General features: G+C 38.8%; 1 protein-coding gene and 1 long non-coding RNA gene across 4 annotated transcripts; both read left to right on the top strand.

Moving 5' to 3' along the window:
* The first annotated feature begins 2,168 nt into the window (after nt 1–2,168).
* Nucleotides 2,169–15,348, top strand: LOC148424038 (short stature homeobox protein-like). Of its 3 annotated transcripts, none has more exons than XM_088414178.1 (6): nt 2,169–2,616; nt 3,656–3,867; nt 5,753–5,810; nt 5,961–6,049; nt 12,837–13,049; nt 13,440–15,348. In XM_088414178.1, the coding sequence occupies exons 1-6, from the start codon at nt 2,370–2,372 to the stop codon at nt 13,527–13,529; spliced, it is 909 nt and encodes a 302-aa protein (XP_088270304.1). In that variant the 5' UTR covers nt 2,169–2,369; the 3' UTR covers nt 13,530–15,348. The 3 variants fall into 3 exon arrangements, with proteins under 3 accessions (XP_088270304.1, XP_088270303.1, XP_088270306.1); XM_088414177.1 differs by having other exon boundaries at nt 5,940–6,049; XM_088414180.1 differs by having other exon boundaries at nt 12,837–15,348.
* Nucleotides 15,349–29,788: 14,440 nt separating this feature from the next.
* On the top strand, nt 29,789–61,852 carry LOC148424037 (uncharacterized). Its single transcript, XR_015865522.1, has 3 exons — nt 29,789–29,860; nt 36,963–37,042; nt 61,803–61,852. It is a non-coding gene; the product is annotated as an uncharacterized LOC148424037 (long non-coding RNA).
* Nucleotides 61,853–72,089: the final 10,237 nt, after the last annotated feature.

Here is a 72,089-nt window from a genome sequence, read left to right as displayed (position 1 = left end):
CTGTCTGTCTGTCTGTCTGTCTGCCTGCCTGTCTGTCTGTCTTTCTGCTCCCCCCCCCCCCCCAACTCTCTCTCCCTGTTCTATCTCTCGTCCTGGCCCCCATTAAAAATAGTATCATCACCGTATGAGGTAAACACATCTCATCAAAGGCATCTGGAATAGATCCATGAATATGTACATATATTTAGATATAGTATAATAATAATAATAATAATAATAATAATAATAATAATAATAATAATAATAATAATAATAATAATAATGATAATAAATAACAACGTGTTACTCGATGTGGCAGTTGTGTTGAATAGAATAGAATGTTTTTTAATTATTTATATATTTTATATTAATTATAATTAAATTATTATTTGTATTTTTTTTGGAACACGAGCGGCAGGATAGTGGGGGTTGTGCATGTAGGGAAGCAGAGCAGCTTACGAAAATATGATTGAGGCTCCTTTAAGAGGTTGATTTTTTTTTGGTCCTCTAAATTGCAGCGTGCATGCATAGACGCGTCTGATTGGAGAATATTCAGCACCTTCAAAACTTAACTTCACTTTAATATACACGTATGAAAGCACTTGATTCATGAGAACAATTTTGTCAAACCTGCACTGGCAGCAGGCCTTGGTTAATTGCATGAGTGTCACATTAGATTTGAAAAGCCTGCCTTTCATCTAAAGTAAATTAAATTATGAATAAAACTAAAGGCTTGATTATCACCATTAAGGAACGTTATTGAGAAACGTCTTCTGGTTGGGTGTTGCCTCCGACGTGCAGGCGACAATGTGGAATGCGTCTTTAAGAGGGTTTATTAAAAAAAAAAAAAAAGGTTGTTGTGTTTGTGTGCGCGCGTGCGCACTGTCTGATAAATGGAGAGACATTCACGCGCGTCATTAGACTGCAGCCGTGGAGCCGTTAAAGGAGAGAGGGGCTACATGGTGCCGGATGGAGCCCGCCTGCCTGCTCGGTGATGGCGGGCCCGCTTCCCCGGGGAGCGCGCGCCTTTCCCGGCCTTTTTTGAGCTCGTGGGCCGGCCTACTCTAATAGAAGCCCACTTCAAAAGTCTTTATGGACTCACTGTTTCAAGGCTATACATTCAAGCAACATTTACTTCCAGCCACCCTCATGTATACAATACATTGCTGATCTACACGTATTGATCTCTTTCCCACACTTGGCAACCACAAAAGCGCTTTAAGAAGCTTGGATGTCAAATGTGGTAGAATTTAATAATGTGGAAATAAAAAAAGTGATTTGTGATTTCGTGATTGTGATTTTTATAACGTACAACAGATGATAGTCGCGCAGCAAACAGTGGTCAATATGTAATAATGTATGCAATTTAAAATATGTCTTACAATATTAAATGACATATTGGAATATATATATATATATATATATATATATATATATATATATATATATATATATATATATATATATATATATATATATATATATATATATATATATATAATAGGAAAACAAATAGAACCTAATAAATACAAATAACTAAAATGGTTATGGTCCTGAATACAAAAAAATATGCATCCTATGAAGTTGAACGGGGTTTGGCATTAAAAAACGTCAGATTAACGATCTTCGGAATGATAGTACAGTAACCCAATAATATTAAAAAAAGTCTTTAAAAGTAAAAAACAAACAAACAAAACTTAAGTGTACTGATCTCGCTGAGGCACTGTTCATTAACTGGAAAATTACTCAAACGTATTCAGAATGTGCTAGGGCACGACATGCTTTTCAACACCACATTTTAAAATAAAATAGATTAAAAGTGGGTGATCGTAAATTCTTTTTCGTTAGGAGGGTGGGATGTAATTATCACGTAGTATGAATACAGCCATGGCGGGCATTTTTAATGACCCCCACCCTCCCTACTTTAATCCGTTTAAGCGCCTCCATCAGTTCCTCATTGATTAGCGGAGTTTAAAAATGGAAATAAAAAGCAAGGGGGGGGGGCGCTTGCTCAAAGTTGAATTGTGCGTGGAGTGGAGCTAAGGCCTTTAATTGCACGAGACACAGCGATGGGTGTATATGTGTGTGTGTGTCTGTGAGTGTGTGTGTGTGTGTGAAAGGAGGGGGGTGGTCTTGGGGTGGTATAAATAGCCGGCTCTCCAAAACATACTCGCAACAGCAGGAGTGATCTCACCTCCACTCCTTCCACTCCCACTCTCTCATTCCACTCACTGCAAGGCAGCGCGGAGCTCTCATATCGCGAGGATTTTTTATTATTTTTGATTTTCTTTTTGCTTTTATTTTTATTATTTGTGCCTATTTTATTTCCCCTTTTTTTTTTTCAACCCCCGGGAGGAGCAGGGGGATTGGGGTGAGAGGAAAGGAGAGTCATGGAAGAGCTGACGGCGTTCGTGTCCAAGTCGTTCGAAGCGAAAAGCAAAGAGAGCAGCAAGGAGGCCATCACGTACCGGGAGGTTCTGGAGACGTCCGGCTTGGCCCGGCCGCGGGAGCTGCAGGGCAGCCCCGCCGAGCACGACTTCAGCGAGGGCGCCCACTGCCCGCTGCACGCCTACAAGGAACATGTGGAGCTGGACAAGGACAAGCTCAAGGACTTCCACGTCACGCGGCCCGCGGAAGGTAACTCGCACACGTTCGAGCATCCAAACAAAATCAAACTGCAAGTAATGCTCATTCCTAACTATGCAGGCGAAGCGCGCAGGACTCTGCAAAACTCCTCAAAATAAATACAAAGTTCAGACTTTTGCTGGCGGACGCAATAATAATTTTCACTAGAAACGATGATAATGGAGCGAATTTTTTTTTAACAGATTTTGGTCGCAACATTTCTTTCTTAATTATTCAAGTTCATTTGGAGAATGCACTGAATCTAATATTTAATCTTATTCCATTATACTAACTGCAAAGCCATGTAAAAGCTAGCAGGCATTTGCCCATGGCATTCATTTCTGTTTTTAAGTATGAATACATATTTAAAACGATAAGTTCAAGCTGTACACTTGACATTTTAATTCTTTTCAAATAATACATATTTTTAATGTTTGTGTATTTCTACTGCATTATATAATATTTATTGCATTATGTCATTTCATAAATCTACAACATATTTATTTTGTATTTATTATTTTGCAAAATTTTCAATCTCTCACTCAGGGATCCCACTTCCACCTCATTTTGCAAATATTTATGGACCTTAAAAGTTGCCTTAAAAAACTTATACGGGATGAAGTCATGTGAAAAATAAAACAAAACAGAAACTATATATAAATATATGTATTGCAGAAACGCGAAGAATCTGTAGCCCTGTAACAGCAGCAGAAATACAGAAATTTGAAATAATTATTTTTTAATGGTAATTTAGTTATATGGTCATTTATTTTAATTTTAAAATCCAGTGCAAAAAAAAAAAAATCATTTATTCGCAAGACTTTTACACTATCATGGATGATTGCCCCAAATAAGTAACATATACAAAAAAAATATCATATACATCAATACATATATTAATTGAATGAATGAAAATAAACCTGCAATTTCGATAAACACTCACTCTACCAGAGTCTATTAACCAATGAATTATTTATTCCTCCTTGCATTGAAATAAGTGGCGCACGACACAATGTGTGTAATGTGTGTGACCAATGTTTTGTTGATGCAGGCATCTTCGAGTGCAGCAAGGACAAGAAGGAGGAGGTGAAGTCGGAGGACGAGGACGCGCAGGGCAAGCTGAAGCAGCGCAGGAGTCGCACCAACTTCACGCTGGAGCAACTCAACGAGCTGGAGCGCCTCTTCGACGAGACGCACTACCCGGATGCCTTCATGCGCGAGGAGCTAAGTCAGCGCCTGGGGCTCTCTGAGGCCCGTGTGCAGGTACACCCAAAAAAGATATATAGCATATTCAACATTACATTTTTGCATTATTCGATATTTATATAAAGGGGTATAGTACTTCATATGCGATTCCTATCATTAAGGGTGTTTTATTTGTAAAGTTGTTCTCCATTTCTTAAAAAAAATAAAATAAATGCGGCAACTAACGGCCAATGTTGTTTGGGTCTAATGTTTGGAAATTATTGTATATTCCCTCCGAAAGAGCATTTCCAAACACAAACCCAGCGTCTAAATGCTTAAAATGAGAATGATTCTCGGGATTACACGCCTTTTGCAAAACGGTGACGTCATGCAGTAACGTTTTTATAAATGCAGATTTCAGTGATTCGTGGAGGCATTTTTGCGTGTGTGTGTGTTTTTTTAAGTTTAAAGATGTTTTTTGAAATTAAAAAAAAATACTATAAATTATTTTTATATTCTTATTTATTTCAATATTTATTATACTGATCGAAATCCCTCAGATGCAGATTCATTTTGCTTATTTTGTCTTCCATTCCAGACACATAAATCATACAACAGTTTAAAAAAAAATAATAAATTAAATTACAAGTTTACGGACCACTGTGCAATGTTACTTTTCATGCATCTGTTGTACTACAGGTATATGTAATATTTATAGCGTTATGTGCGCAATCATTTGGGTGTGTTTTCTCCCCCTTTAAACCCAAATGCATACCTTTCAAGTTCTTTGCTGCACTTTTTTGTTGTTTTTCTGTGAGCGCAGCTGTCAGTGGATGTACGGAAAGTTATGAGAGGCCGCCACTATAATGCACTTAGCGCGAGAATGTTAGGCCGTGCTAAATTAAATGTCATTATTCACTGTCTGGAGTACAAAAAAACTCTGAACGGGAATGAGATTAGGGTGTATCATTGAGTGGTTCTTAATGAAGAAATAACTGTCTGATGCCGTGTAGCTCGCTCAGTTGAGCGCGTTGCAGCGCGTGCAACTCCTATGAGACGTTGAAAGATCATTATGTGTCATAACAATAATAATCTTAATCGAATTAATTTTTTTCCACTCCACTTTCGACAGTACTCCTTCCAAAAAAATAAAAATAAATACATCGACCCGACCAGGTCTTTGTTCGATTCTGTCATTATCGTCTTTTGAGATGGTCGTTAATTCATCGTCCGCTTAATGATCGTCGCTGCGAGGGTTCAAGGAGGCGGGGCTAGTTGAGATTATTCATGAGGACAAATTAGGTTGATGATGATTAATAATCGCCCGCAGCCACACATAAGAGCAGCCAGCAAACAGTAATAGCGCAATTTTTGCTTCTGAATTTCATTTCCCTTCACTTAAAAATGGCGTCAAAAATGCACAACGTTTGAAATATTTTACTTTAATTATCCACCATTATTTTTTTTTTTTATAATAATACAAAAATGATGCATGCCACAAACCTTTAGCTTCCACCATTAGGAAGGGCTTAGTATATCAAACAAGAAAATGCATGCAGTTCATTTGGCACGAAAAGATGTTTCCTGCTTAAAACATGTAACGTAACGTAATAGCCTCATACATTAATTTTGATTTGTATCTAGTTTTGTAATCGATTCAATGAAGTATTTCAGTGTGTCCATTTATTTTCCTTCTACCTTGATAATATCTTAGAAAGAATGTGTGGCTGCTACAACAAAAGTGATTTCTGTCAAAAGATTCCAAAGATATCTTCATGAAACCAGCTTGTAGGATTATGCACAGCGATCGACTGTATATAGCTGTGCATAATCCTACAATATTTGACCAAAGTCCATATTTTATGAATAACGCAATGATGTTTGAACATGTTTTGGGGACTTTCTGGCGTCATTCGTTTTATTTTTATAATCTAATAGTGAACTTGCTTTTTCTTAATTGCAGGTTTGGTTTCAAAACAGAAGAGCAAAATGTCGAAAACAAGAAAATCAGATGCACAAAGGTAAATATTGTCTTTACAACACTTAATAAAATTGAATGCATTTTGTTGTATTTTATTTGATCATTTGAAAAAATATTCGAAAGAAGTGCTCCCATCTCACATAACGACAACTGTCTGGCTGTCTGACAGACATCTTTCCCTTTTCCCCAGGAGTCATCTTGGGCAGTGGAAGCCATCTGGACGCCTGCAGGGTAGCACCCTACGTCAACATGGGGGCCCTCCGGATGCCTTTCCAACAGGTAGGCCATAAAACCTTCTCTTAGGGGTGTTTTGGGGGTGTGATGGGGATGACCTTGCCTGGCAATTCAAAATTTGAATGATCAGGAACAGCGCAGGAACCTTAGGTTGTTTTGTGCAGTTCTTGGAATTAAATGCTTCCTGTCCCGGCTTTTTTTTTTTTTAACATGACCAGCCACATTTCATTTCAATTGGGAAAATTATCTTCACAGGGAAACATGGTCAGAAGTTAGCCAGTCAAGTGTAAGAGTAGTCATCAATTGGTAATATTCAGGACTACAGAAACCACCCATGTTCATGAAGCTTTGACAGTGCTAAGGGGCTAATAATTAACTCCAGAATTAAATTATAGCCCACTGACCCCTGTGGTCCAAACATACCCTCCCAAACAGGATCTGGAGCAAGTGTCACCAACGCGGTGCCCACGGGCACCAGGTAGACCCGGGTAGTTACTCACGCCAGCAGCTGATACCAGTATCGGCCACCTACTTATGGTTATTTTTACAATCAGGAAGAAGAAATTAGAAGAACAGAAAATTGACTATTTCTTGTAGTTTTCAGATAAATTGCTAAATTGAGATATCTGTCTTTAAAATGATCCGTCAAGGTTTTTTAAAAGTAAGGAAAGCGAGGAAATTTTATGTATCAAAAGTATTTAGTAGGGTCAGTACTTGGTATTAGTGACTATTGAAGAGTTGAGTGCAGGTTTTCGTTTTGGTATAAAAAAAAAAAGTGCTGACAAAACAGCTAACACATTTTGCGAAGTTGTCATTTTAAACACCGCAAAGGCTGCAAGTCAAAGTAAGACTAACAAAGCTAATTGAAACCGATAAACAGTCTCACATATTAAGTCAATCTCCATTTTCCTTAGAGTATATAAGCTTAATTTATCAGACCAAAAGATTACCTATATAAATCTGTCATTGCTTGTCTTTATTAAAAATACACAAAAATACCTTTTTTTGCAAAAAAATAACTAATAAATTGCAATTACAATGCTGAAGGAAAAAAAATACAATTTCAATATTTTCAAACCGCTCAGTACTATCATATGACTCATAATTTATTAAGTCCATAAGAGCGTTTTGCTATGTCTTTAGCTTTTTTTGTGGCGCCACAACAAAAACTGACAGCAAAGAGAAAAAAAAGGGGCAATGACCATAGAACAGGAAATTGAACTTCTTATTAAAAATAAGAACATTTGCAAGCAGCTAAAGCAGGCCGAAATCCACAGCAATTGATTTATGCTCCTGATGTCACTCACGAGGCCACACCCCTTAAAGGCATCACTTGGTTGTTGCTGTTGCAGTTTTCCCCTTTTTCTTTAGAAAACCAGTTAATTTCTCCTCAACAAATGAAACTCAACACAACAAATGAAGTAAAGACAACATTGTATAACTGAAACAAAACCGTGAGAAGAGCAATGCACCGTTGATGGCATAAAGAGAAAAGGTGATGATAATCATAGACGAGGAGCCGGAATGGACTTGTTTTAGTGACAACTGCAGTCTGTGTGAGCTTCTCAGTGCAATCAATCAAAAGATTATTCCAACACACTGATTCAAGGCCAAAATACCGATAATGAAAAAATAAAAGCAACGAAGGGAGCGACGTTCAACACTTCCATGTGTAGATTCCACACCGTTCACCTCTTGGTCGGACTTCATCATCCTTCATTTCTGCTCTCTCTGCCTCCGTCTCACTTTCTCTCAGCCTTCTCACCCGCTATGTTGTGACATGCGGCGGCCTAATTAGGCCAATGGGGCGGCAGGCGTGAGCACATGAAAGAGACGATGAAAGGCGGGAGGTGGTGAAAAGCGAAATGACGCTTATCGAGGTTGAGCTGGCAGGAGGAGTGTGAGGCCTGCATGCTGAGAGATGCTCGCCAAACACGGTCAAAGCTGGAGTATAAAAAAATGTGTGAAGGCGGGAAAAAAAATACGCAGGTGAACGCCACGAGTCACGCTCTTTGCAGATTTAACAATGCGCAAGAGGACAATTTGAGTTTTTCAAATTTCTTCTAAGGGAAATTAAATTTATTGGTTATAATGTCATCATGACACCTATGAACCAATATTTAAACAACTTTGCCAAGATGCTGACTATCATATGTGTGTGGAAATAAGGGAACGGCTATACACTCTTTCAATCCCAATGACAGATTTGTACGTCTTTACATTCACGTTTAGATACCTTTACTTTTCAGTATTTTTTTTTTCCAATATTAGATTAGAGAATGGTCTGAAAAGAGCTAAGATGAATGAAGCAATTGTCAAAGACATAAACACAAAGGGATATGAACAGCAAGATTATCTACATACGTAAAAAACACAATTTGTATTTACGGTACTTAATTTGAACATAGTACATCAGTTTTATATAATAAAAAACAAGTTCAACTCACAAACAATCCAGCCAATGGTTTGAAAACACCCTCTAATTCAGTGTTCGCTGAATTTGAAATACAATTATACGCTATCAGCTTTATATAGACTTATTAATGATTTATTTGTTAAGCATTCTTTTTTTTTTAAATCAAACAGAATATGTTTATCTTTATCCCTGTAAAAAGAATTGGGTTAAAAATAATCCAGTGATGAGTAAAAAAAAAAAAAAAAAAGGAAAAAAGCAGACTCACTACTTGGGTCAATTTGACTCAGCTTTCCAGGTTGATTTAAGAACTCCTCCAAATTATTGTTTTTGTCCAAGGCAACCCTAAAATATTGGGTTGTTTTGTATAAAACCCAGAAATTTGACCCAATTATTGGGTTGGTCCGTTTTTGACCCACAAATTGGGGTATTCTTGACCTAACTGTTTTTAGAGTGTGGATTTTTCAAAGTTGGCCTTTTTGGGCCAGACAACATAGTCATAACAGTTTTGCATCTGTCGGTATTTTATGAAATAGTCCTACGGTCTGATGTGAATGATGCTTTATGACCTGGAATGACTTTCAATTCATAGAGTGCATTTTTAAGATTGAATAGCTCCCTTTATTGAGTCCCTAATGCGTTTGAAGCCACTGTAAAAAGCGTTGGAGTGAAAATAAATCAATTATGGGTCAAAAAAGGACTGGCTCAATATTTGGGCCACTTTGACCCAACTTTTCTGCATTGTTTTGCACAAAAACAGTATTAAAAATGGATAATTTTGAACAATTAAATCACAGAAATAGGTTTATGTTGTTTAAAACAACCAAGAAAGTCACATCAGAATGATCGGATTGGTAACTTTAGGATGGATTATTTTTTAACAAACTGTCAGGAAAAGAGGAAAAAGTCACATCAGTTTGCCAAATTTAAATCATGTGCAACCAAAATGTATGTATTTTATTTTTCAGTGTCGCAGCTGTTAAATGTAGATTTACAGTTTTAATTTAGTGACCAAGCTTGTGAGTGGTGGACTCAAGCAACTCCTTCCTACCGAAATGAATGAAAATGCCTTTGACTGCCAAGAAAAACGGTTTTAGTAAAGAAAAATAGCACTGAATTCAATCTAAACATTATAAAAGAGAATGTCAAGAAATAAACTGGTTTTATTAACCATAATCAAACATCTCACACACAGTACACACACATACACTGTTGTTGGGTGTCTTTCATGGGATTCTGTCCTGTTGGTCGTTAACTACGTGGTTAGTTCCGTTAAACTCAATGCTCTTTGCGAGTTTTGTTATTGTCTATGTTCCTGGCATCCATGTGTTAAACATGCAGTAAAATGTCTTTCGCTGGGCAATACTCCAAAATTTCTACCAGAAAAATATTTCATCTGCACCTACAGTCAACAAAAAAATCCATTCAGCCTTACATACCGCAGGTATATCAACAGTAAGTTTCAAAATTCAAATCAAGCGTCCCGCAAGCATTGTGCATCGCTTGGCTTCTTCGAGAATAATCTGAAAGCAAAACGGAGATTAAGGCTCTCCTTTTGTTTTGATTCACTTGAGTGGTGGCCTATCTGAGACGGTTGGAATTTTAGTTGGCACCGCAAAGCAAAAGAGGGTCTTGTTTCGCAAGTCAGATTTTCCATTTGCAGGGATCTGGTTTCATCAAAAACGGGTAGATTCCTTCTGATTAGCGGCAACTTAATTTTGATTTAACATAGTTGATAATTACCATCCAAGCAAATTACTTTCCTACTTGATCATCGTCGGTGGGTATTGTTGTTGTTGTTTTTTTGTTCTGCTGTGGATCAATGCATACCTTAAGCATCCAAGGTCAGAGGTTTCACTTAGCTACACGTTACTTTGTCTTTCTATGGTTATCGTCACACTTGCAGCCAGGACAACTGAACTAATAAGTTCCATTTCCTGTTCTTATGTCACCACCGTGCGAAATTCTGTTGTGATGGTACCTCACCCCCAAAAAATAAATAAATAAATAAAAGCAAAGCAAAAACACACTTATTCCTGTAAATACAGCACTTTGTTGGCAGCAAATGTGTATTAAAGTGCTATACTGTATAGATTAATTTCAATTGGGTCCATCACTGACCTGAAATCTCACATTTAAATGCGATTTGTTTGATGTTTTGATGCCTAGTTCTGATTGAATTCCCACCCAGAATAGCTAAACAAACATATAGACCATACAATAATCCTGAATATCCATACAGACCTCCTTTTATAAAATCAGGCTCTAGATAAAGAGAGAAGTTGTAGTATTTTGATTTTGTCCAAAAGACAACAAAAAAGAGAGTTCACCATGCTGTTTAGTTTTTCGTCAGACAGTTGGCCCACCTGGTTTTTGTTTAGATTGTCCTGCCTCCCTCCAAGAAAGTGACTTAATGTAGTTTTTAATCAGTTCATCACAATGTTTGTTTGCCCTTGAGGTGCTAAGCAACTCTAACTGGTAACAGTGTCCCACTTCCATTTTCATGTTCAGCATCCCAGGCAAAGAGAAATGAAAGAAAACATAAACGTGGTCAAGCTAAAGCTTCTATTTGGGTTGGAAAAGCAAAGCACAAATAGTTTGCCACTTTTGCTGTTTGAGACACATAGGAAATGGCAACGTCTTCTTCTTCTTCTGAAGTCAGCACATGCTTCATTTTCACCTCCTTCTTTTAGGAAATAATTGCCCACAATGTGAAAAGGGATATGTTATGCCTTATGGCCTCTTTTTTCTCCTTTTTCTTTTTATTAAATCCTTCACCGCTTTTGAATAAGGAATATGTCTGGATAAATATTTATAACTCCAAATATGTGAGTATCTCTTTAGTGCAAAAATAGTTTATTTATGCAATTGAATACATAATCAGCATAATAAGACTGCATATTTCCAAGGGTATAACGGCCGGCTGAATTAAGCAAATCTGTTCTGTGCCTGAGAAGCACTTTGATTCTGGACGATTTCATGTGTGTTTGAGTGTGTATGTGCATTTTTGACAGCAACAGAGGGAGAGAAAGGTGGGATTCAGTAACTTTTAGAATCACGCTTCAAAAAATAGAATGAAGGAAGAAAAGGTGAGCTGAAGGGTCGGTTGAGGCTCGTGGCTATTTTCATAGAAAACACACAGTAAGCAACAGCTTTGAGGGGGTACCATTTGAGGTTACCTTTTAATTGTGTTGCACTGTGACACCCCCCTCCCCCCATATTTTAAGAATCGAAGATTTGCAAAAATGGCAGATGGCTGATCTTGCAAAAATAAGCAGCTAACTACATGACTGCGGCAAACATGAACAGCTAAGTTTTTGTACAAGTAAGTTAAACGTATGTTAAAACTGATTTAAAATCAGATGACAGTGTTTGAACAACTTACACAAGATTTATTTATTATTTAAATGAATGCAAACTTTATATGAATGAATGATGGCTTTTCGACTGATTAAAAAATGTAATCAACCCAAATGACTGAAAATAATCGTGAGTTTGTATTTGGCCAAATCACCCACCCTTAAAGCATTAGATTACAAAAATATGTACATACATACATAAAATCACACTCGCTTATTCCCCGTAAAAAGAGGTCTGAAACCCATTATTGTTGTGGGCCATATGTACGACCCATCAACACACCCAAATGTGTGTGCGTGTGTGTGTGTGTGTGTGTATGTAGGGAGGGTGGGGGGCACTACCATAACTACTACTTTTACTTATTAATTACTTTTACATAGTTTCTAGAGATTAAAATACAAATAAAGTATTAATAACTAAAGTAGTTGCAAGATTTCTTTTCATAACACTGAATAAAAGTAATTTAATAAAAATACTATCGGAGCAAATAACGTTTTCCAATTCCTGTAGTTGAGGTCCAATTCCAACATATCCTGTTAATAATTTTAAGTAAATAATGTTATAATATATAATAAAATAATTTTAAAAGTGACTGCTTTAGAAATCGTCATGTTACTAGAGTTTGCGGCTTTTGTTTTAGTTTGTTTCGAACGAGATGTTCCTTTTAGTGCAGGGGTGGAGCTAGTGGCAATAAGAAATTATTTTAAATTATTTGCTCTGTCACGTATAACAAAGAAGCTGTGACATAGCAGTATAAAGAACCTGCAGCACAGGTCAAAAGTTTGAAAACACCTTTCAATTCAAATAGTCTCAATGCGAGGCCAAGAAATTAAACTCCATGTCAATACTAGTATACAAATGAGTGCTGTTTTTTTTTTCTTAAATAATGAAAATTACTACATTTTATGTATAAGGATGGTGTGTTTAATCAATCAAAGCCTTTCAAAGTCATATCCTACCATGTGGCTGAATACAACCCAGGTAAAGTCTAAACACCCCTGCCACCAAGCACCTCTGGTTATAACTTGCTACATTTATTTTTTTTTCTTTTGCTCACAGGTTCAAGCGCAACTCCAGCTGGACGGCGTCGCCCACTCCCACCCACACCTGCACCCGCACCTAGCCGCACACGCCCCCTACCTGATGTTCCCGCCCCCTCCCTTCGGACTACCAATCGCCTCATTGGCTGACTCGGCCTCGGCGGCTGCGGCGGTGGCCGCGGCCGCCAAAAGCAACAGCAAGAACTCCAGCATCGCCGACCTGCGACTCAAGGCAAGGAAACACGCCGAGGCTCTGGGACTCTGACCCAAGCGGGGCGCCCTCCCCCAACTTTACCCCCCCTTCCCTCCCCGCACACACCGTTGGCCTGATGGTCCGTAATGGCCTCTCACACAAGACTGAGCCTGTGAAAAGGCCGTGACACTCACAGCTAAAACTAAACACAAACACTGAATGAGAAAAGGGGGGAGTCGGACAGAGTGTAAGTTTTCTTGGGGGAGGAACAGTCGGAGGAAGACTTTTTTTTTTTTTTTTTTTTTACAAAAAAGGGAGAAGGGGGAGCGAGAAAATTGTCACAAAAGACCAGCTGCCAAAACAAACCACTTTTCCAACAAAGCGGTAATGAAATACCAATGAAGTCACCTTTTACTTTTCGCCCAACAGGCAGGACTTCTGCGGGGCCAGTGGCTCAGTCCACTCCAGGCACAGATCACATCCCAAGGACCGTACAAACACATGTGGATGTCTGTCTGAGGGCCCGGCACACACTGAGAGGACTTTAGTGCCAATTAAAGTGGCAGGCGACGGGCAGAGTTGAGGACGGTTGGGTTGGCGTTGGGGAGGCCGGGCACATCTCATTACCCCACCTGTCCTGACCTCCTCTCCGGCTTTAAGAAATGTATTTGCAACCACTGTGTCCGTGCATGGAGGCCTTCCTGCAAAGCTCGCCATTACCTTCACAAACACGCACGCGCACACACACCCTACCCCCGAAGGCCCCGGCTGCAATTCTCTTCTTATGGACTTGTGATATTACAAAAGCAACAACTTCCACGGTTTTTGTTTTGTTTCGTTTATTGTTTTTCTGGACTTCCTCTTGCTCCCTTCTCGGACTTCTGCTTCTTTCTATCTGGGTGAGGAAGTGATGATCGCCTTTGCACTTCAGGTCTCGTACATTGTGGGTGTTTACAAATGGCACTACAGGCAAGATACTACTTTATTAAATTTAAAAAAAAAAACATGGGGGTGGGGTTTTGACATGGGTTGTGATCCACAAAAAAGGATAATGGGTATAAATGCGTTGTACACTGCCTGACAAATATATAGTCCACCACCCAATGAAAGATTATAACATAGCTGCCCTAAATGTGTTACTGATGAAACCGGATTGATAAAACCAGTCTGAAGAAGCTCTTAAACCAAAATGATATTTTCTTCAAGATTTTCAAATTTACAAACTGAAAAAAAATGGTATGAGCACATGATCATTTTTGGACGATTTATAATGGAAAACAGAAGACTTAGTTCAAACTTAGGTTCGATTCATTCCAGCATTCACCCAATTTTTTTTTTAATGTGAATTCAGCTATGTACCCTCCATTTGTTGTAATGATAGGTGGTCAAATAAATTTGTTAAGCACTGTACTTCAATTTTTTGTATTTCTGAAAATATGAAGGCATCAGTAAAACTGAAATGCAATGGTGTGCAGTTTAAGTGCAATACTGTAAATAGCAAAAAACAAAAAAAGTTAAACAGCTAACAGTTGGTCGATAAAGCGGCACGCCGATTTTACGTTGATTTTGTTTTTAATGCACTGTTGGGGATTTCAACTTTGTTTGCCGGCTGTTTTTTTTTCAAGTCGGCGTGTACATTATGTCCCGTCGGAGATTGACAGGGTGCCATATTTCACGTAAACTCCGCCGTGTCCAGCTAAAATTACATTTATGACGATCTACGACTTTAATACTCGGCAGTGACATCCGAACAAAGTGGTTGTTTACAAAATAATGAGCTTTACTTTGCATGTTGTGTGTGACATTCATCGTTAATTTGCCAACATTTTTTAGATTACGACTCTTGTTTTCCAAACTGCTGTCCAAGCTGTCAGTCCCTCGCAAGGTCAACATGCCCCGCCCACGTTCTGTTTAACCCTCATTTCAATTGTTTATGTCTCCATCTTAAATTAAACATATTTGTGTTTTATTTATTATTTTTGTCCGAAGGTTTATGAAAAATGAAAGAGTTGGACTACAATTGTACATTTTTACCTTGCTTTTGCAGTTTGTTTCCCATTATTTGGGGGGGTGGCTGTGATGCATTGTCAGGAGGGGAAGGAAAAAAAACACACAAAAAAACTAAATGTAGCGTGTCCAAGTTTACAAATGTTTCAGGGATGGTTGAATTTTAACTGCGGAGTTTGTTGTACCCGTTACAAAGCTTATTATTTTCTTTGCTAGCATGCTTAAACATGACTCATGTTTATTTGTTTTGCCCCTTTCCCTTTTGGAGTCACAAAATATGAATGTACATCTTGTACAAGTAAACTATCAATAAAGTTATAAATATTTGTAACTCGTTGTTACTATAATTAAAAAGGAATTTGTTTTGACAAAATTTTTTTGATTGAAACATCTCTTCTGAGGTACGTACATCCATTTTTTTACTTGTTACTCATCTCCATGCTTCATATGAATTTACAGAACCGGTCTCAAGTTCAGAAACACTGATTCAGTCATTTTTGATCATTTAATATGGATCAGAATACTATATTTCAATTCGCCATATTTCATTAATTGGGTATTACACCCTTCCCTTCTGGTTATTATCTTTGCATATTTCAGGGATGCTATTTGAAAGAGCTTGAATATTTTGGGCATTTTCCTGACTCAACCGGTTGCTCTTTAGTTGGTCGAGTTAAAGAGTCTGTACTTTAGATTTGGTTGCGAAAATTGAGAAGCTATGGAATCCAGATGCCGCTTATTCCAAAACATCCCAAAATTGGTCGCTCCTCCTGTACACGCTGCATCGCACAGTCGCTGATTATGCAAAGTGGGGCCTGAACGTGCTCAAATAGAAGCCAGGGGAGGCTCCAACCGGAGGAACTGGGTACGCGACGTGTAATCTTCTCCGAGCCTCGTGCTCAAGATGGACCCACTCGGCGCCAAGAATGATCTTTGCGACAAGTCGAGGTTTCAAGTCGACGCCGTACCTTTCTTGATCTTGTGCCACTGAAAACAGTCGGCCTCCATTTTTGTTTTGTTTTTGTTTGGAGTATTAGCTTCCTCTGGGAGCTTAATTCCAGATGTGTGTACACAAAGTAATTACACCATTTGGTATAGTGGCCTATTGTACGAACCCCTTGCGCAGGAATTAGCCCAAATCGCGTCCTGTTGAGTACGGCAACCTCCTTTAGAAAGCCGTTGCGCATTTAATTTGTACCACCGCGCTCATACATCAAGATTGAGTGATATAGTCGCAGACTGATGGCCCCGCATTTAGCCGGCGGCTGAGGCCCACGTCTGGAAATAACAGCATCCTTTTATGTGTGCTAATAATTAGCACGCAGCCATCCATCACGCCGCAATGAGCCCTGGCTGCTTTGTCGACATGTTGCAACGCATACAGCTGTTTATGTTGGCCACAAGTGAAAAACACAAGATAATGCAACAAAATCAACTGGTTGCAGTCAGCTATGGCTTTATCCAATGGAGTGCCCTCCACTGCGATATCACATCTAAAATTTCAGATTAGTTTTTCGACTTACTGATTCATATGGACTGCGTACAATGTACAACCATAATTTGTACTGTTTTTTTTTATTATTATTTTGGAGATGAGGTGAGAGACAGATGACAACATTCGGGATATTCATTCTGTCATTGCTTGATAGACATAGACATAATTGTTCCTCAGGGATCCATAGTAGGTCAAATATTGTTAATATTTATGCCAATAACATTGTGCATGCAAAACATAATTCAAATGTACTCTGCACATCTTTACACTGATGAACTACGGTAATATGAATATATGCAAGCCTCTCTTTGCTCACTACTTAGTTCTCATTGAAGTCTAGTTTCAGAGGCGTCCAGCACACTTTTGCTGCTCTCCATTTACTGTACTTTTACGCACGTAGATGATATTGTATAGGATGTTATATGAAATTTAGATATTGATTATATTTTTGACTACATTGAGGTGTCAAACCCTGTTTCAAACCGATAGGAATCTAAATAGTTTTCAAATACATGTCTTGTCTCCAACACAAATCAGCTTCATTTCGGACTGCCATCTATGAATGTGCATCTGCTGTATTTTCATCAGTGGGATAAAATATGTCCTAATTTGATCAAAATCCATGATACAAAATTGGCCCACTTTGAGAGGCTGTCACATACAGACAGTTGTTTGAATAGGATTCAAATAAATTAGACCTGTGTTTTGGACACATAAAAATCTGTAGATATAATTTTTGATCCAGGCTGACATTGCAACCAAAATTCAAATGGAATTGAAAATAAACTGTGGCCTTTATTGTTAGCACAAAACATCACAGTGGACCGACAAGCCTGAGTTTCCCATGGTTTGATGTGCAATTCTTAAAACTTAAAAAAATCTAACTAACCATAAAAATGAAAGCAAACCTCCTCTGCGATGAGCAACGACTCTGTAATATTCTCCAAGGGAAACAATCATTTTTTTCTGAATTTACTTTTGCTACATGTTTGTGGATCACCTGCCTCCTTCCTCCGTTGACCCGACTTATCAGTGTTTATACCATTGTCGAATTACCACTGACCCTTCTTTTCTTTTCGTGTGTTGACCGTTTGAGGTCATAAAGGGCTAAAGCTCTCTCTGTCCGGATTGCGTGGAGTTGCGGCCGTCTGAGCCCCGGTGCTACGCCGCCAAGCCTACGGAAGGCAGGCGGGTCAAGTGCTGCGGGGTCACGTGAAAATAGTTTTTATCACATTTCATTCGGCTAATCCCCTTTGAAATGTCACACACAACTATGATCAGACGGAATGCGACCTGGACACAAAAGCTTTGCCAGGCGCGAGAGTGGAAGGAAAAAAAGAGGGCAGCGAGAGGGGGTCGCGGCAAGCATTTGCATCAACAACTTTGGAAGCTACTTGAGACGTCAAATGAGACCGTCCGATCGGTTTAGCGGCAAGTTTTCCCTCTTAAATCACATGTAAATCCACTTCCGGCAGCTTGAAGTGAAGCCACCCAGAGAAAGCTCAGCTGAAAACAATCGAGCTCAAGTGCTGAAGTCACCCGGTTCAAAGGCCGCCTTTCATCCCCCTCGCGGCCCCTCCGCTCGTTTGTTTGGCCGAGCTTCGCAGGCTAATGCTCGCCAACCTATCCGCAGTCGTCAATAGTCCGGAACGATATTAAAACCAACATTTTAAGTCTGGGTCAACACCTCGTCTCTCGCGCGCAGCTGAGGTGCAAAGTGTCAAGAATTTGAACGTAGAAAATTGAGCAAAGCGAGAAAGGGGAGGGACGAAAGACAGAGAATTAAGTTCACATTCCATTCGGCCATTTATGCCACTCGAATTATAAGCACGTTGTTTTCATTTCCAGAAATCGCTTTGTTGTTGCTATAATCTGGAAAGATATTAAGTATAAATACAAAGCTTTCTGGAGTCGTTTACTCAGATAGACACTTTTTCATTTCAGTCTTGCAATAGATATAAAGCGAGATGTGAAGACATAAGAATGTGCTTCAAGTTTGTGCGTGTTGTTGTCTCCTTGAGCATTGCATTATTAAGTATACCATATTACTGTTATTGGGCAATGAATCATAATTTGTAACTTGAGTTTACTTGCTGGTTGCCAAGTATCATGAAAATAAAATGACAATGACATGGGTGTCATTTAAAATCTTTTGAAGCACTGATGTCAAACTCAAGGCCCAGGGGCCAAATCTGGCCTGACACTTTTATTTGTGGCACAGAAAAGTAAATGAAGTGTGCCTACTTCCTTTTCTTGCTAAATGGTTATATTCTTTACATTTTGGCCAACCTTTTCTGAATGTACTTTTCATAGGTATTATAAAAAACGTTTTCATCAAATGACCTCCTGACATAAACTGAATAATACTTAAATGCTGCTTTTGGGTGTCACTATTTTCTCTCATTAGGTTTCTACACGTGGATATGGTTTTCATATATAGAGACACATAAACTATGAGGAAAATGAGATTGGCACATGTGAAAGTCAGAGAAAATATGTACAAGTTAAGCAAAACACAGATTTATGACTTTTTAACACCACTTGTAACGTCGCTCCTTCACCATATATGATGATGAGGATAACGGCGGTGACGATTATTTTAGGGAATGTGTACTTTTTTCTACATTACTTGTAATAGACATCGCCAGAACCGAGTGACTGTTTGTGGTTACGTTAATTCCAATCCCCTTGAGAATACAACACATGAAACACGTTAGAAAAATTCGCAAAGAAAACATGGTGATGTTTTGGGTCGATGGCATTTTAAAGACGTCTTAGTGGCAGACTGAATAACTGTCAGTTTTGGGGATGATTAAAGTTGTTCTGGAAAATCCTAAGATATGGTTAAAGTGTGATCAACTAATATTCTATATAGATAAATATGTTATGAATGTAAAAGAAAGGATTTAATGGTGTTAATCATCAAATGGTAATACAATTATGAAATGGTAAAAAATAAAAGTTGGAGGTATTGCTATAAAGTACTGATTTTTTTACTTTATGTGCAATGACTGCAATGTACAGTACATGCAAAGAAAAATGATCAGCAAAAAGTAGAAAAAGTACCAAATAAAGAGAGTAAAAAAAGCAGATATTGCTTAGTATTGCCTTAGATCACTTTCAGTTCTCTAGAAATTATTAAAACACGTGCAAAAAATAAAGTACTGGGTAGATGTTCTATTATTCATAATTATCTTGAGATATTCCCATCTTGTATGCAAACATTTAACCGAGTTTCCGAACAGTGAATGCCTCAAAGGCTATTATATGACTACAACATCAAACTAATTAAACTCATGAATGATGGCTGGAGCTGGATTGTGGATTCTTTAGCTTCTTATATTACACCCAAAAATAATGTATACTGTTGACCCAAGATTCTTGTTTTCATTATTAAAATGTCTTGATTCATTTTGAGGCTTTCTGTAGTTTTAATAAGTTCATTTCTTAAAACGTCAAATATGTTTTCCATTGGATGTTTCTTCGTAACTATTTAACTTTAACTTACTATCTTAAAACCAAATTAAATGCTAGAAAAACAGCCATGACCTATTAATGTGATCAATAATACTAAGCGAATGGTAAATTGGATTCCCTGCGAGGGTGGGTGGGATGCAACGCGCGTGTGTGTGGGGGGTCCTATTTATGCGTGGCTTTGCTGACTATACACTTCTGTCAAACACGCAAACACTTTGAGCTCATATTTGCGCAGTATCATTTGCAAAGCGGGGGAGCGGGTTGAGGCATTGCAGAAGATGTCGACATTTGTGGAGTATTTGTGGAGTAGTGAGATGCGTCTGCTGCGAGGTTCGATGGAGTGATGGAGAGCAACAGCTGGAAAGTGCAGAGGCGCATTTTAAAAAATGCTTTTATTACAGTTAGTGCTGCCTAAGTTGACTTTTGAAATGAAAACATACGAGGCAGAGACACTGACTTGGGTATTTCCAGACATGTTTTTTTTTCTCTCAACTCTGGTTTAGCCCAGTAAAAGTAAGTTACTTAAATTGAACGGCTTTCTAAGGTTTTGATAAACCTTCAATGGGGATTATTAATCAGTTTGCTAAATCTATGTAACAATGTTATAATGACAAAAATGATATGAGCCAATTCCGTGAGACCATCAAAGGTGACCTTGAAAAATTACATTCTGTTGAAAACTGCTTTTATTAATTTAGTTTAGTGTAAAGTGTTTATGAACTGATTATTAACATTTCGATCATTTATGAGCCATTTGCAACGGTAAGATTTTTAAGGCTTAATACATAGTTGATAAAATGTTTGTTTATTTAATATTCATAAGTTGATAGTAGCATATTTATAAAATGTAGAGATCTTTCAGACAGGTTATTAAAGTACAGTAAAAGTTACTAAAGTATTGTTTTGATATTTAGGAGCCATTTGTAACTAAGATTTTTAAGGCTTTATAAAATGTTGTTTCTTAAATATTCATTTGTGCATGGTTAATTATAAAAAGTAGAACTCTTTCAGATAGATTAATAAAGTATTGTAAAAGCTAATAATAAAGCGTGGCTCACAATATTTTTTTTTAAACCCTACAAAAATACTTCTAACAAAAATACTTCTTGTACTTCTTACAACTAGTAAATATAGTATTTACATACAGTAAAATTATAATAGCTTGTGATTTGGTGAACAACTCATCCAAACCATAATAAGGGTACATCTGTTAATGCTTTGTAAAATATTTATACTGTACCTATATACTGTATACTGAGCAGTTTGTTAAGAGTACCTAAAGACTTGTTTACAGCCACTGGTGAGAACATCTTCTGTCAGTTTAGTGGTATAGAAGTTACAGTAACTTTAACTTCCCATATGGTAAACTCAAACATATATTGTGCTGTTAATTATTCTTAACTGTATAATAAGCATCCATACATTAATTACTAACTATTTTACAAGCCAATAATGGACACAATCTTATCATTAAGTGTTATAGCCAAATTTAATTTAAAAAACAGACTTGTTTTGAGAACCTTTGTTAAATGCAATCTAGAATACAATGTATTTTACAATACGAGCAAGGCGGCATTATTTGGCACTTTTTCAATTTTCTGATACTTACATGGAGCAAGCTTGAGTACAAAATCAAACGTAGGGTGATCTTTTTGTTTTTTTGTAACAGAGGGTTTCACCTTTCCAAGAGTATACAAACCATTGTAGAAGGTATGACTGTCACTATGACAAGGGCCATTCGAGCTCACACTTTAATCTTTTCTTTTTGGCAGATTGTCAGAAATGAACTTCAGCAAAGCGTGGACACAAGGGAGTCAACGTCTAGTTAGAAAAACTCAAAATACATTTTTAATTTGCATGTCACAGTATTTGTGTGAAATTTCTTGATAAATTAGTTGGTGAAAAGGTACTAAAATAGATCTCAAATAGATATTGTTTATAATTATGTTTTGTTGCGAAACTATGCTTTGTTAATGCCAGGAAAAAAACAAGTCCTGAGCAAAAAAAACCAAAAAAAAACCCAATACCCTATTGCTTTCGGAGGTTAGGGTTTGCATTTGAAGTCTGCATTAGTGTGGTCTGATCCAGATCACACATTTGCCTGAGATTGGAACTGAACATACAACGCCATTTAAACGTCTTGAAACTAACATAATGCCGCAGCTGTCCCCTAAATATTTACCACAAAAACATCCAATGCATTTAGCAATAAAATGTGGGCTACGTTATTTTTATAGTGTATATAACATTAAAAAAAATGAAAAACAGATTTCAAAGCTCATTTCTGGAGCTAATTTAGGCCTTAACAAAACTTCACCACGATTGTGTCTAATTTGCATCGTATAATGCCAAAAAAAAGTCTCTGGTGCAGGGCGGCCGCGTTAAAAACCGGTGCAACATTGCGGCCATTCACATAGCAACTCGCTAGACTGTTAATGAAAAAGCAAACAGGCCACTGCTGCAATTTGCCAAAGGAAAGCTGAGCAATTGGCCTGCTTGTGTACTCTGTAGCGTTCCTACCTGACACACAAGCAGCACTTGAGGAAAAAATAATTATCTGCCTTTCCACCCCCAACGCATTTGGATGCTAAGAAAAGCAGCCTTCCCTAACTAATAATACATACGAATGAAAATATGGTGCAGAATTTTTTTTGCTATGTTCAAAACTTTCAGATTTTGGTTTGCATATTGCTTCTTGGTGACAGAAATTAGTTACTTTGATTCAATAATGAAAAAAGCGGCTATATTATCATGAATAACCCACTGCAGAGCTACAAAGCATCTTTAAAGTTGAATAAAAAAGACAAAGCGTCTTTTAGTTGACTGGTTGCATGGACAAAATTCCGGAAAAAAAAAAAATAGGTCAGCGCTTCACAAGGTGTTAAATGACAAGAAACAGCAACAATTTTAAGGTCAAATAGTTTGTTTGATATTGACTGCAAATGTCTATGAATGTTCAGTACTAGTTCCAAAGTGTGGAAACTTTCAAGTTGAACTGGTATCAAACACATTCAGAAATTCAAACTATTCAACCTCGAAAATGCAAAGCTATGACTGAAAGTGAATCCAATTTATAAAGCATGAACCACATCATAAAGCAGATGGAGAAAATGCCGAGATGAGTAATCTGGACAAAAGTTGACAACGTTGAATAATCTAAATGATTAAACATTATGTTTTCATTACTTGTTTTTTTTGTTTTTTGTTTTTTTTTGTTTAACATAAAAATGCAATATTTCTTTATAAAGTTGGTGACTTAAATATTACCCTAACATTCATGAACATTTTAAGTATTGGTAATGAAAAAAAGAGTTTACAAACTTTGAACCAATGCTGGAAATAATGTAGCTTAATAAACATTAATAAATCCGCTCAAGTCTTCAGCTATGTCAATATTGATTTTTTAACATGATAAGAAATAGGCAAAAGCAGACAGTGTGGCATTAGGCAAAACCTCTATATGAGACACCAAACCTGTTGAAAAAAACCTGAACTTACAGCGAAGAAACATAGTTGATAAAGGGTGTTCTTTATTGAGGAACTGGACTGAAAAAATACCACAGCAAGCAAGTCATGATGAAAAAAACAAATGTTGACTTTTTACGACAAAACAGATTGACACAAATCAAACAACTTTATACTACAAAGTTATCAGGCATAATATTTCTGAGCACATTGGCAAAATCCGCTAAAGTAATATTAGTCCAGACTGTGTAATTGCATGCGTTCTAACTTTTAACTGTTTCTGACCTACAAATATTTCCAGTTTGATTACTAGATACACAATGAATTGTTAATGGTGTTTCCTTTTGTCATTTCAGAATAAACATTCATCACTCTCAAAAACGACAAAACGCGGGTAAACCATGCAAGTGCTACAATAATCAAATAAATGAGGCTTAGCTGAGGGCACGCTCCCGAGAAATGATCCTAGCAGATGACTAGACGGGTTGCGGCTTCTCTCTAATCACAGCACACAACAACAACCACCAAGTCATTCGCCTTTAATGAGCTCATTAGGACAATAAAAAAAATTGCGATGCAGAGGCGGTCGAATTTGGAATGGTGTGAGCGACAGGGACATCTGCAGCCTCAACTCGTCTTTACTTCTCGCCGATGATGAATTATGCATGCTGCGCCTCCTAATGGAAAACAGATGGACGGCAAAATTCACTTTGACAGTTTGTGCCCGGGCAAAGATTGCATGCATCGCACATGATAATTTGGGATGCACATTTACAGAATGCCCCCAACAAAACTAAAATTACACACAGTGTAATCTAAATAATAATAATAAAATGACACTAGCTATGAGGTGACCTTTAGATGTGCATAGCTGGCTGGTAAATGTTACAATGTAACAATCATACATTTCATTCATCACCTTCACAAAGGAAGTTATACTTTGTGTCTACAATTATTGATAAATATGCCAAGATTCATTTTTAATGTGTGCATAATGTTCAAAGGAAAATTCACACTCTGTTAGAATTCAACAAAAAATCGGATAAATGGAAGTTGATTTAAAACCTACATCACTGTCAAATTTTGCCAGATTTGGGTGACAAGTCAGCCCTTTTCCAGATTGGGCATTTGGCAACAATTTAACATCCCTTTTAACATATTCAGAGACTTATATTTCCATCACATCATTATTTCAGATCATATAGTATCTTATTACATTTTTTTTCCCTTTAGATCCCATCAAAGGTTTACACAATTTTAGCTAGGAAGATCCCATATTGTTCACAGGTGAAAACGTTTTTGGATTCAATTACCAAACAGTGGTCTTACAAAAATGGATAGACCTGTAAAACCATATTAAAACACTGTAATATGCAGGCGAAGCCAGTAGTAGGCAATATGTGACCTAAAATTTGTCATATATACGAAAGTGTCGAAAAATGTTCATATGCTACCACTTTTACCATTTACATAGACATGTGAACGCTGCAGTCAATTGTTAAAAAAACTCATCTTGGTTGGATTTATGTTGGAGGTCGAAGTGTCTCATTCCAATTCAATTGGTTATTTTTCACCGTCTGTTGCAGAGCTGCTCAATTCAAAGTTATCAAATGTTTGTTTAGTTATCAGGCATTTCCCCATTTGAAATGTATGGCACCACGGTTCTACTTCTGATGTTTTTCATTGACAAAAGTATTTAGTATTTGATGTACCTTGTCAGTCATGGTGATAAGCTTGCCAAAGTGATACAACATAGTGGTTTAAAACCTCTGCTGTTTGGACAATGATTGAACAGATTCACCGTTGTGATATTTCAGAATCTAGTGAACAACCAGGACAGGCAAAACCCCTGTCACAAATAACGGAATCCGCACGTAATTGATACCCACCAAAAGGTTTGTAATTGCCTTTCGATGCCACAAGATGAAAAGCACAGTTTTCTATTACATCAGGCAATGAATGGCCTGACTGAATGCAGCTGCCAAGATACTGCCATCAAAGCAATTCTTGTCCATGATACATGCTTGTTGCCATAACAAACAGCCAATAGATGACCTTTTTAACAGAGTATGGAGGATAGGCTAAAAACAATCAGTGAATAGGCAAGTCCACAAACTGCAAATATGCTAGTTTTACAGAACTGCCACCCCCCCCCCCCCCCCCCCCCAAAAAAAAACAAAAAAACAAAAAAAAAACTACATGATGGCTTTATCTAACACAATAGCACGATATTACACAGTTTCCATTTTGGAACATTATCCCTTGTCTTTTCCCACAGTCTCCTTTTGGATGATAATAATAATGCCTCTTTCTGCAAAGTAAATGAAACAAACTCTCGACATCCTGTATTTTTGCTAGAGTGTCATATCCTGACTGATACATTGACAGCAGTGTGATTTTCACAGTAATAATTTTGACGCTTCTTCACAAATTACTACCACTGTGGCAAAAGAGATTTGTAATTAAAAACACAACAACAAACAAACAAATCACAAAACACTATCTGAGACAGCCCACTCATAATCCACAGGTATCCAAGCACTGCCTCTCAATAAAAGTGATTTTATTATTGCTCTCCCTTCATGCTGAAGAAACACTTCTATAAACATCCTGAGGGAATCTGAGCTCGCGTGATTACTGCTCATCTTGCCGTTTCCCCAAATGTTTCACTTGCCTCAGACCACTAATCAATAGCTAACACATGCAGCCACACTGCTAGCAGCGCTGTTGTCGCACATGCCAGAGGAATGCTTGTCATTGCAGAGCAGCCTTGACACATCTCATCCACATAATGTCCACAAGCAGTCTCCTTCATCCATGTCAACCATGTAACACAAAAGGAGAGGAGCAGGGTCCACGTTATTATTAAGTCCAAAATCGTCTTTGGTTAGCATTAGCATCACATGTTAACGGAATGGATGCATCCTCAAAATTGAAAGACCCTGAGATTTTAACGATCATCTCCCTGTCGAAATATGGTTACTAAAATAAATAATTAAAGCACGAAGATGAATGCTCAGTAATAAAAAGAGTAAAAGTAATTAATAAAAGAAAATACATGTCTGTGGCCTGCTGTTTGAAATTGCCCGGCATAAATAACAACATAATCCACGCCTTTAAAACACACAGTGCATTGTCTGGAAGTGTTTACAGTCATTTGTACGAAAATGTTCCACTGTAAAAAAACAAAACAAAAAAAACATCGCCGAAAGAAGCAACACTGCTGTTATCTTTGAAGGGAACAGAGTTGCTAATTAGCCTTATTTACCAGGCGCCTCATAGTGAAGCATCCCACCGCCCTTGCTGTGACACATCCCGATGAGCGCCATCATTACAGCTTCCGCTTCCTCCGCCTCTCAGATGGAGAGCGTTTTCCTGGCAATCAGGTGTGCGTTAAAATACACCTTTGAAGAAAAGGGCATGGAACCCTATGGCGACACGTTCAAGGAACTCTTTATTGACGCCAGGGAGCCTGCTGCGATGACACGTTATGAATAAAAAGAAACGCGGCGTATGATCAGTGCTTTAGTTTTTAAACTGGATGAACTTTGTTAGCTGGATGTTGGACGCAGATGATGATGAAAAAGCAGCTGACCCAATAAGAATGTATGTATTGTAATGTGTCCCAAAAGGCAAGCTCACTGTATGCCATATTAATGAGCACATTTCCAAAGTTATCCTGTATATTCTGACCTGAAAATAGTTATACGAGTCGTATATTTATGGTCATATATTTTCTGTTTGATAGAGTCAAATATTTATGGTATATACTTAAGTTTAATAATCCTCTAAATCAAATTTAAATTGTGGTGTTGACATAGAGGGGGGGAATTTTTCTGATTCTGAGTATTTGAATCACTCTTCTGCAACTATATATATATATATATATATATATATATATATATATATATATATATATATATATATATATATATATATATATATATATATATATAAATTCGTATAGAGCTTCTCAATTATATTTTGCCAAGCCCCCTCAGTAAAGATAAAACCTTTTGCACCCCCCACTTGACATGCTGTCTATAAACAACATTAATTTCTATAAAAAAAATGTATAAGTACTATATACCTAAACCTGTAACCTTTTAAACATTAACAAAAAAAAAGAAATCTAAATCAACTGTCAACAACTGATAATTATTTTTACAGCGTTTATATAGCTTATTCTAAAACAGAAAAAAAACAAGTGCATGAAAGTGCCTGAAATAAAAAGATGAATTTTTTAAATTTATTGCAATTATACTTCACATGACAAGAATAAAGCTTTTACCCTGGTGTCATCCGCATCCCCCCTGACACCAGCTCGTGCCTTCCAGGGGGGCCCGCCCCACTATTTGAGAAGTATATAGTATTGATAGGAACATGAAACAAATTGTTGCTTCATAAACCCATTTCTTTATACCAACTGCCATCTATAGGATAAAAAATATACAGTAACTGGTTCATGAAAGATTTTTACATTAGGTTGCAGGCTCTTTTGTCTGTATTAAATCTGCAATTTCTTTAAACCAGCAATATTGACTGGAAAATTGTGAGTCTGACTCATATTCGCCAGTATCTGACCAAGAAAACGCCATGCATTGAATGTGGGAGAGTGGCAACAAAGATCCACCGACAACATTACTGCATCCTGTTTCTGCCAAAAACATGTTTAGATGCAGTTCTTGACAAACCATATCTACTCGCTTTCTCAGTAGCACAGGTACTTTATATGTCGGTGTTGAAGGTTCAAGGCCCTACTTGGCCCAGCTCTCATTTGCAATCATTTAGAAATGAACGCAAGGTGCCATTTTGAACCTCTACATTTCTTGTTTTACAATCTATGGTATTTGTAGCCTCTAGTGTCTTTTTTAAATGCTTTGTCTTTGATGTATCAATATCATCAAATTAACACTCGCAGGGTTAGATGAAAATTGTTTTTTCCATGCTTAGTGGCTTAGTGAATAGCACGTCCGCCTCACAGTTAAAGCTACCCGAGTTGAAATCCGCCTCTCTCCGACCTTCCTGTTTGGAGTTTGCATGTTCTTCCGAGCCCACATGGGTTCTTTCTGAGCACTCCAGCTTGGTCCCACACTCCAAAAACATGCATGGCAGGTGTATCGGACATACCGAAATGTCCTTTGGTGTGTTTGGGTGCGCCCGAATGGTTGTTCATCTCCGTGTGCCCTGCCTACTGCCTGGAGCCAGCTGGGATCAGCACCAGCAAGCCTGCGACCCTTGTGAGGATTAGCGACTTTTGAAAATTGATGGATGGATGGTACACCTATGCACAAAATTTCAGCAAAATGTGAAAATGTTTCACTCTGGCTGAACTGAGGTAGAATGACCTAGACAAGGATGAAACTGGAGTTCATCTACTTGAGGTCTCATGGCCCATGGGAATGGAAGGCCTGTTCCCTGTGGACACCTAGCACACAGGATCTTAGTCACATGGTGTGCGTGTATCACAAATTACCATACACAGCCATGGTAATACTATGTTCATCAGGCACAAATAGCAGTATCAAATACCCTGCTTCTGTTATTTTAAGAATTTTACATGGTTAAATTGAGGTTTACATGTCATTTCTGGCATTACTATTATGGCTTTCAATTTGAATATTTATATATATATAAGCCCTCTTCTTCAGGGTCCAAATACACTCTGGAAAGAAGAAGCTTCCATTAGCTGCAATTGCCTGAGATGAATTCACTTGTGCTTTGAGGAATGATGCCTACGCAGGGCTAGCCGACGATGGGAAGCAGGAAATTGGCTTGGGCTAAATTGAGTTGCTCTTGTTATGATGAATGCTGGCCAGCAAATGACTGGACTTGTGCGGAGACGCGCAATTGCACCTGCTTGTGCTTCTGTGTAGGTTGATTGCTAAAGCTGGATGAACTCGTGCTCGTCTCTGCGGTGACTCAGACGGCCAATTAGACGCGCATATCCAGCATGAGACGCCGCTTTGAGGCCAGAGTGCGCTTGTTTGTCCAAGGGGGAAGAAGGCGTGGGTGAAAACACAATGTTAGTATTTGCTGCCAACATTGCATATCAATAAAAGGTGGCGCTAATAATGCTGTCTTCAGGTAAGTCTCCCAACATCAGAGCGAGGAGTGCAAAAGGTTGTTTTATCCGTTATATAGCCCACAATTGCTTCAAACAAGAGCTAACATGCTAATATGTGCGTAAACACTGCATGTACACACGTTCAGGGCTGTTTATGTCCGTCTTCGCTTGTTTCTCCCGATGGTCGGCTGGAGCGTTCCCTGCGGAGGTCGCCCCCTCCCCACCTCTCCACCCACAGCTGACACAATTCCTATCATTTGCCCGAGCCCACCATCAGCCGGCGGGCCGTAAAGCTGTGGATGGATGGTGTCATGAAAGAAGACAATTATGAGGCAGAGGGTGAGGTCTCCCTGGGTTACGCTTTTAGTCAGATTATTTGTTTTGTGTACTATTTGAAGTAGAAACGCCCCAAGCTCGTTCTTGCGTTTTGTTTTTTTTTTTTTTTAACTTTAGCTGTGCTTGTGTACATTCTTGTGATGGTTGGTTTGTGTTTTTCTTGGCTGGGAATGCAGTTTTGTGATGACCTAATTGGCCATTATTGGATGTTTAAGGCATACATAGGCAGTGTTGAGAATAATGCATTACAAAAGTAAGATAAAATTACTTTGATGCATTACTTTTTGCTGTAACATGGAAGTGTAATGCATTATACACCAAAAAATAGTCATATATTTTTCTGTACAAATAACAGGAATGCAATGCATTACAATGCATTTTTAATTTGAGCGTGGTGGGGGTTTTTTTCCCCCCAAATTTACCAAAAACACTGCAAGATCGGAGGAGAAAAGTTCAGACCAAAATGTACTTCCTTTTATTAGTATCTATTACAGCAGAGATGAGTGCGGCAGCAGCAGACGACAGATTGAATATGGACAATATAAACTCAAGATGGACATACACCTTTCAGTTCATTAAAGATAAAGGTAAGAAGAATAGAATAACTAGGTGGACTTTGTGCACCAGTAATTTGACAAATGTTTTAGCGCGGTGCCATAGTACTGTGAAGTTAGCAAAAAGAAAACACACGAAGAATTGAGAGTGGGGATAAAACATGCCAGTGAGATCCATGTCGCAACTAGCAATAATGACAAGGTAAGCTAACACTAATTTTCACTGTACAATTGCTATTAATAACAGTCTATAAATAATTTTGGTCAATGTGTATCACGAGGAAGCATACGGAAACTCAAATTAAGCACTCAAATTAAGCAAATAACCTATCCAACTGAACTTGAATTTGAATATTCATTCATTTAAATTGTGGAACGCACTAACTGCCTTTGCCTAAAGAATTAACAATGCATGACTATGCCGTGAAGTTAATAAAATAGGGATTAAAATACTAAAAAAAAGATTTTGTATCTTATCTTTAAAGGTTTACAATACAATACAGATTTACTTATTTGTACTGTTTTTAGGCTTAAGCCAGCCTTCCACTGGATTTGTAATGAGTGTAATGAGCTACATTTAAATAGTGAATCCATATCTCCAGTTATGTTGGTGAGAGTAATATAAAAGTAATGCAATAGTAGTGTAATGCCTCACATTTCAAATACACTAATATTGTCAGTTGTGAAATAACTTGCATATGTACTGTACATATGTATATAGACTAAACTGAATTTACCAGAATCAAAGCTTGTCTACAGTATACACTTTACAAGCTAACTTTAGAAATACACTGTACAGTGTACCCTTGAACAACTTTTCACAAACTACAAAAAAGTGGGTGTAGACTGGGCCTAATCTTAAGAAATACTAAAAAGCTGTGTAAAACCTGCCTTAGCACTAATAATTTAGAACATTAAAAAAAAAAAAAAAAAAAACATGTCGCGAGGCTAAAAAAGAAACGATATTTAAGCAAAAGCAGCTCTGTCAGTTTGCCTTTTGTCATTCGTCATTCGCCAGCAGCCGGCTCTTCAGTCCAGCATCATTTCAAGCCAACCAAATAAGCTTCTCTGTTATCATCAAACTTTGTTTGACAGGTGCTCATTAGATTACCCGATAATTTTTTTCTGTGTATTGGATTGTGTGAGTGCCCACATTACGAGTCTGATCCAATACAGTTTGTGCTTCCAATGCCCTACTTTATGTTCAAACCAGTGGGTGAAAGCACCAGGCTCCTGCCTGTTTGGTATCTGGCTACCCGTGCCAAATTTGGTCACATTTTTGATGAGCTGCCATCATTCTTGCACTGTACTGCACTGTGCACTGAAAAGCACAAAGCCCGTGTCAAAAGGGCTTACTGGAGAAAAGGAAGTGTGGATGTAGCTAAACGTGCAATGGCTGACACCATTTTGTATCTCTAAAAACTGTAAACTGAAAAATATGGTAATTATTAGGAAAGCAATTTTTTTTTAATTATTTTTCTTGCTACCAATATTTAACAGTACAGGTAAGAAAACAAAGAGACTCTTAAAAAAGTGATATTGTCTCAGGTATAACTTGCTAAACAAATATTTATTTGTTGGCAATATTATTTGTTGGCAATATTATTTGTTGGCAATTGGCAGATTGCTTCTCTGGAATAGGAACACGTGTTTACAGCAGGACTATCCAGAAGCCTCACTTGCTGAGTGACGTTACGTTCTCTCCGTAAGACATGTCTCGTCTCTGTAGCATACGCATAATGAACAAAGCGTTTGGTGAGAAACTAAGCATTGTCTCTGCAGGGTGTTTGCCTTGTGTGCTACTCATACAAAAGCAAGTGTTGTGTTGTTCGTGCATATGCCTTGTGGCATGCTTCGGGCCAGGAGCCGTGCAACCAAGGACGTGTGCAGGCTCCATTAGAATGGGTTTGTTGTGATAATCACAATGGTGTACCAATCATAGTTACACATGCAAAATTAGCAAATGTTTACAACAGTGAAAAGAAGCAACAGCCTATGAGCCACCCACTGTACATGTATCTTAATTGATCCGGACCACATGTAATGTGATTGCAAATCCGTATGAAAAAAAAACACATTAAACAAACCCATAAATGCTCAAAACATATAATCAGTCAGATACCCCAAAAATCATGGTAAACTACATATCATGGTTTTAGGGTTACAGTTCAACAACATCTGGTGTTAGCTGAGGTTGCTACAGCATTATTTTAAAAAAAAAGACGCAGGTAAACTGAACCAACGTCCAAATCCATCCTTATTCACACACAAGAATGTTACTAAAAATGAGAGGAAAAAATTATGCCTTCAGCTGATTCAATTAAGAGTGCACCGATTAGAAAACCACTCAAAGGTAATACATTTGAAACCTTTATTAATTGCAGTCTTTTAACATACACACACAATCATAAACTTGGTGAAACACAAATGCTGCTCAACTTCAGGTATATATGATAAAGTGAACTCACACCCCGTTGCCACGTCATTTTATGTGGCTTCGAAAGCAAATCATGTAAGTTTCCATGACCCTTGCTAAACTCAGTTCCAAAACTTTAGCTTATCGTGTATAATGAAAAATAATGTTGAGATTTTTTGGTTTGTTCTGTTACAGTACACAATAAATGAACATACTAGAATGCTTTACTTCTGATTTCAAAACAACTAAGCCATCAATTTGTTGTATACAGTAATAATACTGTGAGACAATTTAAAATCGACTTGGTTTCCTCATCATATCGGCCCAATGAAGGAAGTTCTCGCACAAAAATGGCCCGCGACAAAAATGAGTTTGACATCCCTGATCTAACACAACATGTGTCAGAAAAGTTCCAGGACCGATGTCACAGATGGTGGATTTCAAATTCAAACTATGAAGTCTTCCCCTTCAAAGTTTATGCCCCTGGAGTCTATCACACTTTCTCAGCCCCTGGTTCCCTGCCCGTAGTGAAGGAGTGCAAATCCATGAACCGTGGGAAAAAGACACGATTTTGCTCCAGTGTGGTGAAGTTGAATGAAACGTGAGGTTCCTTCCTGCCTAATCAGCTGGACCCTGCAATTACCCCCTGCACTCTGTAATCTATTTTCCTGCTCATCCCAAAGTCATTTGCGTGAAGCCTTCATCAAATAACGAAATATAACGGCTTAGCGTCCGACTCTTTCTCATGAAGATCACCATGGGCATGATTCCTCCTCATGGCTAACACACCATTGAGCCACCATGGACATCAGCGGCCATGGCAGTCCATAATAATAATCAGATTGGGTCAACGACATCTCAGGGCTTGAGCTACCTGTGGCCATCTTTGAATGTAATTGCACTAATAGCATTTTCACCAACAGGACCTCGCCACCACCTTCAACCCCCCTGGACTAATAATGGAACATCCTGTACTTCACATGAGCGCTCACGAATTTGTAAATAATTACTATCACATGGAGGAAAATAATAGGCGGGCCCAATTGAAATTCAGTGGCTGGAGGCGATGTGGTAATCATGGACGTGGAGCAGGACAGGGAGGGAGGAGTGGGGGTGTATATGGAAAAAGGAGAAGGTAATCCCATTGCAGACAAAGAGTTAGGAGTGAATAATGAGCAACTTTGCACACAGTTCTTATGTGCGACACCATTTGTCAGTAACGACTGTGTATTGCTTTTTTTTTTTCAAAATGAACTCAATCATACAGCATTCTGCCTACACGCTGGGCCGGGCTTTGCGTTCAAAGCGGTAAAAACTCGCGACCGGGTGATGGATTGAATGCGTTATCCGCTTATTAGCGCAACAGCCCATTATCAATGTGCCCGGCATGTAATGCAATAAAGACAGGCTAGCTTGCCGCCAAGTAGGAGTTCAGTGAGAGCTACCAGGTTCCATCAGTCTCAAATGAGCACCACAAATCACTTGCGGCATGCCGATACCGGTAATGCAGCCGTCAGCATATGAAAATACAATATGTACAGCAAGAGGAAAAGTCTAATTTGCAGGCAAGCCTCCTGCGCCTGCTGGGTGATTGTTAAGTCTTGTACACACGATTTTTACCATTAATGTGAGCGAAGCCACACATGATGAGGGGCTGAATCATGCGAACATGCATTCTTACTGCTCTTACAAAGGATGGTGTACGTATAAAGATAACCACAGTCTCTGCAACAATCTTTTCTACCAGATCTATTTTAGTAACAAGACTGACCTGAGAGAGGCAGCAGTATTCCTTTGTTGTTGTTGTTGTTTTTATTTCTTTAAATACAAACAACATTTAAGAGAAATGTCATCTGGGTTTTAGGACGAACCACAGTATCGAGACAGAACTTTTAAATCTTTTAAACATCAAGTGTAATGTACATTCGATCACCACGTTTGATTAAACATGGAAGACTAGTGGTCATCTCTGGTACTACTCTTTAGGTCGAAGTAAAAAAAAGTATACTATAGTCATTTTTGTCTCAAATATGTAAAGTATAAATACTTTTCACCTATATTTCACCTTTTTCATGGATTTCACTTTCGGCAGGGGTTATTCGCGCTCCATTAACTGGGGAAAACAAGCGAATGCCATACACCATTTTTAAAATTGCTGCATTGGATCCTCATGTTTTCCAGGATTGATTTTAAGGTTAATTTATCAGTTTTTAAACATGCCATATTATTGATTTGATCTGCTTTTATCACATCAAATCTTTTGGTTCTTTGAAATTGGTCTTATAAGTATTCCTTGGGTGAGATACATAACAAACGGTGATGCTGCAATCAGCCAGGTCCACAATTATGGAACAGCCTGCCAGAGGTCATCATATTGGAGTGTCTAATACACCTATCAAACATGTTTTTGGAGTGTGGGAGGAAGCCAGCATGCCACACAGGAAGGCTGGAGCAATCTGGGATTAAATTTGGGACTCAGAACAGTGAGGCGGATGTGCTGACTACATATATCTCTCCAATAAAAGATATATGCATCTTGATACACTTTAAGTGGACCAGTTTGGTCTCATTTTCATTCTGCTCTGTTCTGTTAAAGGGCATATATCATTCAAATTAAACTTTTGGGACTTTCTAACAACATTTGAATGCTATTTCACAAGCAAAAAACACCCACACAGCTCATCAGCAAGCTTTGCAGAAACCTCATAACGATCCTGATCCTTTGAATCAGGTGTGTTCTAGCAAGGAGACAATCAGGAGAGCGGCTCTCTGGGTCCGGAGTTGCCTACCCTGTTTTGACCCACTACTAGGCAGTCCTGCTCATTGTTGCGCTGTCAGTTACCAGCCCACTCAATCAGACAAAATGATGGGGTCATTACTTTGTTACGTTCCTTATTGAGTACCGCCCCCATTTTGCCCATGCAGACTAAACTCATGCCCACATTCTCCTAGGAGCATTTTTCCTTCCTTCCTTCCTTCCTTCCTTCCTTCCTTCCTTCCTTCCTTCCTTCCTTCCTTCCTTCCTTCCTTCCTTCCATCCATCCATCCATCCATCCATCCATCCATCCATCCATTTTCTATAGCCGCTTAGCCTCACTAGGATTACTGGCTGGCTGGTGCCTATCCCAGCTGTCTTCGGGTAGTAGGCGGCGGACACCCTGAAATGGTTGCCAGTCAATTGCAGAGCACACATAGACAAACAACCATTCACACCTAAGGACAATTTAGAGTGTCCAATTTACTTTGCTAAGCATGTTTTTTGAATGTGGAAGGTAGCTGGAGGGCCCGGAGACAACCCACCCAGGCTCAAGAACATGCAAACTCTACACAGGAAGACCACAACAAGCTGGAATTGAATTTGAGACTCTGATCCGAGAGACAGACGTGACTTTCACTGAGCTGCCTGTTATGTACTTTAGTTTTAGAAATAGAGTCAACAAACTAACTCTTTTTTTTCTATACAAAATTATTTCCTGTCTTTATAACCAGACTGTTAGTGAGAATATTAAAAATATATAACCCTTACCCTAATGCACACATTTTCAAAAGCACTTTTTAGACGACATTTTCTTTATTATTAATTTACTGTATATAAAGGGTACCTAAACTTAATGACAAAAGGAAAATGTGGGGCCCCCAGTGACAAGAGATGACAACCACTGCCTTAACTCATTTGTTCAGTGTCAGCACCACAATAGTGTATGTGATTATCATATCACTTAGCCTTGCCTTTATTTGACTCTAATTTTCATGTATTGACTAGTTTTGAGCAGAAGACAATGAATGGCAAACTTTCACAGACCACACAAACTGATATTGTGGTCCGGATATGTTTCAGGACAGAACTTATTTTTTAGAGACATCTGATGATTGGGATTTCCTCCACTGAGTAAATTGGAGTTCAAATTTGGCCTGATCCTCTGTTTGCGTGTAATTGGCATTTGATGGTCAGCTTCTGCATCCTCATGGACATGTTTGATGTCTTGTTGTACATGGGCAAGAGATGTAAACAAGACAGCGAGTGGGGAAAGTTGGGCATACATGTGATTATTATTTGTGTATACCTGGAAACATGGCTGTGCACCTGTGCTCATGAAGAATGTTTTGTTGGGTACTTTGTTCTCTGTCCCGCCAGAAAAATAATTACAGCGATGGAGGAAGAGCTTCAGAGGACGTCAGAGAGGGTTCCAGCAGCAGTAGGAAGACAGTAAGATGGTAATTACATCGTCTCACGTTGGACGTCCGTCAGAAAACTTCTTATGTTAATAAATGTTGCATTTTTACATCTTGTTTTGGAATAGCAGTAGGAGGAAAAAAAAGAGTCTCGTTATTGCATGATGAGCCACTGAAAAAGCAGGATGTCGGGCAGAGACAATGCTGCCTCTTTTATAAAGATTTATGACACGCATGCCCACAGACGACACCCCCTCCTTGCTTCACTCAATGCTACCATTTACATATCGTACGCTCAGACATGCATGCACACTCATTAGGAGTGGAGGTGCGCGGTCTGCGTGAGATGACACCGGATGAGATGCACCTCCTTGACAGCAGATCTGAGAGAGATCCCCGTGTAAGAACAGCAATGAAGGCTCCTAATATCTTTGATAGTGTCGTTATGCTAATGACAAGGCCCCGATGCAAAATTCATGAAGTGTATCGAGCGTTTGAGCATTGCCGATACTTACAGTATGGTGGTACGAGCAGCCATTATGCTTTTGCCCTAATTGTTTTTTGACAGTTAAGTGTGGCTAAATGACTTTCAAGCTTTAGCGTCTGAGTGCTGGCATGAGTTAGCATTGTTTTGATTCCTTTTGCAGTTAGTTGCTACCCAGAACCAATATATAGAGCAATGTTACAAACATAGCACAAAGACAGTCTTTTTGTTGTTGTTGTTGTTGTTGTTTTTCACAGTAGGTGTCAGTCTGTTTGTTCCTCTAATAAACAGTGTTGTAGCACAATCAACAGACAGAGTATAGAGTTGTCACAGATAAACAGTAGACGAGAGCGGGTTCACATGTCTACATGGCGGCCATGTTGGTAGGGGCGAGTGTACAATCAAAGCTAATGGAAGGCAAAGATGTTTGCTTTGAATCGCCAGTCACACAGCTCAAAAAGACTGGATCGTATATGTCTATTCATATTTATGGCTGTTACATGCATTTGACAATAAAACTTGACAAAATAACTCTTGAATCTTGAACATGTTATTTTTGGTGCACTATTCAGGAGGAGCACAATCATCCAAGCTTGCTAGCTGTGCACCACATCACCCAAGCATCAGACGAGTTAAGTTAGAATAGTTTCAAGGTTTTATAAATGTATTTTCAAATCAATGTTTATTTTACTTTGTTTGATTTGTACTGTTTGGGTTTTTTTTTTTTTTTTTTTGCAGTATCGCTCAGTGGTAGTAGTGCAGTCGTCTCCCATCTGAAAGGTTGTGGGTTCATTTCCCCGACTACTTTGATGATGTCAGTTTCCTTGAGCAAGACACTGAACCCCCAGTTGCTCCCGATACCGCATCATAAGTAGCAAAAGTGCCGTTTAATCGAAAGTCCATTTACCATTATTGTTCCCCCCAAAATGAATCATACTCTTCAGTTTGAAATAAAGTCTCAATAAACAGGTATTATTTGGGGAAGTTTCTATATATAGGGGACACTGAGTTACAAGACACACCAGGTTATAAGGCTGCACTAAGAGAAACAAACCAGCCCTAGTGCACAGTTAATTTTTACTAAAAGTAAATATTGTAATCATCTTATTGGAATAAAAATTAAGGTTCTTCAATTTCACAGACAATGGGTTCTAGAGGATGACCGCGTCCCGTAATTAGTATGTTAAAATTGAAGCTCCGATGCACAAACTGTACTTGAGCAGTGATTCTCTATTGTTAGAGGAGGGTCTTGCACAAATAGACCACTGACATAAAGTATTACAAATCAAATTATTTACTAGCCTTTCAATATGGCTAAACTGGTGCATTCAAATTGGAAGAGAAAACCACACAAACAGGAAATTTATCTCCAAATCCTAGTAAAGGCTAGATGACTGCAACATGTGACTGTGTGCACTTTTACACCCTAGTGTGATGTAGAAAATAGACGCTAGACAGTGACAACTGCTTTGACAAAACAGAGTGAGAAGTGAGAATGGAGTGGATATGGGGTGTGTTATTTATTTTATTTTTTTATGTCATTTCAATCTTTTTCCTTGGCCCACAGATGAAAAATAAACCCTAATCATTCACTCATGACAAATCATAGTAATGTAAATGACTAATAATTGGTGAATCCATTTGATTATGTTTACTGAACATAACTACCAACTAACCACCTCCAATTTTTATGATAAATACTGTATTGCATCTTGGAGATCATTTGCTCAACAGGCTTGAATATTTTAGTTGTCACACCTTCAACTCCCCCAAAATAGAGTTTTATTTACATTCAATGAGAATAGCCTAGCTGTGTTCGGCCTGCGCATGCTGTGTCTTGACGTAAATATGTCATGACGTCTTTGTATAAAGAGATTAAAATGGTGGCATCTTACCGTAATGGGAGGATATCTTTTAAATATTTGTAACTTGTTTTTATGAAGGTGTTGTTTTAATAAGTGATAAACAATTAGAACTATTGTGCTAAATATACAAATAAATTGCGTATTTACAAATCACCTGACTGATCCTGACATGTCACACGGCCGAATTGATTAACGGAACAAGCACGTAAACGGCAGACTGGAATAAATCAGGGACTAAATAGTGACCCAAGATGTTCTTTTGGAAAGATTTCGATCGGAATGCCAAAAAAAAAGTCTCACCGTAAACCCGTTTATCGTTGTGATTCCCTGGTACAACATCTAAGCAGAGGGAAACGCAAAACAAATCAGGCAGGGGGTCCTGCGGTGGAACCCAGTCTATCCTGTCACTTCAAAAAAATTTCCACATCAGGCTGTCCATCATTGACTGTTATGAGTTTGGACTCTGTGACGCTATAGTGTGTGCATTCACACTCGCTGTGTGAGTAAAATCTCCAAGGAGTGTCTCTCAAGCACGTTTTCATTTGTCAAGAGGAGGTCTGGGTCCATTGGAGATGGCACAGTTAAGCGGGACTGTCATCCAATCAGGAGGCTTTTTGATTCGCCTTGAAATCGCTGCTCAGTTCAGATTAACCTGCACCCCGACGCAGGTGTGGCAATGCAGCGTGATTAGAGGAATGCTCGCACATCTGGAGAACAATTAGCTCGGAAGTGAACTCAAGCAACAATGTTGTCAGATTTGACGCGTTTAAATATAGAGCCGCTCAAGTCGCATGGGTCAAAGGCGTGCGTCGATGAGGAGGACGGCTTCTCTGATTTACCTGCTGCCATTGCTAATGAGCTTTTAAACTAACAGCAACTAATGTAAATGCATTTTTAGTGTGGTTGGTATGCACAGTAAAGGAAAGTCTGATGTCTGTCAAGTCTGGTCAGGATTCATTTGAACAAGAGTACTGGCCATGAGAATGGTTCTTACTGCCCAGGTGTATCTCGTGGTGATCTACCTGGTCTTTTTGGGGAAGGTGTTATGAGTTTTGGTGGACATGTCGTTATGCGTTTATGCTAAAGGTAGTTTGAAAACGACTTTGCAGAGGTTTTGAGAGGCACCAAAAGCATCATGCCGTTACTAAAATAATAGTAGAAAACGTGTGTGTTTGTGTTGTGTGCGGTGATTCAAAGGCTACTATATGAATATTGGCTTGTCTGCTATCAAAGCTGTTGTCTGAATATTTTAGCCGCTGTGAGTGGACACAGAGAATTAGCAATGATGAAGTGACAAGGATGTCTGTCAATTGGATGTTTGATGCCAGCTCACAGCGAATTAGAGGCGGCTAGCTGTGGAAAATAAACAGCCTTTGAAGCGCATTATTATGTGACATGCTGCATTCACTGGTGGAAGTGGTGAATTAATGAGACAGTAACAAAAAAAAAAAAATCCTCTCTATTTCCCTTTAAGCAGTTCTAAAACTTCAACACAAAGAATTAGCATATGTAACTGAAATCCTACACATCTGGGCCAGAAGTTTATTTATTTATTTATTTTAGCACAGGTTTCACACTTAAAAGCAAAAGCTGCCAAATAAACATTTGTATTAATGCAAAAACAAAATGACAACTTTACACTTTGTATGCAGATGTCACAAACACAGTTTAATCTGTGTAGTCCAATTTTTTTTTTCGACATTGTTAGTGGATTGTCTTCTGTTCAAACTAACGACAGGCATGAATGTATGTGTGTAGAAATAATATGAATATGATGCATCAAATGCCTACTCATCGGCCATTCCTTGTCAGAAGTCCCAAATTAAACATCAAGTTAAAAAATAAATACATTATGATTGACAGTACAGTTTTGACTAAGAATAGACTCAATTTACTACAGATTTGTACACAGTGCTGGCCAATAGATCAAATAATTTATTAACTTATCATTCCAATCATTTAAAATGAACCAAATGATAAAATTGCAGTTTTGCATAAGAGGTGTTGATAATAATTGCTGACAACCAAATTATGCACAAGCAATGAATAGGTATGACATTTTGTGGAAGCTATGAAAGTTAAGTTTACATTAAAACTGATGATTCAAAATCAGCACATATTATTGTATGAACATTCTGTAGAGTATTTATTTTTAGAGAACTCAAACCTTTGAATAAATTGATGTATTACCTCAAGTAATATTGTTTAACAATGGAATCAACCAAAACAACTGGGGCAAAGGCCCTCCAAAAGAAATCAAACTAGAGCATTATCATGTCCAATCCTTCTACCAAGCAAAAAATTAAAATGTTGCTCGAATTTCGACTACTGTTGTAGTGTCTTTTTTTGTAGAAATAGTTGCTGGAGTGGTCTGAAAATTGGCTAAATATAATGAAAATGGCACCAAATTGGCAAGACTGCAGACACATTGTAGCTCCTGCTTGCTTGCACTGACATTGATATGTGCATTTAAAAAAAAAAAACAACAACAATCAAAACTGACTACACTGCAAGGGCTGATCAGAGACAATGAGCCGATGTGGCCGACTGGCTGTATTGTGCTGAGATCTGGACTTTACGCTTGTACAATATTTGGAATGCTTAGCCTAGCTTGGCTCAAGAACCTAAGACATTAAATTAGGTTTTCACTCCCTTTCTTGTTCTTGCAAATGGCTCCCGGCTGGAGTACTATGCTACAATTCGCTATCAGTTTGACCTAGAGGGGGTGCGGCCACACCTGCGCGCCATTTCTCTCCCACGGTTCCCATCGTGGAAAGCGGCTGAGTGACAGCTGCACTTCAAAGGATCACATCTGTCATGTTTATCTAAAACATCAAAATATGAGAGCGGGAGAAAGAGAGAGCGAGAGACAGAGTGCGAGAGAGAGAGCGAGTGAGCGAGAGAGAATAGCTTGTGTTCACAGGGGCCAATTTGGGATGATTGGCCTTGAAACGCAAGCTTCCCTGTGTTCCTTTCAAGTGACCCATAGCCCGCCGGTGTAGTGTAAAATTATCCCGGCCATGTTTGTGTTGTGTCAGATGTGGTGACTGCCAGAAACTCCTCGTAATTGTCTAAGTGCTCCGGCGTGTCAGAGCTGTCCGTCACTCCTCCCAAACTTCAGCTTCTCAAAATATTTTCTCTGAATGGTGGCGGACAAACTACTTTCACTGATGGAGTTGTCACTTTGGTGCTTTTGCGAGGAAAAATATTTTAGCTGGGTGAGAACACACATACACAGACACAAAGCGACTGACATGTGTTCCCGCTTTTTGGGAAAAGGGAAAATGAGAGCAGCGTACTTGTTCACTCTTTTTGTTCTTTGATACTTTTACAAATTCAAGACTATGAGCTTTTCTTGTCACATCTCATTGAAGTCGATGTTAACCTGAATGTGACACTGCAAAAATACATTCCTCGCTAAGTCTGCTCTTTAAGATCGGACACGCATAGGCGTTTTCTCTCATGTGTGCACTTAAAATGGAAACTATTGAGCGGGGATCATGAAAAGAACGAGTGTGACGTTTCATTCGATTTGGGAAGACGGTTAGCACACACGAGAGGCACGCAAACTGGTTGTACTCAAGGATCGCAGCTTAAAAGGATGGTAGAGCAAAATGATGTGTTGGGCACATTTGATAGGTCTTCAGAACAGTTTTGAGGATTCTTGAAGGTTTTAGTTAAGAAAATGCTAATTAAGTAATTACATTAGCATATAATGTCATAAGAAAGCAGCCATTGTCAAAGTAAAGTCGCGTTCCTTCGCTACTTTGGGGTTTAAGTAGTGTGGCTTATCGCAAGAATCATTTGTGACCGTAACTTCATCTATTAAAGATGAACTTTTCTGTTTGTTGGTTTTCTAGCTTTTTTTGGTCCTTCTAAATTTTTACTTTTGTTCACCAAATTGCCGGACGTACAGGGGGACGCGTTTTAAAAATAACACACTCTCCACCAGAAGGCTGAGCAAGGCGCAACAGAGTCTGGAAAATTCTCGGACCTGGTAAGCAAAAAAAGAATAAAAGCCTATTTATCGCTAAGTGCACAGGCCCTCGCCTATGAAAATATGGCCCTTCGTGTCACTCAACTCAACAAATAAGACACAGTTTGAAGCTGATTCCGTCAATTCTGAATTGTGATTGAGAACAGTAACTTGCATGCAAGATTATACGATTCCAAATTTAACAAATTTCTACTTTTCAATTTTCTCGAGGGAATCTCTGCCCACACTACAATGCATCACATACAGTGCCTGGAGAGATGGTGACAATACTTCACATTAAAAATTGTCAATGCTTAAATATGATGTCAAAGAATTACAAGCGCTGTCAATTGAAAGGTTTATTGGTTTATATTCAAGATCGTCAAAAGTAAATATTATTATTCCTTCCCAGCGCTGCGAGACATTGACATTTGTGAAACGTGTGATCTTATGGCCAGTTCGAGCGCCACCACCAACCCCCACTCGCCTACCTTATGACTTCATTTTACACTCCAAGCACACCATTGCTTGTCTTCCAAGGGAGACAGAAAAATCATTCTTTAATTGAATAGGTGTCAAATATGTTTTCCAAATGTACTAAAAGGTTATCGTTGTTACACGCGGACAAGCGCGTATATTGGAATCAATGTTAACTTTGTTACCAGGGAAATTTACGGCCTCTCCGAGGTGACCGCTGTGCGCCGTCTCAATCGGTGTGTTTTCGCAAAGTGCAGCTTGGGGCTGATTTATAATGCTGCGGTACGAAAAAAATAACATATCGGAGAGGCGCAAAGGAGGCATAAATAACAAGTCTATATTTTTCTTTGAGGGTGTGACACGTGAAGATTATGTATTGTTAGTGTTAGAGCGGCAGGGGGCCGGCGATTTAAGGCCGACTCTGGTAATATGAATAAATGACATACGACTCCAGAGACAACCTCTGGTGGTTTCATTCAGGCGGGAGCTTGGATCGCTTCCCCTCTCTTGACACCTCGCCTCTTTTTACAGCAATCAATGCTGGTTCAAAGGGATAATTTAAGAATGAGCAGGAAGACAAATAAAGACAGCAAAGGAGCGTCGCGGTTATTCGCCTGCAAAGGCGTCACGATTTGTCTTGAGCAAGTTTGCTTTATCTAATAAAGTGTCTACGGATTAAGATGGATACTTCAAACGCTCCGCCGTCTCTGTAATCACAGAGGAGGGAGGCACAACTCACACACACCTCGCTCAATTTATTATTAATAAGTACATCAGTGGGAGAACGATATCCTGGGGACCCCAAGCACCCGCCGAGCGCAGCATTCATCAAAGCGTATCACAATACTCAGGATACACGAGCTCCAATAACAGATAATTGATGGGAGACGTCTGTGGTCGTGGCTGATGCTGATGGTTATATAATGATATTAATATCATTTTACACTTCACACCAGATGAATGTTGCGGGAGAAACGTGTATGCCGTTTTTTACGATACTTCTAAAGGGCCTGTTTACGAGAGAGGGAGGCCATTCTAAGGGGCGATAGAAGCGGCCAAAGTAAATTCAGTGCTCCTTCCGTAGGAATAAAGAAATTACAAACAGGCCACAACTAGAATAACACTCAAGGCCGAAGAATAGTCAAAGGACCATAATGAACACGGTGTTACACTAGCGCCATGTTGTGGCCCCAGTTAGCTCAAAGACGGCTCCCAGTACAAGTAGGTTCCAGTAAAGTTCCAGACAAGCGGGGAATGAAATTATTACACCCATTCAGAAGGTTTTACACAAAAGTGCTGCAAACAAAAAGCTATAAAAATGTTAGTCTTCCCACAGTATTTGGCAAAGGTGCCACGGGGTCCCCAAATTCCCTATTTGCAGATTTATTTACTTATTTAACTCTTGTGCAGTTGGTTGACCATTTTCCGGTCATTTCCTTCTACGTCATTCTCGCGGTATTTTAGCTAAGAGATGGCAAACGCTGGTAGTGTGATAACTAAATGGGTTAGGTTAAAATTTGACATGCTGTCACCATCTGGATGAAATTTCAGCTCAGTGTCTTTTTTTCAAAGCTTTCCCGTTGATGTGTGATACCAAACAAGGATGATGTTCTTTCATCTATCCATCCATTTTTTAGAGCCGCTTATCCTCGCAGGGGTCACTGGCCTGCTGGTGCCTATCCCAGCCGTCTTTGCGCAGTAGGCGGGAGCCACCATGAACTGGTTGCCAGCCAATCACAGGGCACACAAAGATGAACAAACATTCAGACTCACAATCACCCCTAAAGACAATTTAGAGTGTCTAATATACGTTCTATTCGTGTTTTTGGAATGAGTGATGAAGCCGGAGCGACTGAAGGGAACCCATCACAGCACGGGAAGAACATGCAAACTCCAAACAGGAAGCTCGGAGCAAGCTGGAATTGAACGCGGACCTCAGAACTATGAACTGTGAACTGTGAACCACAATGCTGGAGACGAATGGATGTATTAATTTATTTAGATTTTATCTATAAAATTTTTTTCTGGAAAGCTCATTTGCAAACTTTTGCTCAAGTAAAAGCCACAAATGTATGTGCCTAGGATTGTCACCAGTTTTTGACACCTATAAAAGATAAAGATCTGCCAGATTTACCAGAAATTTTGTGCTTGCAGTTATATGAAGAACCACAGTTATACCTTGGGCTGTATATTTCCCACAGAATTCAGTTTCCTGACCTATATTAACAGATTAAAAAAAAAAAAAAAAAAAAAAAAACAGAACCCACAATTGTGAGGGTGTGACCTATGTGAAAATTAAGCTCAATCTTCTTCTTCTTCTTCTCAAAATTGTTTTCGTTTAGTGGGTTCAGGGTACACCAAAAATACAAATACACCAAATTGTGAAGACATGCAAGCAGCTGTGATAGACCTAACCCCACATCCAGAGGGTCACACAGACCCAGACCATGTTGCTAATGGCTCTCGCAAGGCCACGCCCAGCTAAAGCTGTTGTGACTCACCCCTACATTAAGCATTATGAAATCATCTTTTACAATAAATTCTACTGTGACATCAGTTGCTATGCATTATTGCTATAGTAATATATTTCTCACCTTTGTCATAATGGACATATATTAGTTATTTTTTGTCTTTTTTTGCATTTGCCAACTTTGTCATAAAGGATACTGTATATTTGTGATTGTGACTGGCTTGGTCCTTGATGTATCTGTTGTCATGCAGTTGCTATGGCTCTTTATTATGCTTTATTGTGCTATATAGGACTGATGTCTGACAGTACATAAGCTCTAGGTCACCAGTTAAACATTGTCACAATGTCGAGTCAGTCTCTCAGGCTCTCATGTCAAACTGTCTTCCTCTTTACTACTCAAGTCTAGCTTTTGAGTCTAGTTTCTGATACTAGCTATGGTTGCAATGGATAGTTGTATCAAGACTTTCTACTTCTCCACTTTGATTCCATCTCCTCGAAGTCCAAATTTTGGCTCCCACGTGATTTTTTTTCTCATTTATGATGTTTTATTTGACAGTGTGTTAAAGTTGTGTAAGCTTTGGGGGAGTGTGTTAGGTTATTTCAATTTCAATTCATTTTGTTGGGGAAAACATTCGATTTATGAATAAACTTTATTAACTTTATTACCCTTATATTTAAATAGGATAAAGTAATAGTTGTTTATGCAGGAAAGAGTACATATTTTATGGGAGATACTTATTTTCACTAAAAATATCAGCGTCGGTATAGACATGGCACAAATGATGATGAGCATGATTGAGCCTGCATGGGGAAAGTCACGCTTGGTGTAACAGATGGGCGACTATCACCGATGCCGCTCCTGCCTTCCTGGCGGCCTGTGTTGCGTGTTGGGTTTCCAGCAGACGGAATTGTGACTGACACATGTAGCTATCGGAGCCATGTCTGTGGGCAGGAATTCAATCAATACGAGTGAGCCTTGGACAACCTATATACCATGTTAGCACGCACTTAGAAAAAGGGTGGCCCATCTGTTCCTGTTCCCCACACCCGCTCCCCATTGTCACATGTCAATCTGCAGCCTAATGTCCGATATATTGCATTATGATTCGCATGCTTTGATGCACCTTGGCCGGCGTTATGTAATGAAGTTGTAACTCAATTGACGGCAGCTCTTGAGCTGCATCGCATCTGTCCGTTCCTCCTCAGGGACCGCCATTGTGGCTCCTCAGGTGAAAGCGCATTACAATAGCACTTCATTAACAATCCGTTTACAGCAGAAAATCAAGTGCATGATTGATTTACTTGATTTGTTTTTTTTCCCTTTTTTTCAACTGCCTTTTAATTACTCTCTAATCTTTTAATTTGATACAAGTCCACATGCAAATTAAAGGCAGGTGGGAGAGCAATTTCCTTCTTGAAAACGTAACGAAAAGGAAGAATAATTAACCATTTGACCTGTAGGGCCTTTAATGGAGACTTATTGGTGCAGGAGTTTGTGCATAATCAGCTGCGCTTTTGAGGAGAACAACCCTTGACTGCCTTGAAGCACCCACATAATGGCTGCATCATTAGTCGCGCATTTGCAGTAGCCCTGTGAGTTACACTGTCGTGGATGTTGTTTTTAACTTGATCTTTTACAGATTTTCATCATTAAAGAATGCAAACACATTTTTATTTTTTTGAGCGCATGAAAAGTTTTGACAGTGACAAGAGGAAATGCACAGGATGAGTCTTGTTATCCCAGTTAAGGCGCATATTCTTCTAATAATAAGGCATGTGAGTGATGCTTTTTGAAACCAACCACTATGGAGCTGTTTTTTTTTTCTAACAAGTTCACTTTAGGTACTACGTCATCTTATTGCTTGTCATTAGTGTTGTTTTGAACAACATTCTATTTATGTTACCGCCTGCTGTGTCTGTCTGTGTATGTAATTGAGAATTAATTAATTATACAGCTAGCTTTCATTTACTGTTCTCCGATGTGTCATCTTTGCCACTACAGAGGTTTGATTTTGGAAGTACTGTAATCAATACGAGTATAATTGTGGTTTAGTATTTTAAGTTTCACTTATGTGTGGATTATGTTTTACAAAAACAAAAAACAAAAGTGAGTTCAGGAGCTTCAATCAGGCAAAATTAGTCTTTTGCTGGACTCATGGAATTTCAACTTTTAAGCTAACGTTTTAACCATCTTACAACGTTACTTCATCACCGTGAACACCTCCAAGGTGTAATTTTCTTCTATTGATGCATTTCTAAAAATTCATTGCTTATTTAGTGCTGTCTCCACCACCTGGGTAGATAAAAAAGGGACTTCCATTCTCGGGTCGCTAAGTAACATCACAATGGGGATCCATCGGACACCCTCTACACCGCCCGTATAAGAGTAAATACATGTGTACCTTATCCGAGCAGACATGCCCCTTTTTTTACTTTTATTTTCATTCCGGTGTTGCGGAGGAGAGATTTTGCACAGGCCAGCAATGCTTAATTTATTCAGTAAAAAGTTATACTGTAGAAAATTTTGGCGTGACGAAAATGTGTTTAGGAGCACACTGCCAGACAACTGGTACAAAATTCAACTGTTGTGATGAGTAGTGGTTGGCTCTCCAGTTCATTTTGATGACAGTAAAACACTTGTTTTTGGCTTTTTCACCATTCACAGGGTTTTTTGTTTTTATATGTACAGTATATTGTTGCCGCAGGCAGCTTTGATTGTTTTCTTTTGTTCTGCTTGTATATTTTCCCCTTAGTATGGAATTATAGGAGCTCGGTACCAGTCAGTTATGATGTGTGGCTAGATACAATGGGGGTTATACAATCATCTGACCTTGGCATCTGGTAGTCAAAATGAGTGTCAATAATGGTCAATGAGTTGAAAAAAAAAGTTTCATGTTGGTGCCATCGTTGACTCATCATGCCTAACAAAGTCAAGCTCAAAAAGTGCCGTGTAAACAAGAAAAGACTAAATGAAAAGTGAAGCAGCTAATGCAAAAATGCCTAAAATAGACATGATTTTCTCGCAGCTTCCATCAGACTTGAGTTGCAACTTGCTAGCTAGTGCGATCACAAAGCCAACATTGACTCTTCCCGCCGCATCCCACTTCTCCAGACGGTCAAAAGATATCAGGGGATTTGGCTATGCGCACAAGTGGACCCGTTAAAATGGTAAAAGGTTCCATTCTGTCCACAGATAGTGGACTTGATTTTACTCAGCCTCCTTGATGCCGCTGCAAAAAGCTATATAGTAGCAAGTGGCTCATGTGGGCTTATGTGTAGGACAAGGCGTCCGGGGGCACAAAAAAGTTTTACCCATCACCACGTTGTTCCATCTCTAACCATAAACCTAATCTAATCCCAAAGCAAATCTAGTCAATCAACCAGCCGAGATCCATATCCTGAACTCTTCTGTGATTCAAACTGTCACCATGTTGCCATTATTTAAAGTGGCAAAAGGGTTTTAAAATATGAAAAACATTAAAGCAAGATTTTGAAAGGGATTGTGATCAAGTTGAATTTTATTATTTGATGTTTCCCCATAGGCATCTTTAGATGAGATTCCAAGTTTGTGGGAACAGTTTGCGGAAGACACTTTTCTACAGATTGCAGGGTCCATAATGGCTTACTTCGATGCGCGAAAAACTCAACAAGCACCTTTGGATGAACTATGAGCCAAAGTGAAGCCAATGCGTACCTCTCAAACTGCACTTACCTGGTGAAGACATTCTCTTGTTTAATCAATTTTTTAAAAGTCTGCATAAAATTATACGCTTACAAAAGAGCCTTGCCAACAATAACATTAACGTTTGACACGCAGCGTGTCAAAAAAAGAAAGAAGAAACTCTGTATCACAGCGAGAGGCGACCTTTGAAGAGCGCTGATGTGAACGCTTCAAACGACTTCCCACCAAAGAATAACCTCTGACACCCAAACAAACAAACATAAGGCACATTTAAATAGCACGCGCTAGAAAAGAGAGCGGCGACCTGTCTATTACGTGTGATTAAAGCGTGATGGCTGGTGTCCGATCCGCTTTGCCGCCTACCTGCGCGGCGTGCTAGCTGATTTATGGCCGCCTTATTTTCATTCCCGCCCCGCTGAGCTGCGGGTTGAGAACTCCTGAAGAAATATCACGCTTTGCTGACAAAATACAGTGACAGCCGCAGCGCTGGCGGGGTGTTTAGCGGGAGACAAGGCGAGGTTGAAGTCGTTGTCATTTGATCTAAAGCAGCTCGGATTGGGTGAAACGACGTTTATAGCCGACTTTCAATTAAAACCAAAATGACGCTTGGCTGTAAAATTTATTGAACAACTTTTACGGGGGTCTCGTCTGCGAAACATGTGGCGCACAAGTGAAATGTTTGCTTCAACAGACGAATAGGTAACTTGACGCCAGGGGACTTTTTCATTAACCCCGAGTACAAACCCCTCTTTTTTTGTTCTGTTTTTTTTTTTGCAAGCGCAACAATTTGATGTAAACGGATGAATATAAATAACGTTTCCGATTCACTGCAACCTATTTTCCCCCTTTTGTGGAAGCGGCGCCTCTTGAGCTGTGCCGTAGCATCCCCAGGCGTTGTCATTTGCCGCATGATTATTTCAAAAGCTTCCACAACACAGCAGCCTCTGATGTAATCCTCATGCATATGGAAGGTGTTTTTTTCGGAGGAGGCGGCGACCCTTTTCCTGGAATGAAACGAGCGATCACAAGCCTAATGAGGGGCCGGGCGCCGGATGGACGACACGTCCGTAATTAGCCCCAAGCTAACACGAGCGTGGCTTGTTTTTATTTAGGCGGGAGAACCGCCAAGCAGAGACACCTCCCTCCCTCCCCGCGTAGACTATAAATAAAGATTGTCATCGTAAGCTAATCAAATTACGAGACGTCGTTTGGGCGAGGCTGTCACTTTCACGACAAAGAGAATCCCCTGAGGTCCTCACGTCTCTCGACTCGCTTTCTAGCATTAAGCGCAAACGGCACTCGCACGATATCAGGCGAGAAGCTGCCTTTCAGCACATTGGCTTTTCCTGCAAAGGACACAAAGCAGACAACTGCAAGGTAGGTAGGTGGGGGAGAAAATAAAGAGCCCACCGGTATGAACGCTCGTAATAATAATGGAGGCGTCTGGCACGTCTGGAAAGGAATTCCAGCGCTCTCAAAAATGAACCCAAAAGTGTAATAATGACATCCCGTAACACCCCACGAGTCTGAGATGACCTTCCTGTGACTCGAGACAAAGTTAGGAAAGTACCTGGATGGTCAACGTTCGTGGCGGACCACCCCCAAGTGTCGCGATCTCATACAATGCAATAAATTACTCCTTGTGACCCTGTGACACAGCAAATCAGAATTCAAAGAACTGTCACAGGTTGAAAGCAATTAAAACGGAATACGCTTTTGAGCAAAAGCAAAATCCCACTTTGCTTGTTTGCTGTTAGTACTTACTGTATTTATTCGAAAAGTATTAAAATTGTTTTCTTGAAAAAATCATTTATATTTTTCATCACATTCAGACGTTTAGATGTAAAAAAATGTCACGTTAAAACATGTTTTTTCTCACGATGCTACACATTTAAGTTCTGAAAAAAATAGGGTTGCACATTGCATGTTTATTTTTCCTTTCATAATATAATGAATTTTTTTCTTGAAGATGTCTTTGCCATGTTTCAACTCATATATATTTAATTAGGAATTTTAAGCTGAAACTGGTGTCATTTTAAAGCATTTTTTTTTCAAGAAACCAGAAAATGCATTTTGCATCCTTGAATTTGTTTTAATGTGTGCTGTGTGACTAGTGACACTCGCATCAAGCATCTTTGAACTTTTCACATAAAACCCAAACTTTGAGATGCTTTCAGAATATGTTAGGGCTGTTCTTATGTCCTCAATAGTCCTTGAGATACCATTTATCAAAATCAATCTTTTGTATTTTATTGCGACTGTTAGTTGTAATCTAAAAAAATACAAATCTTTTGCAGTAATTCCTTTGCTTTAATAATTTTTTTCCACTACCATTATAACTTTCAAAAAACAATGAAAACATTTTCTCACAAGACTGTGGTCTCTAAGAAATGAATCTGCTTTCCCTCATCACATTTTTGGGGGGAAAGTTTTCTGGGCCTACAACTTCAAAACAGGTTTTTTTTCTGAAATGTGAGTTCTATTCGAGAAACAATAACTATGAGAAATATGTTTTTTTCACATTTTTATTATAACATTGCAACTTTAAATGATAATAAAGTTTTGTCTTGCAATTTTATTTGATTTGATTTTTTTTTACATTAGTGCCATTTTTTCCACTGTCTTGGTTGTATTTGGAATGCAAACATGGTCATGAAATAGATTAAACTCGTAAATTGAGGAACCACTGCATATCAATTTTCTGATGAGTAAAATAAACCAGTAAAGATGATTTGTACCTCTGTGTTGTCTAACTCATGATGTGATTGTTCCTTGTGGCACAACAAGTTTGCACAAACTCCTTAAAACTTGCACATGTGCAGTAGGTCTTCATAACAAGAGAATTAGCACGTTTGGACACAGCTATCTTCCACTCAGAGCTGAGTGGACTATATACATGTAGCACTTTTGCACTCAGTATTGAGTAGAATGCTAACTTCCGGTCAGGAGGGAAACACATTTACAATAATGTCAGAGTCAAAACTTGTCAAAGTTCACTTGTTAGCAAACAGCACATGGGGTAGCTTCATGTTCTCTGCTGAGCCATGTATACATTTTCAGCCTAAACCTATGGTTTAGTAATTTACTGTTGTCTACAGAGCAATATCAAGACATACCTATGACATTGTATGGTATAATTTAGGTATAAAAATAGCAAAGCAAATTATCCTTCATTGAAAACATTATGTTAAAGATACAGTTAAAAGGCATTTAAAACGTTTTAATGTGGGATTTTAGTTAACATAAGCAGTTTTAAGATAAGAATGAACATTACTGTAGCTTTCAGTTGATGTTATGTCATGCTGGCCTTCTGCCTGAGTGCAGTTTATTTTCCTTGACCTTTACTGTCACAGCCCCCCATTTTACGGGACACTGTGAATGAACAAACAGTACATTTGAACGAAGTTCTGAGTCTCGAATATTCTTAGTGTACTCTGAGCATATTTCCAAACTCACCTACGATGAGGGAACAGGGATTTTGGAACCGATGAGCTCTAATATTGTGGTTTGAGTTTTTGTAAAACACATTCCCTCGAGAAAAAAAGTTCTTTTTGTCTATCTGTCCACCTAGGGGGAAGAAAAATGTGGTAAAAATCCATAGAGTAACAAGGATGCTTGCAAAAGATGATGATGGCAAATATAAGGCTATGTTGTAGTGAATCTGCCATAAAAGAACTACAATATAGCGAGGGAACATTGTACACATACGCCCTACTAATTGATTCATCAGCCGCCTCTGGTCTGCACCAGCTTTTTTTATCTTTCAAGGTCAAATCACATCACGCACTACTTTTTATACTACTGTAAAGTCATTTTAATATGGGGATAGAGGATGGATAGACTGCATGGTTTCAAGACCTTTCAAATAATTCCTAATTTTTCAACTTGTAACGGGACTTAACAGGCACATTTTTGGTGCTTGAGATTCCAAAAAACGAGACAATAGACAGCTTGCAAACAGCAGTCGATTTCTCAAACGTGACAGATGAAATGCAGGAGGGAGTCATCCTATCATATGGACTGCCCGTGTGCTACTAGCTTTAAGCTAAAAAATGTTAGCAAGTAGCCGTAGACGTATCGGAGTGATTTAGCAACTTGTACAGTAATCTCTGGTTTTCTCTTTTTCATCATCACGTTCCCTCACTGAAGCGTTCTCCTTGCATCTCCCCTGTGAATGTGACTAATCATCCGACTTGGCGTCGGGCCGCTTCCCTCCCTCCCGTCCTCCCGTGCAGCCTACGCCGCTCTCTAATCCTGCACTGTCAGTGATTTTTCATCGCCCTTGTTGGGCCCATTTTATGCATTGTTTCCCTGATGCGGTGATTGATGTCCAGGAGGGTCTGGTAATCTTGTGGAATGAGAGGCTGAATGGCAACCCTCCCGACGCCGACACGTGTCGGTGCGTTGGAGCCCTACCGCCCCCTACCTTGCTCCCCCTCCTCCTCTTCCAGTTTGGCTGCGGTCACTGCTGAGCCCGCTCACTTGGCTCACCCCTCATTTCCATTTCAATCTCAACCTCATGAATGCAAAAACTCTTGGCCGAAAATTAATAACGGGAGGAGTGCGCACAAGGGAGCGCATGGGCGAAGGAGGAGAATGGCGATGCTTGGGGTCTTTTGTTTTGGAGTGCCCTCTTATTTTATTCCCTCTTTCACCAGCATCCTCCCAATGAATGGCATTACAGACAATGCCACATCCACACTGACACAAATTTATTTCGCTCGCCGTGCTGCAGTGTATTTGCAACAGGACCAGAGGCGATTTGTCTGGGGACAATTTGGTTTCCATAAAGGATTTAAATGGTTTCTGCGGAGATAGTGGGCTGAAATTTAATTTGTTTCTCATTTACTACAGCAGGTATGAAAAGGAGAAAAATTGGACGGCTGATGGGCTAAAAATTGGTGCTGTCCCTCCGCTGTATCCCCCAGAGGACGCGGGCCCTGCATCATATAGATTGAGTTCGACCCCCCCGGCCCCCGCCGCCACCGCTCGCCTCCCCACCCGAGCCCTGGCGACCGCAAGGCCGGCCGCACTTAGCATCGCGCTGCCGTCCCGCCTCCCCGTAACCTTAAACCAACTTAAACGGTAACCTTTGGGGAGGCTGCCAATCACTCGCAAAACAACGTTTCCATCGATCGGCCTGTCTGCGTGATTTATGGCCTCATTTTACACTAATTGAGAATTAGAGGGCGGATTAGTGGGCCTCAACACTTCGGCCTGATATGCACTCTGAGCAGTGTAATCTGTCACGCTGGGATGTCCGACACTCTCTTACTCACAAAGGAGGCGAGGGAGAAAAGAGGGAGGCAGTTGGGAAAAGGGGGGCTTTTTCTAATTGAATTCCCAGATAGCCCGGAAATTAATTTGACACCATTGAAATCTGACTACAGCTCCTGCGGCGTATGCATCGCGTCTCTCCCGAAATTTGCTCTTTTCACCCCCTTCTCTGTGTTCCTGACTCGCCTGGAAAACACTATTGATCCAAATCACTTTGACTTGAGGCCGGGAGTGACGCATGGAATCCCTAAATCCTATTGTCTCATATTAGGCCGACTATCTTTGGCCCGTGTAAAGAATATTGCCTTTCATTTTGTTTGACCGTCCGGATGATCTTCGCCAGTGGAACCTCCCTTGCGCGGCGCACGAAGAATGCCCGGAGTCAACAGTTGCAATTGAATTAGCGTCCCGGCTCGCCAGGTCCATTGTCTGGGCAATTTGTCGTGTAAGTGGCAAAATGAAAGCACTCGCCACGCTTCTCTGAGCACCTGCTGTTGTGTCACTCATCGCTGTAAATGCACAAAGAAAACACTCCCGAATGTTATCAAAGATCACACGTCAGCCCGCTTTGCCGTAATCGCATCAGCCACAACATTAGGATCCCACCACAGTGAACATTGCTAACAAACATGTTGTATTGCGTGTGGGTGAGTTGGCATTAAGGGCTTCTCAGCGGGCTAAAAGAAGCATTTATCTGTGTAATGAACTTTGGATGCGAGCTAACTTAATCCTGCTAATGCCTGCGAGAGTCAATTAGCACAACTAGATTCAGTGCAGTATTTATCCAATGGAGCGTCAATCTTTAGAGATTTTTATTTCCTTGCACCGCCAATAATTCTAAGTTTCGTTTGTGCATATTATAGTGAATTATGGCTGCAACTCACTCGGGAGTCTTCAAGGCACCGTGGCGTCATTGGATTTCCTAGTCACATACTAGCATAAGTGTGTACATTAGAAGTTTTAAATATCGTTGGGATACACAGACACACACACACATATATATATATATATATATATATATATATATATATATATATATATATATATATATATATATAAATATATATATATATATATATATATATATATATATATATATATATATATATATATATATATATGGCCTTTTTCATGTAATGTTAAAAGTGTGCAGCTTGTGGAAAAAGATCATTTTTTATATCACAATTTCAACAAGTATTTAAGTATCTCCAATATCTTAGTATAGTATAGTATAGTATAGTATAGTATAGTATAGTATAGTATAGTATAGTATAGTTCACTATAAGATTCACAATAAGTTAACCAAACCAAAAGTCCAGAATATGAGAAATGTGCCAATTACCCAACAAGTTTTTTATTTATTTATTTATTTATTTATTTATTGTTAATATAGTTAATGTTGGATGATGAAATCATTCAAAATTGAATACCAACTTATTCGTAATATTCTTGTAAGACTTGGAGCAAATAACTTCATTTCCTACATGACAAGGTCTATATACTTGAGCAGAAGCCTGAACAATAGAGAATAATAAATATAATACTCAAAGCTCTAAAAGCAAAGATGGACAGCCTATGCACAATCATAAAATTTGGAATGTGGTCAGACAAAATACTGTGGCTATACAGTATTTAGAGGTAATCAGAGCATCTGAAGTAGGGCCAACTATTTATTTTAATGGTGGGAGGCCTACTAAATAAGAGTATTCAACAAGAAGAATGTATATTCAAAATTTTGGGAGGTTATGAACATGGTAAGTCCTTCAAATTGGAATTGTTCAGGAATAACTACAAATAGGCAATTTCAAGCAGACCCACACACCCGTGAATACATGACACGATGTGATAAGTAAGACAAGGCTGTTAGCAGACGTGGTCATGATCCACATTGCCCTCCGAGCATCTCCGGGGATGGGGCTGCGTGTTCCGAACGCTCTTTACTTTTTCGACATGGCCCACTTTGACCATTGTCTTTGCAGCACGCAGCACACGGCGGCGTACAAAAGGTCTCTATATATCCGCCTGCCTGCTTGCTCATTTCTTATTCAGGCCCGCTGGGACAAGGGGGTTAGCTGGGGGAAGGAGGTGGAGGAGGCGGCGGGGGATAACTGAGAGGCTGATGGAGACTAGGTGACAGCTCGGAATGGGCCATCAATAGATCCATCAGGCGGGTAATTTGGAGCGCGCTTAACATACATCAGTGGAGTCGCGGGAGCTGGTATCTGTCTTGTCGTGGAATCACAGTAAATAAGAGTTAAAGATGGTGTCAGGTCTGACCCGCCTGACCTGCTCCCCCTCAAAGCCACCCCCCTCACACACACACAAAGACATACAAACCCACGCACACATACTTGCACGTGCACTGCAGCAGCATCAAGCGGTGTCGCGTGGCGCAGATGGGGTAAGGATTAACACATAGAATAATAATATTAATGACTGTGTTTGAGAACATTTACAGCATAAAATAATACCAGTGAGAGATACCATATCAAAAAAAGCAGGAGAACACTGAAGAAGGAACAATACAAACTAAATAACAATTTTAGATTATCACTGAGGGATATCTCATAACAAAATCTTTTGTTGTTTTGGTGCAGGGATCACCAACTTTTTGAAAGTGAGACAGACCTAATTCTTTGGAACTGAGTAATACGAAGGGCACCAGTGGTGCCTGCGGGAACCATGTCGGTGACCCTTGTTTTGGTGTATTCAAATCAGGCACAAACCACTTGAGGAAGGCACATGGTAGTACTCTCAAATAAAGATTTTTGTTTTGGCACTTGCAATTCAATTGAAAATGAGAACATCTGAAGGATTCTGCCATATGAATTAAGTCCATTTTTGAACTCAACAAGTACGGTCTATACAGAGCTGTTGGAAAAGGCAAGTGGAAATTTGTGTTTGAAGATTTATCCCAGAAAATTACCTCTGTCTGTGTTTTTATTTACCAGTTGTTTTCTGACTGAATACTTAACAAACAAAAACAAACCAAGGAAATGTCCGCTTACATACTAGATATACTGTATATTACAAGCATGACCAATTGGTGGCCATTTAATTAATTTCCCGTTTTTGTCTTTTTTTTCTTTTTGTTATTTTCTTTTAATGCGCATACAGGAGATTTATCAGTAATAGTCGTTTAAATTTGGGGGAGTTTAAAAAAAATCTCCTCCTTCCTCCTTCCCAACCCACTATCCATACATCCATCCATCCTTTTTGTATAGTCGCTTATCCTAAGGGTCACTGGAGCCTATCCCAGCTGTAGCCAGGGGACTCCGGAAACTGGAGTGCCCGGAGGAAACCCATGCAGTCACAGGGAGAAGATGCAAACCCCACAAAGGAAGGTCAGAGTGAGCTGGAACTGAACCCTGAAGCTCTGAAATGTGAGGCAGACACGCTAACCACTCTTGCACTGTGGGGATCTCCGCTCCCACACAATTTTCCAAATGCTTTTCAATGGGCATCATTTATATGACTTTTTATTTTATGTGACAAAACCAGACATGTGTTGGGGATATTAGTTTTGCGTTATTGACAAAAACACATATTTTCATTTGCCAGCAGGCGAAAAGTTTAATTTGCAGTAGAAATGTTTTAAAAGAGGGTAACTCGTGAAACAGTGGGTAGCACGTCCACCTCACAGATAAGGGACCCGAGTTCAAATCCACCTCCGGCCTTCCTGTGTGAAGCTTGCTTGTTCTCTGTGATGAAAAAAGCGTGGCCTGCTCAATAGTCTAAATTACCCATCCCTGATATACAGTGTATAAACACCAATAGTTTTTTGTTTTGGGGCAATTTAAGACAAGATATTTTATGTTTAGACTGCTAAACTCTTTTTGTTTTTGTGCTGTTCTCAAGCCTGGATACTATAGAGATTGTAGAGAATTATTGTCACATGTATAGCACGAAACCACACAGTGAAATAAATACAGAGGATTGTGTCGGCAAGCACATCAGACGTAAAGCTTTTGCCAAATCAAATAAGGATATTCACAGACTTCTTCAAATTAACATTAATTATAATTTTGTAAGCACATGCGATTGTAATTTAGACTTAGATGAATAGATTTTAGAAGCTATTTTAGATGAACAACAAGGCTAATATTCTCTAACTTCAATGAAATGTTGGACACTAAAGTGGTCTGGCCGTGAAACAAGGGCTGAAAATGAGCCCACACTGAAAATGCGCTTGCCGACCATGATATAAGGAAATACAAATTTTAATAATGTGTCATGTTGGTTTGGGGTACCATACATATACTATATGCAAGTCATTGTTTATGTACCGTATTTTCCGCACCATAAGGCGCACCTAAAAGCCTTATTTTTTTTAAAAAAGTTGATGGTGCACCTTATAATCAGGTGCGCCTTATATGTGGATCAAGATTGAGATTGGGATTCGTCGATGGGAAATGAACTGATAAATAAGCTTTACCTGTTACTTTTGTGTGTTTACAGTTGAACAGGGTTGGTCACATTGACATTGAGTTATTATGCTATTGAGAGTTTAGAGTTATTATTTGAGTACTATATTGTGATTGAAAAAGTTTTAAAATATGTCATTAATTGAGTGTGCGCCTTATAATCCGGTGCGCCTTATGGTGTGGAAAATACGGTAATCGTCCATAGTTTAAGCTAAGTTTGCTACACGTGGAATAAAAAGCCTGGTCTCAAAATGAAAAATAGGTTGGAGCATCTTCCAATGACACTTTACAAACGACAACATTGAAGGTGCTTTGAAAACACCGTAGAACACCAGAGGGCAGGCAGATGAGCCTCATCCCAGCAGAAGGCATGTGTGTGCGTATGTGTGTGTATGCACAGCGTGCGACTATAAACGTGAAGCACCTTAGGCTAACTGCTGTTCCTGCCACTCAGACTCCCTGCTAACCTTTCAAACGCACGCCATCCGCCATTGAGTTGTCACCTCGCATTCGTGCCTTATTTGGCGGGATGAAATTTACAACACTAACCTGCACCACATGACGCTAACTTCTATCGCTGTTCCAGACATTCATTTTCCTGACTTCCCTTTTAGGATCCGGTTGCAAAACGACGAATTGATTGAGGTAACCTAAAAGTTTGAGGTCATTTTTTTTTCACAGCGTAGCATTATATGAGTGAAACCGTGAAATTAAATGCCAGTTAATTAGCAGTCCGTTACTACATCAAAATAATTTCTCAACATTAACATTAAAAAGAAATACCATATTTTCCAGACTTAAAGGCGCACTGGCATATAAGCTGCAGCAGCAAAATATGGGCAAAAAATCATTTTCGTCACGGTTAAGCCGCACTGGTCTACAAGCCGCAGGTAATAACGTCAGATCTTTACGCAAAAACATGAAATATAATTTTTTTTAAATTTATGTTTTTTTGGAATTGTCTGCCAACAACAATATTCTCTCTTTAATTGACTGAACATGCCTGCATGTTTCGTCCCAACATATTTATAGAAAATTGATGGATGGATGGATGGATATCTGTTGGTTAAATAGCAATTCAAAATTGAAATCAATACTTCAATTGCATCTTTTTTGTCTCCCTTTGTTTGATATACAACTTTGGTTGAATATAATGACACATTCTACATAATTCATATACAATCATAAATACATAAAAAATCACATATACTGTGTACTGTATATAAAATGTACACATCACAAAAGAAAAGAAAAGAAAACAAACAAACGAAAATAACACAATATAAACTGCACTGCACTATAAGCCACAGCGCTCTAAATAGGAGGAAAAAGTCATGGTTTATAGTCCCCAAAATAAGGTAGCTTACTAAACTTCATATAAAAATCTTGCGGTCGGCATGTATTGTAGGTATAGGTAGAATGATAAACACTAATTACAAATGGTTAAGCAGCACCGTGACCTACCCACTGACCGATAAGACCCCATGACCACTGCTGTCCTACAGTTCTGGTCCTTTGGGTCATGCTTTAATTAAACCCAGAGAGTCAGTCCACCTGTGTTAATACTGTTATTCTGGTACAATTTGGTTTACATGCTTTTTTGCTTTGAGCATGCATCGCCTACCTTAATCAAAATTGTCAGTTAAAATGAATCCAGTAGCTTGAGTAATTAAATTTAATTGGATCTTGTCACTTCTCATGCTGCCGGTGGTTTGATCCTCGCGGAGTGTTTGCTGCCTCGACGTCATAGCGACTTTTATTACGCTTTTATTATTAGAGCCTCCAACTCTCTAGGTCCACTGAGGCCCAGCCTGACAATGCTTTAAACCCCTAAAAATTTGTATTTGGGGTTTGATTGTCAGCATTGTCTTTGCATTGCCCTCTTTTGGAAAGGTTAGAGGCCATCGAGCGAGTGACGAAGATGGGGCTGTCTGTTGTCATCAAAGAGTGGGAATGTCCATATAATCCATGTACAGTCAATGCTGTCCCTAAATGACCAATGAGAAAGGTTTAACACCAAAAAAAAAAAAATAAATCAAATTTACAGTCAAGCATCTTTAATCCTTTTTACACCCAGTAATAAAAAAAACCTCAAAACCATGTTTTGACCATTTTCATTGTATTCTTTTATTTTTTTTATTTTACAGGGCCCTTGTCCCAAATAAGCAAGTTCCAGAACCACTTCCTCCATGCTTGCCGTCGCCCAGTCGAACCGCAGATAATGGTGAAAGTGATGACCACTGTATACCTAAACATATTTATATCTATATATCTTTTCTATAGTATGTATTGGGTTTATCATGTGCTCGAAATGATGTCATATTTACACTAAGCAATGTTAATGCATATTTTTTTATCTCTTTTCATTCTGAATAGTGAACACGCTGTGCCATATTTTTGGGACCATAATGCACACGATGCAATATCAGTGAACTGTTCTATGTCAATACATTTCTATACATAAGTTACACAAGGTTATTATTATAAGACACATTATATTCATTACATTCATTCATTCATTACATTACATTGTTTTACTGTAAACTACATTAACTTGTTGAAAGGGGGCATGCAAATTGGCAGAGACGAAACAGAAAGCAAATGCGCGAGCAGGAATAGCCGTGACAACACATCTTATGGGGAAGTTTTAGATTGTTTTCATGTTAATATTGATCTATGGTTATTTTTTGAATAATTCTAAAGCAGCGATTCTACGAAATTCCATCCCAATTGACTCCAACACGCTCAATGAAGGAGACAGTGACTGGTGACGTGTGCAAACATTGCACCTGACACAGGGATGTGGGAGGCCAAAAGGTGGAATAGCTTTTTCAGAGTGTGAGTATTTGTGTTGCCAGAGGAATGAAACATCTAAACGGAGTGGTCGGGATAGGAGTGGCCCCCTCCAGCACCTGACTTGGGAAGAATATGGAGGAATTGAGCATTCAGCCACACTAGCGATGGCGGCAGGCGAATCTTTATTCACTGGCAGCCACTTGCTGCTAAAGCACATTCCCTTTCAATCCATTAGGCCTCACCGTCCCCTTCCCCTTCGTCGCACCATGCGCCCCTTAATTTGACAATGACAAAGAGCCACTTGCAGATTTTAAATTTCATAATTTTAATCTGTCAAGTCTGACATTTAATTAGTGGCTTCCTAACCTGTGTCTGCCTCGCTCTGTGAAGGGCGCCGTTTGTTCCGAAGGCACAGCGCAATCTCCGGTTACGAAAGGAGAGGAGGCGAGTGGATTAATATATATGTACATTAGCAGCTGCTGCAAAGACAATACATGGCCAGCGAGGCCATTAGAGCCTAATTCAGACAGATGAGGTCAATAATATTTGGGAAGTGTTGCTCTATTAAGCAAAGCACTGATTAAGACCTGTGCTACCCCCCCATTCCCACTCCTGATTGTGTGCGTGTGGGGGGTGGGGGGGGCCTTTTGTTCTGACGGAAAGCGGAAAGCAGAGTGCGGTGGTAGCACTGGACGAAACAATGTTGTCCGTCTCTGCGTTCCAGCCCACAATTAGGTCGGGCTTAATGAGAATCTTTACAAACCTGTAAAGACGGAGCCCAGCCATAACTTCATTATGCAACCAGATGGAGATGGAGAGTCAGGTATCTTCCGAAAAGAAAGAGCTCGGGTGATTGCTTTCGTCCTGCTCTTGATCACGTTGGACCTCATTAATCAATTTCCATTAGATTCAGGCACTTTGAAAGACTTTCCAAAAATCTGCAGGGGCGTCTCTGCCAAGAAGTCATCTTTTTTAAAATCAATAATATGTGGTAGGGACAAAGACCCAATGATGGCTTTGAGTTCGACTGAATTGCATGTAATTGAATACGCTGAAATAAATGTGTTTTAAATGTTTTTTTGGTCGAGGGATCGAGCTGAGCTAAGTGGCTCGGGAGATTCCGGACTTTCCTGCTAAGGCCTGTTGCCCCCACGATACAACTCCGGTCCTCCAGTACCGTATCCTGCATGCACACCTGATTCAAATAATTAGCTCATCAGAAAGCTCTGCAGAAGCATGATAACCAGGCTCATCATTTGAGCCAGGTATGTTATAGGAGAGATATTGAATACATGCAGGTTAGTGACTCTACATATTTAAAAAATAGATATCTAAAAAGATAGTAAAATATATTAAATTCAGCTAAATGTGACTTATGAGGTTTCTGTCTGACACCAGGGATATGTTACTGATGTTCCAAGCTCTTCCCTCTCGACGACAATCTACTTGATAATCTTAATCAGCTGCTAGATAAATGACAGCGATTTCTTTTTTGTTTTTTAAATTGCCTCTCCTTTTGGCTGTCATACCGGCATCCGCCGAATGCATTTCATGCACCTACTTAATACATAGTGAAAAGTAAATCTGAGAAGGGAAGACCCCGCTTGGTGTAACAATAAAGGCTTGAGTATAAAAATTTATACTCAAGGGGGGGGGCTCAGGTGATCGGCTATCCATTTAACTTGACACACACAAAAAAAAAATCTCTGTGAATTATCAAGCGTTCACATTATACAAAGCCAACAAAGCAATTGTTTATCAAATTAAATAGTCTTAAATTCTATGAACTAGTCAAATTTAAAACAGCATAAATCATGAGCAAAGTTTACAACAATCAGTCTTGCCACTGTGTGCAAAAGCTATTCAAAATTAGGGAAAGTTATTACGCCCTAAGAGGCCAAGGTGCATTTAGAAAAAATAAAGACAAGAACCAACATAAAGCAAATGAGTATAGCAGTAAAAGGTGATCAATAATGGAATAATTATGAAAACAGATTATAAAAGTGTGACTCTTTTACAGTTAGAGTTACAAAGTTACAAAGAAACAGACAGATGTAAACATTAATTACTGTACAAAAACGTCGTGCTCATTGTTAATCTGTCATTAACAGATATTTCTTTTATTTTCTGTATTTTATTCCCGTGTCACATGATTTTCCCATGTTATTATTATAATTTTTTTTCTTTTATTTATAGAAAACAAGGAGGTAGTACCAGATAAGTTGTGAACTTCTTCCTACTCCTTTGAACATATAATTGTACTTAAGGTCATTAATATATAATGATTTTCTTGTTTAGGATCTGTTTATTTTTTATGAGAATTGTGTTCAATGTTCAATCAATCAACTCTGATCAGAACGGCATTAAAGAGGAGAATATCATGAGTTGAACAAGAAAAACGCAATGTCTGAATTACATTTCAGCCAGAAAGATTCTATGCTGTCGAAAAACGTACTGGTTAGACAGCTGACCTCGCTAAGATAACTGCGGGGGGGGGGGGGGGCGCTCTGCCGACTGATTTAACTATTCACATAAATCTGACTGTAACCGCGTTAACGTGGGGAATATCTGCCTTTGAACAGCAAAATAGCAGGGACATGTCTGCATTACATTTCAACAGGAAAGAATGGTATTTTGTGCTGTTGAAAAAAAAAAACGGTAATGCAGCTGATCGGGAGCAGCACGCACGCACTTATTGATCAAGCCAGTGATGTTTGTGGGTGAAATGTGTGGGTAAATTAGCCTTCGTATTACAATTATGATCATCTAAATGTCACTTTCAGTACTTCTTTTTTTAATCGACTACATACCTGATTGAGTGGTTCCACAACTACTCTAAATTATTCACTCCAAATCTCAACATTGCAAAATCGATGAAAAGTACAAATTTAGGATTCTATTTTTATCTGTGTGGTTATGTTGCATTAATCAGACCCTATCTGTCTTATGTGATTATTTAGAAATTTTTACATACTTCTGGGGTACTTGTGTTACAAGCTAGAACACTGAGATTTTGGGGGTGACCATGGGGATGGCGGTATTATGCAAGGAGAGTGTATACCAGTGCAGAACTCCCTAGCGATGACTTTTCTCAGTGAACATCAAATCAGTACTCACTGGTCTCTTTGGACCAAAAACTCAGACAGGGTTTAGGAACCTCCAGCCAAGAAAGACACACAACACGGTGCAATAAAACTTTCTTTGATCATTGTATCATATTCTTTCATAAATTTAGTATAGCCCTCAAAGGATTTCAGAAATGGTCTCTGATAGAAGAAAGGTTCCCCAACACTGGGTTAAAATAAAACACTTCATGTGTTCATTTGTGCATATGGCTGCATGCACATGTGCACAGGTGGTTGTGTAAATCACATCGAAGGCCTTAGTGGTGCTTGATCATGCTCTCATTTCCTGTAGACGAGAGGGCCATAAATCACTGAGAGGCGCTTTACTAAATTCATCTGTAGTGAATACTGTGAAATGTCTGAAAGGAAGTAGATTTCTTTGTGTAATAGAAGAAGAAAATACACAGAAAATGGTTTATATATATATATATATATATATATATATATATATATATATATATATATATATATATATATATATATATATATATATATATATATATATGGACAGCACACATTCATTTTTATCCAGACCAAAAACTTATTGACAGACTTTGTATCTCAATAAAAAAAAAGTTGTTCAGCAGTGTAATCAGATTCGAAGGATATTTTTACAATACGAATAATAACAATAAGAAAAATAACAATAAAAAGAAAAGGTACACTTAAAATGTTTTGATTTTCTCAAAAATCAACAGTGCACCTTATAATTGGGTGCACAATATATATGGATGTCAACTTAAAGTTGAACAAAGTTTGACTCACTAGCTGTACTGTTTTTCCCTTAATGTGCAGTAATTCACTTTCTAATCCCATATGACTTATTAACCGGTGCACCATATAAATGGACCTGTTGAGAGTGTGCCTTATAATTTATAGTCTGTTTCCATTTCTTAAATTAGCTTGGAAGCTAATGCTACATGGTGCTAATGCTACATAGCGCAATACAAGTGCTTACCTACCAACCAGGAAGTTTTGAGTTTGATTCCTAACTGGATGCCTTTTTGTGGGCACTAATTCTTTCCCAGTGGATGTGGCAGCAGCCTCCGTTGGAGCATAGATGTATGTGTAAATGGATGAATGTGAGTCCTTGTAAAGTGCTGTGAGCAGCATAATGGTATAAAAAGTGCTATATAAGTCCAATGTATTTTCAATTTATATTATGCTAACTTCAATTTCCATATTTAGGAAAAAGTACATTTGTTCTCTAAGTGGGAGTATGCAAAAGAAACATACCTGAAATACTTCAAAATACGTGGACATGGGCAAAAAGTTTGTGCCAAACAAACATGAACAGTTTCTTTTAGAAACATTTCTTTTTGTTTTGATCTTTTATCCAACATAAAAAGATTAGATTTTTTTTTTTTTTTTTTTTTTTTACAAGTGAGCCATTTCATATCGACCACATGTATGATACAGCGCCTCGACCTGCAGCATTTCATGCTTACAAAACATTCACCATGCATTCTCATATTGTACATTTGACTCATGACATTTGCAATGTATAATGACATGAAGCACTCTGAAAATATACGGTAACATCACAATGCAATTGAAGAACTTCCATCATTCAAGCCACACACAGGAACAAGGGTAAGAAGGTTTTGTTCGTTTTGTGTTTTACTTTTAATGGTTTTATGTCCATGGCTTGGAAGTTTTATTCATATAAAATGTGAATACTGTCATTCGCTGCTAGCATATGTGAATGATAGAGACTACACTGCACTTCAAGTGATACACAAAATTATGGACATCAGTGCCATAGACGGAGGACTTCCTGTATATTTTTATCAATGCGTATAAATATTCATGTTATCTCACCCTTTAATGTTACTTCAACGTGTTTAGCTGAGTAAATTTCTGCTGCTTTTCAGACGTCTGATATAGCTGAGATGCTATAAACTTATCTGGTAGACAGATATCTTACTATGAGCATTGCAAAATTACATCTTAAAACAGCCCGTGTAGATGCATCATTATTCATGTCTGGCTAGAATAGCAACTCATGTTCAACTTTTTGTGAATGTGTGTGCTTGTTTGCGTTTCGTGAGGTCCCTTGTTGACTGCTCAAGGAGAGAATTAGCGAGAGCGCGAGATGATCACATGAATAAAATACAGCCACTTCCTCATTACTAATGCTATTATTCACTAATTAACATTATTAAAGCATCTAATAGACTCCTCCCGAGTCCCCCTGCCTGTTTTCAACTGGGTCCCTACTCCTCGGTCCCTCCCATTCCTGCACATGAAAAGAATAGCACATCAAACGAGGCCTGCTTTCATAGTGTTGGGGGATTCACAGGTGCACAATTGCACTCGGAAGGGGAAAAAAAAAAAAGAAAGAAATGCCTCTTTGGCCCTCGTCGCACTCTATATGCTTCCACTCCGGCCTCACCATGACACGCGCCGTTCATTGTAAACATACCATCCCGCTCATTAGAAGCGGTTGAGAAACAGGCCCATGCACTGCCTAATTAGATCTCCGTCTGAAATCTTTCACACCAGCACCATGTCCCTTCATCATAGGGAAATGCTGACATGTATGCAGTGAGGTTTAATCAAGTGTGCATGTTAGGAAAAGTTTTGCCAACGATTTCTGTGAGCCAAGACATGCATAGGAAGACTTGCACGCTCAACATTTTGTGACGGAAATGATCCTAGCTAGGTTGTTTCCTCGTGTGTTTATTTGTACTTTTACAGACCGCGAAACCTCACCTTTTGAAGACTATAAAAGGAGAGTCCTGCCAAAAAATCTATCAAATAATATGTTCTTTGCATTGCTACTCGTCTAAACACAGCATTCTCGTTAATATTGCATTTGTGGAAGTTGTATTCATCAAAATGCTGAGCCATGAGCCATTGTGATGCAATTTTTAGTAGACAGCAAGTGGCAACATGTCCATCCCCTGAGTTGGATCAGACTGTCTGCTCTACCAAGATAGAGATGGAGTGTGTGATTTCAAGATTAGGAAGGAAACCTTTGGGACACTAAGTAAATGGGAAAACTTTTTTTCTAAACTTTCTTACTTAGCCTTAGAGTGATGAAAACAGGAGCATTATACAGCTCCAAACATAGCAATCATATGTGACTAACTTCTGCTTAGCAGCAAAGGGGTTAGCGGTTAAGATAGGAGCTAGCTTATCATTTTCTTCAAATGTGAGACAAAACTTCTGGTTTGGAGAATATAACTCAAAAATGGGCAAACAGGGTCATCTCGAAAAACAAGTCAAGTTTATAAAAACAATTCACCTTAACGTGCTTTTGATGAGTCCTCAAAATTATCTCTTGATGCTAGATGGCGTGAAATAAAATTAATAATAATGAGATTTGCAATTTGGATTCATTGAGGCTCATTTGCCTAGTAGTACTATTCTGTTAACCAAACATCAAACATGACACATTTTATTTCGAGTGATGAATACTGAACCGAAATGGTGAAGAAGGATTTTTTTTCCCCTAACCTTCCAGGATGCGAAAATGTGGGTTTTTATGGGGTGCACTCAGGCTCCATAAATATAACGCTGTACATTTTTGACCAGCATTCACCAAAAAATGGGTAATGATTGAGGCGTTCCAGAAGGCCAGTCATTTGAAAAACAGTACTAAAAAAATAAAAAATCACACACGGCAATGATTTAGATTCTATTATCAACATCTCCTGTTTGAACTTACTGTATATGCCATTTTTTATTGTTATTTTTCGTTTTGGCCCCACTGTAAGTTGCCCCATCACACTTAAATTCCTGTGCCAAATTACATAAATTCCTGCAAGTTCCCAATTTCATTTGTTTGGTTTCAAGTGATCACCATGAGTGGATTGTAACTGCTCCCTGGGAAGATGAGATATTAAAACTTGCATAATACATGTACTAAACAAGCTAGAAATTGTATATTGTCTGAAAAGAATAATTATTGTTCACATTCAAAAATACCCTGAGAATGTGCCTTAGTTAAACATTAATGCCATCATTTACACACCATCGGCTGTCCAAGGAGGGATACGGTGTTAGTTCTCATTTTGGGCTCATTATTTTCAAATAAACAGGACACTGAGGCAAGTGATGAATATGTAGAAACTTTCAGGGATATTAGCAGTTTTAAAGCGCCTTCCTTGATTGGTTTGCTAGTTTTAAATACTGCATGTTGTAGTATGACCTTAAACAAGATTTCACTGGAGCACAATATAAATACCATTAAGGAAGTCTTTCATCATTGTGAGAAAGGAAACCTTGCATTTTAAATTGCATTAATATTCCTATTTGCTGCAACGCAATATACTCTGGATACATATTGTAAGGCATGATTAAACAAATAGTCGTTGTGAGATATTTGATATTGGGATACAAATCTTAAGTTACTAGAACATTGAAAACCAAAGCAATGACATTTTGCACGTTCTACTTTATCTGTACAGTACTTTGATTCAATTTGTAGTTTCTGGATCTTTCTTTCTACTTTTCCTACCCACGTGTGAAAACTAATGTTTGTACTTCCTATTCCCAAGTTTGCAAGCGGACTATCAGAATCAGATCTAAATTGACTAGTTGATTAAATTCAAGAGCTTATCTACCAAATTGGTACTTGCCATTAGCCTTTGCCTAAATCATGGTATGATGTGACCAATGCATTGTTTACCTCATAACTGTTTGCGTAGAGTCTACGCCGTAGACCACTTCCTTTAACAATTACAAGCCAAAACAATGAGAGTACGGCAGCTGTGGCCACTTAGAAGAGAAAATCTTTCCGTTCTGCATTTTGGTCATGTCCGATAGGAAGAGGACAAAAAGAAAAATAAGTCAGGCAACAGCCTTATTTTCTGAACTCTGTGATCAGAAGTTTGTTGAAAGAGGTTAGACAGTCTTCTTAAGCTTAAAGCAGACAGAGAAACCAGTCAAAGCTAGTTCCCAATGCATGGTAAACAAGTGCTTAATGTAAACAAGCTTCATATCATTCAAAGTCATAAATCAGTCTTCACCAAAGTTTCTGTGAAAATTTTATTACTACTTATGTCAACTTCAACCACTGCACCATTAGAACCACTGGACCCAATATGTTTAATGTTACGGTAATAATGTCTGACTCTTTCAGTCACTAGAGTGACTCACAATCACACTCACAATCCAAAATATGGTGGTGATTCTTCTAATAATTTCTGAAGTTAACATACACCTCAGTGTCTTATTTACCACACACATAAAAGCCTGACGTTCATATGCCGGTGAATCTTCAGTTGTTTGTCGTCAAGCAACACATGCTGTTCTTTGTCCACAAAATGGAAGAAAAAAAATAAAATAAAAACTTGGCATAACAAACAATAGCTCATCAATTGTAGCATAAACACAGCTCTCCATATCTTAATCTTCTTTGCTTTGTACTGTCATTCCTTTTCACTCTGACTGAATAATGGGTTCTGACGGGTAAATTGAAAAAAAAAAAAGTAGCAGCATTCCATTTTCCTGTGCAGCAGCAAAAGCAGCTTCCTATATTCCTTCCTCTCTTCCGCCGTCCTCCTGTCTTGATTAAATCTGCTGCTCCCTGCAGGATTATTAGGATTCTAATGCAATCTGAATTTCAGGAACTTGTTTGCTTGGTTACCTGTCACGCCACATCAGCTTGTCATATTAGTGCTGATCGTTGGGCTCCACCTAATCTGCTTTAAACAATTTCATTGGGCTCTGCTCTATAAATCATCCCCCTAATGGGACTGACGCGAGGCGGCTATGCTAGGTAAACAAATCAGCTTTGTTTTGCGTTAGGCAGCAATGAACTTGGCTTTATCAACTTGCCATCGATTCACGCGCGCCGCAAGGTCAACATCTCTGCGGCCGCTCATCAGTGGGAGTGAGGGAGTGATTGCGCTCAGCAATTAGAATATGCATCAAGCAGAATACACACATCTTGGACGCATTCATTCATTTCTCATCAAAGCCAAGGCATTTCAAAGTAATGCTTTTCTGAAAGGCCAAATAAAATCAATTTGTACGTTTATTGACAAGAGGAGGCTGCTTAAAAACTCATTAACTGTCATGACTCATTCAAATGTGTTGATTTAGGTTTTCTCCATCAGCGTAGTCCTAGGCGAGAAAATTAATTCATTTGATGAATACATCATTTGTTTAAAAATTGACAATTTGAAAATTAGCTAAATTGTGAATTGATGTTTTGCACAAATAGCAAATTTCTGGATAGGTGAGACACAGCCCTAAGAAAACGATTATATTGCTATGCAATACAAATGTGATACAGTACATTCAGCAATATATTCCCATATGTTATAGATGCAAGTAAATTGCAATATATTGTCACGTATGGAAAACAGCATTTTTCATATATTTTGCGATATATTGCGATATAGTAGAGTATTATATGAATGTCTAATTTCTAATATTACATAATATATGTATTATTAAGATAGATTTACATATATTTACATATACTACATTGAGAAAATTATTGTAACACATATACAATAAATTTCTAAATATATCTTTATTTCGTAAAGGAAGACATGT

The sequence above is a fragment of the Hippichthys cyanospilos genome, chromosome 5, assembly GCF_059441005.1.
Source record: "Hippichthys cyanospilos isolate Australia breed blue-spotted pipefish chromosome 5, RoL_Hcya_1.0, whole genome shotgun sequence".
Classification (NCBI taxonomy): Eukaryota; Metazoa; Chordata; class Actinopteri; order Syngnathiformes; family Syngnathidae; genus Hippichthys; species Hippichthys cyanospilos.
This window is presented reverse-complemented; position numbering and strand designations above follow the sequence as displayed.

What these genes read in the sequence shown, in the direction of transcription:
- LOC148424038 (XM_088414177.1), top strand. Translation starts at nt 2,370, where the DNA reads ATGGAAGAGCTGACGGCGTTCGTGTCCAAGTCGTTCGAAGCGAAAAGC. An exon ending in AGAAAATCAGATGCACAAAG is followed by an intron (nt 5,811 to 5,939) that starts GTAAATATTGTC and finishes GCTGTCTGACAG; the next exon opens with ACATCTTTCCCTTTTCCCCA. An exon ending in TCCGGATGCCTTTCCAACAG is followed by an intron (nt 6,050 to 12,836) that starts GTAGGCCATAAA and finishes TTTTGCTCACAG; the next exon opens with GTTCAAGCGCAACTCCAGCT.